This window comes from Puma concolor, chromosome B1 (genome assembly GCF_028749965.1).
Source record: "Puma concolor isolate L17-30 chromosome B1, mPumCon1.1.hap2, whole genome shotgun sequence".
Classification (NCBI taxonomy): domain Eukaryota; kingdom Metazoa; phylum Chordata; class Mammalia; order Carnivora; family Felidae; genus Puma; species Puma concolor.
Window position 1 is genome coordinate 185415964 of NC_141670.1, and position 72089 is coordinate 185488052.

At 39.5% G+C, this 72089-nt stretch overlaps 1 long non-coding RNA gene across 1 annotated transcript; it reads right to left on the bottom strand.

Moving 5' to 3' along the window:
- Window positions 1-13781: 13781 nt before the first annotated feature.
- On the bottom strand, window positions 13782-24450 carry LOC147582062 (uncharacterized). Its single transcript, XR_015249836.1, has 2 exons — window positions 24322-24450; window positions 13782-13921 (listed from the first exon to the last, which is right to left on the bottom strand). It is a non-coding gene; the product is annotated as an uncharacterized LOC147582062 (long non-coding RNA).
- Window positions 24451-72089: the final 47639 nt, after the last annotated feature.

The following is a 72089-nucleotide window of genomic DNA, read 5'->3' on the forward strand; positions in this document are numbered from 1 at the left end:
ATTCAGAAGGATGATATAATTAAATCGACATTTTCAAAAGATTATTCTCTGTGCATCAATTTTTCATATGCAAAAGGGCTAACGTGGTCCCTTGTAGCTTTCAAATTCTGTGAGACACAAATTACAAGTCTTGGCAGATTTGTTCAGCAATCCGTATATTGGAGTAATTGTCATTCCGAAAGACCATTGGCTTGGGTAACAAAATCCATTATTGGAGAATGCCTATGGTGAACTGATTCTGGAAAGAGACATGAGCTCATCTCCCACTTCCCTTGGGCAAGACAGTGATGGCAGGAGAGTGGATCTGTCCAAAAGTAATTCTGTACATTGTCTCCCACCCTATTCTCATTCCTGTTTGGGCCTTGCATGCAGGGTGTATATTTCTGTTTTCATTAAAAAACAAGAGGCTATGGTCCTGAGTCCTTCATACCAGGGAGATTATAAATGAAGATCATAATGATAATACGAATAATATTTGAGTGCAATGTGCCAGGCACTTTGTTAATTATTTTTTGATAGAGTTCTCATTGGAGCTCATCAACCACTATAGGCGTTGTGTACTGTCATTATTCTTCCCATTTTAAAGATAGGGAACTCATACATAGAAAGTTACTTCTGTTGCCCCAGTTCATTCCTTGTGAGGTTCTAGCAAAATCCGCATCCCAGCATTCTCTAGCCCTTTGGAACTTTATGCTCTAAGGCATCCAATAACAATAGATGGGGTTCCTCACATGCACACTCTTGTACCATTTAAGTTATGTTTTGTGGAGTGAAGCAGAGAGGAGTGCAAAGGTGTCTCTGAAAACATGGGGTCCATCAGGCCTCACCTATATGTACAGAAGCCACTGCCTTTATCCTCGTGATCCCTGTTCCCAGCTCTGCAGCTCATTGTTTATCAGGAAAAAAGGCGCATTTAGGGATCTGACTAGTATTTACATTCCCAGTAATAAGCTGGTTTACAAACAATGAAGAACAAGCCCTCCTTACCATAAAATTCAGAATTTTATCCACCCGAATCATTTTCTTTTATCTGGAGGGAACTTCTCCTTGGTTTTCCAGATGCTGAAGCGATTTGTATCGGCTCAGGTTTTCCTGCGGGTGACAGGGTAGCATCCTGGCAGAGAAATGGTGAGGAGAAAAAGAAATGCTCATTAAGAGGAAATTCTGTTACATGTGTCACACGCATGCTTTCACATCCACACTGAGAAATTTTAAAGTCTGAACAAGGATACTTTGCCTGCTTTATCTCTGCTTTTCCTCATCCATCCCTGCCTCTCTGAAAATACAAGGCAGTGAGAAAGTAGGGACTTCACATGTGCTCTGCAGCGTGAATTAACGCACTGTCGCTTATGGGTAAAAAAATACAATTTTGATAGGGAAAGAGGAAACGGAGACTTGGTAGAAAATTAGGGCTGTAAGAATCTTAGAGCAATGAAATTCTTCGCTTGCGGGATCACAGTTGTCCCATCTCTGACCCTTTCTTCATTCACAAATTAGGAAAAATAATAGTACTGTCTCCCAGGTAGTTTTAAGGACCATATGAATACTAGATAGAAAACAGTGAACATAGTTCTGGCAACTATAATTATATAATTTTGTATTTTATATATAATATTTCAAAACATTTAACACAGTTCTATATTCTATAATACAAGATATAAAATTACAAAATGTTTACAAAATTACAATCACAAAAATAGCTGTCTAAATTAGGTATAGAAATGGTACTCTAGGGACGCCTGAGTGGCTCAGTCGGTTAAGCTCCGACTTCGGCTCAGGTCATGATCTCGCCGTTCGTGAGTTCGAGCCCCGCGTCGGGCTCTATGCTAACAGCTCAGAGCCTGGAGTGAGCTTCAGATTCTGTGTCGCCTTCTCTCTCTGACCCTCCCCCACTTGTGCTCTGTCTCTATCAAAAATAAGTAAATGTAAAGAAAGTTTTTTTAATAAAAAAAGAAATGGTACTCTGTAAGATTTCTTTAAAATTGGAAAATAATTAATGATTATAATAATGCCTTTCACTCACTTCTTTTTTACCCCATTAAAACCCTCACACTTTAAGCCATGATTTAATTAGGATTATGGTAAATATTAAATAACATGCACAGTGACAAAACAATATATTTTATGTAGTAAGTGCTTCATAAAAATGAACTATCGGTGCACCTGGGTGGCTCAGTTGGTAAAGCGCCCAATTCTTGATTTCAGCTCAGGTCATGCTCTTACAGCTTGTGACATTGAGCCCCGTTCTGGGCCCCGTGCTGAGCACGGAGCCTGCTTAAGATTCTCTCTTTCTTGGGGCCTCTGGGTGCCTCGGTCGGTTAAGCGTCCGACTTTGGCTCAGATCATAATCTCACGGTTCGTGAGTTCAAGCCCCGCATCGGGCACTGGGCTAACAGCTCAGAGCCTGGAACCTGCTTCAGATTCTGTGTCTCCCACTCTCTCTGCTCCTCCCCTGCTCACGCTCTCTCTCAAAAGTAAAATAAATTAAAAAAAAAAATTCTCTCTTTCTCCCCAGCTCTGCCTCTCCCCCATCCTCACACACAGGGTCTGTCTCTCTCTCTCTCTCTCTCTCTCTCTCTCTCAAAAAAAAAAAAAAAGAGCTATTGAAAGACAGTATAGAGCTAAGTGACGCTGTCTAGAGTCACAGTAATGGAGTTTGAATACTGGTTCCATCACTAACTAGATGGGTGACTTCTGTTCCTCTATGTAACTAATTATATAATCATATTTAGAATAGCATATTGCAATTACTAAATAAAGAGAAAGACAGTCGCCTTGTAAATTATCAAAACCAGGTTTAAATCCAAGCCTTCCAATCCAGGGTCTGATGCTTTCTGAGACTACAAATAAAAAAAATCTCACTTCGTCATTTTTCCTTTTTTTTCCAACCCTCTATAAAAACACAGAGGAGGGACATAGTCAGCTGAGTGTCCAGCTCTTGGTTTCAGCTCTGGTCATGATCTTGAGGTTTGCGGGTTTGAGCTCCACATTGGGCTCCGTGCTGACCATGCAGAGATTACTTGGGATTCCCACTCTCTCTCCCTCTCTTTCTGCCCCTCCCCTGCTCATGCACTCTCTATCTCAAAGTAAATAAACTTAAAAAAACAAACAAAAAACAGAGAAGCATCCTGCCTTTGATGAAATAGCAGGGAATCAAAACCACAGACATGTGTAAAAGGGTAAATCCAAGGCATCACTCCCCAACACCTGAATCTCTCCTCATTGCTCACTGGTGGCTGTTTACCCACACACACATTCTTCCCGAACTCTCTGCCCCACACAGAGACTGGGAAACAATGCCACTTTGCTTGGAAGAAGGGTGCTCATAGCCCTTCACTGCATTTCTAATGTGCTACATAACATTCCCGAAGGATCAAGTCAAACCTATTTACTTCTATTTGTTTAAACCCACCTAGCTCAATTGTCGACTTTGAGCCTTTATTCAGAAAAAATAAATGATAAACCAAAATTCTCACAGACAAAACTCTTTGGAGTTCAAGTGCTGGGAAATATAACACGGTTGGTCTTTTCATTTTCGGTTCCTCTGGCAACAAATGCACCACAAGAGTTCTCCAAATTCCTCAGTCCTGCCGCTCTGAGAGTTTGACTGGCCATTTTGAAGATCTTGAGATAACAAAGGATTCTAGGTTTATATGTTTCAGTTAAGGAAATTTTCAGGAATAATATCGCCGAGCATTTATACCTGGAGGTGCTTTTTGTCCCTTCATTGAAGCATTTAAGCAGATGCCAGGCTACTTCCTAAGAATGCAGGAAGTCTGGTGGGCGCCATTGCTTTTCCTGCTGAGAATCCCTCCCCGTGTCTTCCGTAAGGTGCTTTTCCCACACACCCAGCAGGCTTCCAATGGAAGCATTCATGTTCTTACTCGACTCTGGATCTCTGGATGAAGATTATGGGTCTATGAAGAGGCAAATAAGTCAAAAGGGACCACCAGAGACTTTTCCTGATACTTTTCAAACTAAAGGAGAGAACGCAAAGGTGTAGACTTGAAGATTCGGGGCTGTCAAGCCGGAATCCTTATGTTCCTATCAATTCCTTCACTTCAAGTTAAAGTCATCAGACGGGGTGCCTGGGTGGCTCAGTCCTTTGTCTCCAACTCTTGATTTCGGCTCAGGTCATGATCTCACAGTTCATAGGATCAAGTCCCTCATCAGGCTCCAGGCTGACAGCATGGAACCTACTTGAGATTCTCTCTCTCCCTCTCTCTCTCTGCCTCTCCCTTGCTTGCTCAAATGCTCATGGACTCTCTCTATAAGTGAATGAATGAATGAATGAATGAATGAATAAATAAATAAACAAACTTAAAAACAAGTAAAGAAAGAAAGTAACCAGAACGATGGAACACAGAGAATTTTTAGGGCAGTGAAAATACTCTGTATGCTACTATATCGACGAATATGCATATCATTACACATTTGTCCAAACCCATGCAATGACAGCACCAGGAGTGAAGCATAATGTAGGTTATGAGTTTTGAGTGATTACGATGTGTCCTCATAGGTTCACCAATTGTATTGAACGTAGCACTGTGGTGGGGTTTGCGGATGATGGGAAAGGCTGTGCATGTGTCGGGGCCTGGGCCATATGGTAAATCTCTGTACCTTCCCTTCACTTTTGCTGCTTACCTAAAATTGCTCTTAAAACACAAAGTCTTCATGTTTTAAAAAAATGTAAAAAATTGCATGGCATTAATATCTACAAACAAATCCCAGTCAGTACAAGTACTAGGATCACTCTCGTACTACCCAACCCCTTATCGCTCATGAACCTGTAGGGAACAGATCTGAGTGATGAAGAAGGAAGGTCCCTGATCCTTCAAGACTATGTCTAGTTACCCATGAACTAGACACGTCTGTTCTCCCAAGAGAGTCTCCTTTTTTTGCCCCCCTCCCCCCCCACCAAAAGTAAATGATTAGATCATGACCTTCGAGTAATAGCAAATGGGACACCATGGAGTTCTATTCTCTAATGACTCTGGGTCTACCTCAGACTAACCATGCATGTTGCCCTTTGGTGTGGCTTTTGCTATTTAACATTGCCCTGCTGTGACTCCGAGTGAAGAGGGAAATAGCCAGTTTGGGACGTGTAAATCCCTGTGACAGAAAAAGGAAATTCAGTCCTTGCTTTCCAGGGAGAACCTGATAAGATTATGAGAAGATAAATGTTAATACATGGTAGAAAGACACCACCCCCTCAGGATAAAATCCGAAGTCACTGTTTTTCTCTTTACTTAGAAAACTTAATAGATGTCTTCATCTTGAATTCATTCTCAACCTCTGGGTTTTACATGCCCTTTTAGATGGCATTAGCCTTTCATTTCATTTTTTTTTTCCCTTCCTGAAGAATACAACAAAGATTATTTAAAACAGGGAAACTGGGTTTATTGATCCTGAAGTGGTACTTTATTGAATTGTCCTTAAGTCTATCTATCTATCTATCTCTCTAGCATCTAACACCTATCTATCAAGTAGGCTTCATTGCTCCCCAGATTAAAGGGTGGGTATGGATTAAGTTAGAAACCAACCAGTGAGTATAGAACTAGAGAAACCTAGGAAACTTCATGGACTTCCTTGTGGGGAGATATTTTAGTATAGGTATAGCATAAACTTGTAAGTATCTGTATAAGCTGGAAAGGAGGGACATAAAATGCATTAGTTGAGAATAGATTTACCTAACTTGTTGAAATTTTTCTCAGAATTGTAAGTCTGTTCGTGTTTATGTGTAAACAATCATTGGCTAAAAGATAAAATTATCAGGGTGCCTGGGTGGCTCAGTTGGTTAAGCATCCAATTCTTGATTTTGGCTCAGGTCATGCTTTCACAGTTAATGAATTCAAGCCCCACATCAAGTCCCCCTCCCTGACAGCAGGGAGCCTCTTGGGATTCTCTCTCTCCCTCTCTCTCTCTGTCCCTCCCCCACCACACTCTCTCTCTCTCAAAAATAAATGAACACTGAAGGAATAAATAAAATATAAAATAAAAGGTCATGACAATCTAGCCCTTGCTTATGTCTCGTGCCACTTTCTTATCATATTGTCTACTTGTAGCAATGGTGCCCTTTTGAGTTCATGAGTTATTGTTCCAATAAATTGGGGTCTTTCCACATGTTCTGCTCTGTGCCAGGAACCCTCCTGCCTTCTGTTCCCTTAGCTCTATCCTACTCAAACTTCAGGCTTATTCTTTGTACCGTTGCTTGCAGAATGCCTTCCATGATATCTCACAGATGGGGCTGGGTGCTTCTCCTAAGTGCTCTTGTGATTGTGATATTGTGTATGTGCTTGCTAATATAGTACCTTATTTAGTGCCTTCTAATGACCTGTTTCCCCTATTCGTTTATCAACTCTCTGAGAAGGAAGCCTATGTCTTGTTCAACTTTACATTCCCATAGGAGAACAAAGAGTCATAGAGTAGGTGCTCAAGAGAGATTTATGGAATGAACTCTGGTGTATTATAATTAAAACATTAGAAAATGAAAGAATTTCCCATTTTATTTATTATTTAGGACCAAGTCTGCAACAAGTGTAAGTGACTAGAAGAGGTTTAGTCTTAAAAGATTGAATCTGAGTGGAAAAGAGAATTTTAAAATATGATTTCTTGTCACCGTGATGGATATATTTGTAATATGACATTAAATTCAAAGTTTCTACTGAGAGGCTAAAATACAGCAGATAGCAGATATCTCTGAGTGTAAGACAGATTTTTCCTCCCAGAGAAATCTTTGAAGTCACTACTTGAGAACTAGCTGCAGGTCTCTTGGATCTGTCCTCTCAGATTGAGCATATTAAAAAGGCACAAAAGGAAAATGTGAGAAGGGTTCCTTAGCAGAGAACCAATGGAGTACTTAGTTTCATGCTGAGAACTGCTCTCTCTCTCTTATTCTCTCTCTCTCTCTCTCTCCGTCTCTCTCTCTCTCACACACACACGCACACATGCACATATGCACACACACACACACACACACACACACACACACCAGCACCTGAGGGAGCACTGGTGGGGGAGACTCAACCTTCTTCCTCTCAGGCTTAAAACTGAAGGCCTTCAATGGGCTCTCTCATAAAATTTAATATTTTTTACCAAGCTTAGAAAGCGGACATGTGTCTGATCCACTTGTGTGAAATTCAGAAGGCAAAGAAGATGATCTGGCAGCTGATTAGTGAGGGAGAAGTGACTCAGAAGGGTAGTCCTGCACCCCCCTCAGTTTTCAAGATAGAAGACATGTGAGCATTCCCCATGGACCCGATGTGGGTCATGCAAGAGAAAGAGAGCCAGTCAGGGTCCAGGCTCATTGTCTTATCTTCAAGAGGACTGCTCGGAGGGCAAGACAACTCCGATAGGGAGGGGTCTGTGTGGAGTGGACTTCAAAAGGCAGTCAGCCTCTAGAGGAAAACATATTGTCCACATCCAAAGGTCCAGGAGGGAAACCACTAAACAATTAAGGAAAGCACCCCCAGAGAGTCACTGCCCAATATCTGACAGGCCCAAAATACACAAAGCCATTTCAACAGATTGCCATATCAGCAAAAACACCTGGACACCGTTATTCTCCTTTCCCCCAAACTCCAACCTCCATGTCAGGGTGAAGTAAGAGAGACAGGAAAAATAAATAAATAAAAAGCCACCCAGATTCCCTTATGCAAAGACAGGCGCCCTGCATGTGCTTCAAAACCCAATGTGAACATGGTTTATGGAACAAGACAAAGGCAACAGCTTTCCAGAAAAGTATGAGGAAGAGATTTATAGAGGAAATATAACCCACAGAAACAAAACAAATTTAAAAAAATATATTTTTTAACCCTTATTCTTTGGTTTAGCTGTTTTTGCTCGAGTTATGCCCTAAGGACAATAAAGCAGTCTTTAATCCTAACTTTAGTTTGTAGACATATCTCCGGACATAGAGGCAGAACACCAAGCTCCACTGCATCTCTGCAGGAATAATCACTGATGAAATGGTGTGAGCACCATATGGCAATGCTAGATTATCCCTCGTCCCAAAGGGAGTTAAAAAAATTTAAATGCTACTCAGCAGCAACACAATCAAGTATTCAAATTAAATCATTTTCATTCAATTCACTGAGAAAAAATGCAATTTTACCCAATTAATAAAAGGGAAAGAAAATAACGACACAAAAAGACTTCTTAGGACAACTGACTCCAGAGAGAAGACAAATATGGGAGTCAAGTTGATGGACAGGAAAGAGTAGCTCCCATGGGAACAAAGGGATAGAAATTGGTGAGAGAAGGGTGGGGGTAGACACAGATGGGGTTCATTGGACTTTGGGCTATCACGTCATAGGTGCCATAGCTACAAAGGAACTAACCACTTTATTTTACAGGTAAGGAAGAGAAATTAATTTCCAGGTAAGGGCACATAATGTGTGTCAAAACTGAGACTCACGCCTAGGTTTTTTGACTGTAAATATCAAGGTCATTCCTCTTCGTTTCTCTGCTCCTGCCTTCCAACACAAGCACTAGTGTGATATTCTTAGAGGACATCGGCAATGTTCTTAGAGAAGAACATTAAAAATAAACCATAGGGGAAGAATCCTAAAGGACATAGGAGTAGAAAGATCAATACTCATGAATAAATAGGAACAAAAATGTTTCCACTGCGAAAGATTTAGTGTCTGCAGGCCATAAATTTCAGGGGTCTGAGAATAAGGAAAGAAGCAATAGAAGATGGAACCAATAGAATAATGGAAATAACCATCCCTTAATACATGGTTCAAGAAGTCTTCATTAAGGCATGAGGGGTTGGAGGTTGAGGAAAAGCCTATTAAAAGCTTTGAGCTACTGGGGTGCCTGGGTGGCTCAGTCAGTTAAGCGTCTGACTTCAGCTCAGGTCATGATCTCACCATTTGTGAGTTCAAGCCCCGCATCAGGCTCTGTGCTGACAGCTCAGAGGCTGGAGCCCTCTTCGGCCTCTGTGTCTCCTCTCTCTGTCCCTTCCCTGCTCATACTCTGCATGCGTCTCTCTCTCTCTTAAAAATAAACATTAAAAAAATTTTTGGAAAAGAAAAAAAAGTTTTGAGCTACTTTGAAAGAGGGAAAATTCTAAATATAAGGAATTACTATAAATTTTCCTTTTTCTGGAGAATCTAGGACCTGTGATTTATTGTGTGAATAATAAATCATAAGAATGAAAAAGACATTGCCACTTTTCCTGCCTCATGAGGTGTTTACCATAGGGAGAAAGACATAGGAACCCTTTCTGACTCACTTTGTATGGCCGTCCCTTCCTATTCATTTTGCTGCAAGAGACCATTAAGCCCAGCTGTGCACAGCACTGCTAATGGAAATAGATGGTGAGCGATTTGATGGATATGACAACAGGGTGAGACTTCACACCCCAGATTTTATGCTGACGAGTTAGCAAGAAAAGGATCTCTTGACTCAGCGCGGAGGACTTCAAGAGGCACCTCTTGCCTTCGCTTCGTCCCTTAGAGATTAACGGGCAATGGGGTCAGGAATTCTCTCTGACAAAGGGTTAGCACTCATCGACTGGCTGAAGAGAGTCCAAGAGCCTCTCCATATACCACCTTTACAAGAAACACAATCTCAGTGTTCTCACTAACTATGTTAGGTTAATCCTACTGGAACATGAGAAGGAAAATAAATTGCAACTGGCTGAAGAACGCAAGTGAAATGGCTTGCTTCTTGCTTAATTTCTCAAACCTCTGCCCTCTGCTTCATAGAGTAAGAGTTCAAACCACTGAGAAACACTATGAGTCACCTATGGACTTACAGCCTGATTTGGATCCTGTAAGCACTTTTCAGGGAGAAAATGGCACCCTCCGACTTGAAGACCTTGCAATAGAATCAATTAAAATATTCCACCGAAGTGTATGACATGGGGTGAGTCACCAGGGTAAATGTCTCAGTCCAAAGTTTAAAGCAGGTCAGACAAGAGGGGACAGTCATGCTTGTCATGGTCGTGTTTCCGTGTAAGCATGTGTGGGAAAAGAAACACAAATGCATGGTACATTTAAGTAGTCAAGAATCACCACTAAATAAGCGCCTTCCATGTGGCTCATACAGTCTGGATGTCAAATCAGAAGCATGAGCGACAGGTCTCCAACTCTTGAGATGCAGTCGGGACCCAATCTCTGCTTATCCCCAGTGAATGCCAGAAACTCATAATGTAGACAATAATTACAAACTAATCTGGTTTGACACAGAGGTAAAATATGTTTGCCCTGACGCTCTTTTTCATCATGTTTGCATATGATATACAATGACATTGAACTATCTTTCAGATCAAAATTGACATGAAATAATTTAAGGCAATGCACGGTAACAATATGAGCACTGGACAGAGAGACCAGTGGTTTAAGTCCTCTATTTCTGCCTATAGAGCCTTGGACAAAAGGGCTCTCTTTCTTCATCTATAAAAATCAATAATATGCTGATGCTTGCTTTATCTACTTCACAGTATTTTTTAGGAATATCCTGGAAGCAAAAGGCCAGTTAAATTGCATGGGAGGCCAGGGGTCTGGATATGGTACCCTAGCAGTGACAGGACATATGGTAATAGGGTCTGGCTTAGGGCTGGAAAAATGTGAAAAGAAAAGGACCTTAGGTCGAGTGATTTTTTTTTTTTAATTTTTTTTTCAACGTTTTTATTTATTTTTTTTGGGACAGAGAGAGACAGAGCATGAACGGGCGAGGGGCAGAGAGAGAGGGAGACACAGAATCGGAAACAGGCTCCAGGCTCCGAGCCATCAGCCCAGAGCCTGACGCGGGGCTCGAACTCACCGACCGCGAGATCGTGACCTGGCTGAAGCCGGACGCTTAACCGACTGCGCCACCCAGGCGCCCCGAGTGATTTTTTTTAATGCTTTGTTTTTAATTATGAAATAATTAAACACATAGAAAAATATGAAAAAGAATATAACCAAAATCTGTGTATCTACCAACAAAAGAAATTTAAATATCAAAACTGTGTCACATTTGTTCAAGGATTCTTATGGAAAGAAGAGAAGGAAGGAAGGAAGGAAGATGGAAGGAAGGAAGGAAGGACAAAAGGAAGGAAGGAAGGAAAGAAGGTAGGAAGGAAGATGGAATAAAGGAAGGATGAAAGGAAGGAAAGAAAGAAAAATAAAAGAATAGGAAACTTTCCACGTACAAAAAAAATGTATCATTTTTCCTCTTCAGATGTCACCACTGTCCCCTCTTTGAATGTATTATTTCTCTGTATTTTTATAACTATATTCATGGATAAGACTAGCTTCTTGCCTTATAAATCGTATCATTCTCTACCTATCCTTTGGTGACTTCTTTTTTTTTTACACAATATTATGTTTTCCTATTTTTTTCCATGCATGTAAATATTTGAATTATTTTTTTAAGTTTATTTTTATTTATTTTGAGGGGGGTTAGAGAGAGAGGGAGAGAGAATCCCAAGTAGGCTCTGCACTGTCAGCAGAGAGCTCGACTCTGGGCTTGATGTCCCACACCAGAAGATCATGACCCGAGCCAAAATCAAGAGTCGGAGACTTAACCGACTGAGCCACCCAAGCACCCCCTGAATTATTTTTAAATGTATTTTTAAATGTCCTCTTTTGTGTGAGTATAGTAGTCCCCTTCTGTGGGACAGTTACATTGTTTCCACATTGTCATTATTAAGACTGCCATAGTATGCATCCTTCTACATGGAATTTATGAAAAGATAAGCCATTCTCTAGGGTAGAACCTCATGTACTCGTTCTGGCTAAAAAGACCATGCCTTTATTATTGTACCAGCCAGCACCCACCAACAATATTGTTTTCTCCCCACATCTTTGCAATCACTTGGCTTTATCGGGTGTACTAAAGTTTGTAAATCTGTGAATAGTATCTTGTTGCTATTTTAATTTTATTTCTTTATTTTTTAAACTTTATATACTTAATTATTTTGAGAGAGACAGAGACAGTGTGAGTGGGGTAGGGGCAGGGAGAGAGAGAAACTCCCCAAGCAGGCTCCATGATGCCAGCTCAGAGCCCGAGGCACGACTCAAACTCAAGAAATCCCCAGATCATGACCTGAGCCGAAACCAAAAGTTGGATGCTTAACCGATTGAGCCACCCAGGTCCCCTGCTATTTTAACTTTAATTCCCCTTATTGTTGATATGACCAAGCATTTCTTTAATCTAATTATTGAGACTTCCAGTACCTTCTCTGAGAATTTCATGTTTATATTGTCTGTCCTTTTGTGAATTAAGCTATTTTTGTTATTTTTATGAGTTATTTATATATTTTAGATATGAATCTTTTGGTGGATTTTCAGTTTCTATTTTTTTTAATTGATTACTAATTTTATTATATAGGAGTGAGAGAAGATATTTGATCAATCAACTCTGGTTCTCAATTTTTTTTGGTAGTTCTGTTTCGTGCTCTCTTACATAGACAATTTTTACAATGGTCTTGAAAGGATTGTATGCTCACGAACATTGAGTGCAATATTCTATGCATGTTTGTTAGAGCAGGCTTGTTCTGTGTTACTTAAATCATCTATGGTCTGCGTAATTTGACTGCTCAATTTTTTTGGAGAGAAGTGTGTTAAAATTTTAAAAACCATGCTTGTTGATTAGTCAATTTCTCATTGAAATTCTGTCAGTTTTTGCTTGACATGTTTTGAAGCTATATTGTGAGATCTCTACTGAAAAAAATTGGGTTATTTCTAAATACTTACTATTACCAATCATGCCACACTGAACAGTCATACACCTAAATTCTCAGACGTACATGTATGTATATCCATAGGGTTAAATCCTAGAAGGAACCAGATCAAAGCATATGTGTGCATTTTTAATAATCAGAGAGACTTTACCAAGTGATCCTTCCTACAGTTTAAACTGAAGAAACCGATTGGAAAAAAAGTGCCTCATTAGAGCTGCATAAATTTTGAGTTAATAATGACTACCATTGGAGAATAAGGACCTTAGTCAAACTTGGAGAAATCTTTAGAAAGTTTTACCTTCCACTTTTTCAACTCCAGCTCTCTTCTCTGCATCTTGATAAGGTGGCTGCCTTTGCTACAGAATCTTAAAATAAATCCATTTCCATTTTCAGAAAACTTTGATTTTGTTCTAATACCTATATATATTTTTTTTTCACCTGTTTCTTTGGCATTCGCGGGTGTCACTGTTATATACTTGGATGAAAAGACTGAACAGTCACATCTGCTATCTTGCGAATCAGAGTATACTTCTCGAAATGAGAGCATTAGAGATAAGCTGCCCCTGCTTTGCCAGCCACTATGAAAAACACATAACAAAAAAGGAGCCCAGAGTCTTTGAAGAATATTCTTGATAAATTTTGCAAGTTCCAATTTTCATCTTCTTGAAAAATGTTACGATGTTCCCTCTGAATCACCGATAAAGTTGTTACCAGTAAAATTAAGCAGACATTTTGTCTACTTGTTAAAGCTAAAATGCAGGCATCCAAACTGTGCACAATGGCTATGTCTTTCTTCAGAAGACACACAGCTGATTTTTTTTTCCTTAAAAACAGGATGCAAAAGCGTAGGGAAAGTATCACTGGTTTATTAGTAGATGATACTCACTTTCAGGGAAAATTATTTCTTCCGGGGGAGGCTTCCATGGGTTGAGGAAGAGGCAGGAAGTCAGACTGAGATCATCGGAATCCCGACTTAAGACTTAAAACATGTGTGCTCTTAAATAATCAATTTCTCTCTGCTTTGGTTTCATTACGTACAAAATGGGGATAATCAGTTTACCTCAATGGCCAGTGTGTGGTATAAAGTACCTTACACAGTACCTGGTTCATATCAAGACCAGAGAATTTTATTCGGTTGCTGTCAGTCATGGAAAATCAGCATCAATAGTGGTGGTCGTATAGCAATTGTCGTGTGACCCCATCTCATTGGCCAGTTTGATAGACAAAGATGGAATTACTAGTCCCCTGTAACAGAAGAAGTGAAATGACGTTAAGTCATAGGCCTAAAACCGCAACTCTATTATTTGATAGGTAGACCAGGAAGCTCTAAGCCAGGTGTGCTTGTTGGTACCTAAGACAGAAATAGTTAAACCAGACCAAGTTCACTCAACTAGATGACTTATTTTAATGAACTCAGGCTTACTGGTGGAGGTTCTAATGGCAAGAGAAATGTGAAATTTTTATGATTTCTGATGACACAGTAAAATACACACACACACACACACAATCTTGGACACATCCTTTAACCACGCTGAGCCTCACATTTCACACTTGGAAAATGAAGGTAATACCTTTACAAAAACCCCACACTCTGCCTGGGTGGCTCAGTCCAATTGAGCATCCAACTCTTGATTTTGGCTCAGATCATGAACCCAAGGTCATGGGATCCAGCCCCACATTGGGTTCTTTCAGACTGTACATGAAGTCTGCTTGGGATTCTCTCTCTCTCTCTCTCTCTCTCTCTCTCTCTCCCTCTCTCTCTCTCTCTCTCTCTCTCAAAACACACACACACACACACACACACACACACACACACACACACACATTCATTGTGAAGGTCTATGTAAGCACCTAGTCTTTGTAAACTCTACATAAGGACCTAAAACAGGGCAGGCATCGTTTTAACGAGAACAGTGACAGAAACGGTTAACACAATCACAGTTGCTAGTGATAGTAACCAGAAGTACAGCCACACAAGCAGGAAGCTAGAGGGGCTGGGAGTAAAGGGGCAGCCAATTTCACAACAGCGGTAAACATGGAGCCACCCCCCAGAGTCGTCACTGGCTGCCATCTCTGAAATACCACGTGAACTTTTCTGCGCTTTCAAATTCTTTTCTTCAAGCCCTGCTCCACCCTGTCTATTCCTTGAAGCCTCTTGGATGAATGACGGCTTTTTTTAACCCCACTAATTTTTTCTCACAGATAATACCATCTTGTTTCCCACTCTCTATCTGGTGTCAGTTAAGCAGAGTGAAGGAAAGTGGAACAGAGTAAAGGAAAGAGGCACAGGTCCTTGCTTCTCTCCTGGACTTTACAGTCCGTTCCTCTCAAAAGCATGTGCTTTCCTGTACTCTGCTCTGAGTCACTATTTCCTGCTCACCCTTTAAAAATCATCTTAGGAACCAACTCCACAAACTTGTCTTGATGCCTTGCTCCTCTTCTGCTCCAAGTTAGGTGCTTTGATGGTCAGTTTCATGCGTCAATTTGGCTTGGCTACAGTCCTCAGTTATTTGATCAAACACTCTTCTAAAGTGTCGCCATGAAGGTATTTTGTAGATGTGATTAAAGTCATAATCAATTGACCTTAAGTAAGAAAGATATTCTAGATAATCTGGGTAGGCCTGGTTCAACTAATTAAAAGGCCTTAGCAGCCCAGACCTGGGACTTCTCTGTGAAAGACATTAGGCATTAGTACTCTCAAATTATAATTCTTCCTAGTGTAATTACTTTTTGGATGCCTAATAGGTAAACTCTCTTTGATAGGAGAACACCTGCCACATAGTAAACCCTCAGTATGGGTTTGCCTAATTAAATTAAATGTCTGATGGGGCGCCTGGGTGGCTCAGTCGGTTGAACCTCCGACTTCGGCTTTCATGGTCTCACGGTTCGTGAGTTCAAGCCCCGCATCGGTCTCTGGGCTGACAGCTCGGAGCCTGGAGCCCGCTTCGGATTCTGTGTCTCCCTCTGTCTGCCCCTCCGCTGCTTGCACTCTGTCTCTCGCATTGTCTCAAAAATAAATAAACATTTAAAAAAAGAAAAAAAAAGAAAAATTACTTACTTACTTAATTAATTAATTAAATGTCTGATGACAACCCGATTTTTGGAGTCCTCACATGACAGAAGGAGGAGGGGAATGCTCTGGGGTCTCTTATATGAAGACACTAATCCCATTCATGAGATGTCTGCCCTCACGACCTAATCACCTCCCAAAGGCCCAACTTCCTAATAATATCATCAAACTGGGGGTTAGGATTTCAACGTATGGACTTGGGGGGATGTAAGCACTTAGTCCTTGGCGCTCACCTCTCTTTCTGCAAAAAGGTAATGATTATAGTGCCTACCACATGGAGTTGTTTTGAGTGATAGAGAAGTGCATAAAAATCCCTTAGCATACTGTCGCATATTAAGAACTTAATAGATATTTGCTAGTCTTGTTCTTGCTACTTGAAATTTAGAATAACTCTTTGTAGACTTTTCTTGGGACATATCCAATTAAATATCCAAAAACAATTAGTCTTCATAACTCTGCCTCACTCCTGGGGCTGGAATGCCTCTGGGAGTAGCAAGCGAGTTTGGCCATGGTGCCTGCTGACGTAAAGCTCTGAGACGGGCAGCTGATAACTAACAAGGTGTAGAGTTCTCTTCTAGAACTTTCTCACATATAGATGCATCTGGAACTCGATGAAATCTCAAGTCAGTATCTTTGACTTTTCATAAAAATACCAAATTCATACAAGATTATGCAATGCCTTGCTCGCTCAACTCTTCTCTGAAAAAGCCAGAAAGGAAAGGCACTGCTACCAAGGGTACCCACATCTGTGTGGCCCTATCCCATATTAATATAACATATGTATACCTTGATCCTCATAGCAATCTTATAAAGCATGTAGAGCATTTGCAGTCTCCCTTGGACAGTTCACGAAACAAATTATTTGCGTATCGATCTATCAACTGCGTAAAGGAATTAAGAATCCATGCAGCCTGGATAAAACATTGGGGACACTTCCTACTTACAGATTTTGTTTACTAGTGTCTCTGCCCTGCGAACCCAGATCTTATGTACTCGAAATTATTATTGGGCTTCAAAAATATAGGGACAAAATATTTCCCTTTTTTTTTTTGCAAGTTCCAACCCCAACATTATGAGTTGTACCTTGTTGAGCAATCCACTTTACATTTTCTGAGCCTCAATTTTTTTGACCATAAGGTTAGGGATAGTAATACCTCCTTAGAAGATTGTGACAATTGCTAGTAACAACACAGAAAGTGGTTCATAGAACCCTTCCATGAAATGTCAGCGACATCCTTTACTTTCAAGAGGCCATTGTATGATATAAGGACAACAGGCTGGACAAAATGCTTGTTTCCCCAACCAGATTCAATAGGGATATATAGGTGTACCAAGCAAAATAGCCAAACGGTAAAGGGAGAAAGATTGTGGGCCATCTTCTATATTCCTCAGTGACCAGCATGGTCACTGGGTCATTTTTACTTTACCAACTTTCATCTGTGATTAAGGAAAGCAAAATGTACTTCTGTTTGACTTTCATCAAAATATCAGTACCTACTCATATGGTCTGTATTCTGCTGAACACAGGGTTGTCCTTCAGGAATATCATTAAGAAGAGAGTTATAAAATAGTAAAAATCATCAAATTTACAAATTTCACTTATTTCCTCTATCTCCTTTTTTTTTCAATATATGAAGTTTATTGTCAAATTGGTTTCCATACAACATCCAGTGCTCATCCCAAAAGGTGCCCTCCTCAATACCCATCACCCACCCTCCATCAACCCTCAGTTTGTTCTCAGTTTTTCTATCTCCTAAATTACAATCCTTTTTCTCAAAGGATGGATGCCCTGATATATTATTCATAAAAACAGATAAAACATACTTAACCCTTCTCTGCTTAACGATATGACCAACACTGCCACTTGCCGAATTTACTTCTCTGCCTTATACCCAACCCCAAATCTGAGTTCTAAATAACTTAATAAAAATGATTTAAAACGTAAGTTAATGCTATTTATTTCCCAGAACCAACAGCATACTTTATGTCTCTCAGCTGGTGTAACATATCAAAAATTCTGATAAAATTCTTAGGATCCTAAAACATCTTTAGGAGATAGAATATTGAGCACTTTTATTAGTCATTATGTCTCAGGCACTTTGGTTTTGTCTCATTTTGGAAAGAACAGAGCACTCATAGAAGGACTCCCAGGCAGAGGCTGTTACTTCTCTCAGCTGCAAAAAGAGAAGTTACCACCCTGACATTAAAGCTACCAACTCTGTTTACTTCTGTGATTGCAGGAAGCTCAGACACTCACTCCTTCTGTTTCTTATCTTCACCCTTACCCCAGTCTCCACACTTGACCATGTGTTCCACTAATAGACCTGATCTCCCCCACCTCCCATACCCTTCCACTGTCCCCTCGGATAGCTACCAACCGTCGTTTAAAAAACTGAAATTAAAAACCTCAATCTTAACTTCTTTGAAGTTTCTATTAACTTTCTTTATTTTTTCTTTTTTCTTTTTTTACTGGACTGAATGTGGGCCATCCCATGAAGATATCGCTTGCCTTGAGACCTTCTCAAGTGGAGAATGATTTTTCTCACCCCCCAAATACCTCAAAGTCATTTCCCATTTCATTCCAAGCCATTTATCATCTTTTTCCCATAAAAAAATCTTAGCTCTTAGATTTTCAGGTTGTAACAATCACTGTCCTTCCTTTAAAAAAAATGTTTGGGGTGCCTGGGTGGCTCAGTCGGTTAAGCGTCCGACTTCGGCTCAGGTCATGATCTCACAGTTCATGGGTTCGAGCCCCGCATCAGGCTCTGTGCTGACAGCTCGGAGCCTAGAGCCTGGAGCCTGTTTCAGATTCTGTGTCTCCCTCTCTCTCTGACCCTCCCCCGTTCATCTCTGTCTCTCTGTCTCAAAAGTAAATAAACGTTAAAAAAAAATGTCATTTCCTTACCTCCTGACATTCCTCTCATTACTTTTAAGATGTTAAGATGCTCATCATCTCTGTCTCCACCCCTTATCTCATCACTTCCCTGAAGACACTTGAGATACTCTTGGATCATCCATTCCTGACTCTGATCGCTTTTTTTCTTCATTTTCGCATTTGCAGTTATCTTTGCCTCCATCCCAATTCAGCCTTCAGTTACCATCACCGATGTCATCCTCAGTATTCATGCCTTTATAAATTGCAGCTTACTGATTCAAGAAACTCCACTCAAAAACGTCATCTTTTCCTCTACTGCCCAATCATTAATTCGAATGTTATTAAGGTAAAATTTTATACATCACAGTATGTAGATCTTAAATATTGAGCTCATGTAAGTTAGGAAAATGAATATCCTTTTTTTTTCCCACTTGGCCATCATTTTTTCTGGGTTTCAAGTAATTGTAATTTAATTTAATGTCTGGTTGTATTTCTCCTCCGTGAAAGTCTTATATTACATTCCTGATACTTCATTGTTTTGTTTTTCATATATGGGTCTTTAATCTCCTTGGCCCTGAGTTTTATGTGTGGGATGTGCAGATACCCAATTTTCGCAGCATAATTTTTTATGGTGCTATAATTATCTTTTTATGGGGGTAAAATACATATAACATAAAATTTACCATTTTAATCATTCTGCAGGGTTTGGTTCAGTGGCATTAAGTGCATCTACATTGTTGTGCAACCGTCACCACTGTCCATCTCCAGAACTTCTACATCTTCCCAAACTGAAAAAGTACCCAGTGGACCCTAACTTCCCATATTTTCCTCCCACCGGCCCTTGGCAATCACCATTCTGCTTCCTGTCCATATGGATGTGATTCCTCTAAGTATTCCATTGGAGCAGAACCATATAATGCTTGTCCTTTTGTGTCTGGCTTCTTTCGCTTAGCCTTCACACTGTAGAATGTATCAAAATTTTCTTCCTCATTAAGGCTGAATAACACGCCGTTGTATTTTTATACTACAGGGTTTTTGTTTGTTTGTTTGTTTGTTTTATCCATTCTTCTGCCACTGGGCATTTGGGTTGTTTCTACCTTTTGGTCACTGGGAACAATGCTACTAGGAACCTTGGCGTTCAAATATCCATCACCTTTTATTACGTGTTAATATACATGCATGGGTGTGATTCTAGATGTTATAATTATATTGCATTGACCTATCAATCCCTTGACTAATATCATATGTTTTAAAAAATCTTGCAAAAATAAGTCTTCGTATTTAGTGGAGAAAGTTCTTTCACCTTCTTGTTCTTCTGGAACAATGGTCCAAAAAATTAGCCTTTCTCGTTTTCATATAAATTTTACTATCATCTCATAAGGTCCTTCCCCCAAAAATATTGACGACACTGATTTGGTGGGATTACATTATACCTATCAGTTAATCTGAGTAGAATTTAGTTAAGTGATTGAGTCTTCAAATGCATGAATGTGGTGTGTTACTTATTTAGTGATTCTATAGATCTTTTTTTTTTTAATTTTTTTTTCAACATTTATTTATTTTTTGGGACAGAGAGAGACAGAGCATGAATGGGGGAGGGGCAGAGAGAGAGGGAGACAGAATCGGAAACAGGATCCAGGCTCTGAGCCATCAGCCCAGAGCCCGACACGTGGCTCGAACTCACGGACCGCGAGATCGTGACCTGGCTGAAGTCGGACGCTTAACCGACTGTGCCACCCAGGTGCCCCATATAGATCTTTAATAAAGTTTTGTTATGTTCTCTGTAGAGGTTTTGCATATTATTGGACTTATTCCTAGATACAAACTATTTTTGTTGCAACTGTTAAGAAAATGGTTTTCACTTTTATGTCTACCTAACATTTTGCTGTTGTATTGAAATTCAATACATTGTTGTACCTATTGCAAAAATTGCAAAAAAATGCACCTAAATGATTTTGTACCTGTGGCTACTGCTAAGCTCTATGAGAAGTTATTGATTCTTTTGTATTTTCTATATTAACAATATGTAACCTGAAAATAATGAGAAATTTGTTTCTCCATTTTTTTATTATTTTACTTTCTATTTGTTTTCCTCCCTCGCTCTAATGGCCAGGATCTCTAGGTCAATGTTAAATATTTATCCTCAAAGGGAAAATTTCACAACATTAGCATTATTTATTATGTATGTTTCAGGTTTTTTGAATACATCCTTCCTCAGTTTAAACAATTTCCTTTCTTTAGTTGTCTAAAATTTTTAAACATAAATAAATGTTTAATTTTACCAAATATATTTACTTATTGATTGAATAAGATTTTTGTCCTTTCACCTAATTGCTTTCTAATAATTGCTTTTGTAATGTTAAATTAAACTTATCTTTCTGCAACAAATCCGTTTTCATCATGATACATTAATCTTTTATACATATGAGATTATATATATATAATAATATATACAGAGAAAAGAGATATATAAGAGAAAACTAATATATATTACTTATATATCTATTACTTTTCTCTGTATATATTATGATATATACAACCACACAGTCTCTTTTTAAATTAATTAATTTATTTATTTTGAGAGAGAGAGAGAGCGAGAGAGAGAGAGAATCCCAAGCAGGCTCCACACTGCCAGCACATAGCTCTGACACGGGGCTCAAGCTCATGAATTGTGAAATCATGGCCTGAGCTGAAACCAAGAGTCAGACGCTTAACCAGCTGAGCCACCTAGGCACCCCGTTAACCACACAGCCTTAATGATCCCATCAACTGTGTCTACAAACACTAATGTAGGATTCACAGTAGAAGAGAAAGTTGAGAACTATGGGGATGCCACATATATCACCCTAAATAAGAATACAGTACTTTGCTGTATGAGAATAGGGCTTTATATGATCTCTGGAATAAAAAGCATCTTTGGAATCTGTTATCTGCACACCTATTTCTTTAAGTGCTGCTTCTACTCATTCATGTAGAATATGGAGTCTGACTCATCCCTAAATTCTATAATCTTAGCTTTGAACTTCACCACTCGCCCTTTATAGACTGGCCATACCCATAGACTTTGGTAAAAGTTCCTTATTATTGGAATTTTTTGATGTTTGGTCCTTCGTATTTGGTCATTTTTAATTCTCATAATATTATCATATTTGATGTATTTCTACAAATTACTCCATACTGGAATACAATGTAGTCGAGGATGGGAAATATTCTTCTGCACTATGCCATCAACAAATATTTACTGGATTCCCAGAGGGGCTGGGAACCATAGTCAAAATGAAATACTATAAGATATCCTTCATGTGTTTCTCCAGTTAGAAGGAAAAAGTTACATTCTCACATGTACACCTTGACACAAGAAAACAAGAATCCAGTGAATGGAACAGATGAGTGTTTCTAAACATGACTAGTCATCAAAATCATTGGGGTAGTCTCTATTTCAAACGTCTGGGTCCAGCCCCCAAAGACTGTGATCAGTAGGATTGTACGAAGCATAGGATTGTATGTATGATTTTAAAATAATTTTTGAATACATCGGCTACACATCCAACATGAAATTTAAAAACCACAAAAGAATAATAAAATGAAAGGTTTTCTCATATCCTGTTCCTTTGCTTGTCTTCTCAGAAGCAACCACTCATAAAAATGTCTCAGTCCTTCTGGACTCTCTGTCTCTGTCTATGTCTCTGTCTCTCTCTCTCTTTTACAAAAGCAAGCATTACATACACATTGTTCTATATTTTGCTTTTTCACTTAATAGAACTTGAGATCGCTTTATATCCTCAGGAAAAAAATCATCTAGACAAAGTATGTCAATATTGAGACCATTCCTTTTATATCCAAGTAATTGAGAAACAAATTGCCATGCTAGAATGATTCCCTTTAAAAAAAAAAACTAGAAATATCAAAGTATGTCAGTTTTTAAATTTTGACTGCAAACTACTTGTATACTTCAGGAATTTTCAGCAACAGCAAAATGCTATTGCCAATACAGCTGTGACCATTCAGTCTTGGGTACGAGGTTGGATATGAAAACGACAGATAGCGCGGAGACCTTCCCACTGAACGTGAAGTTATTCACTACCTGTTTATTTTTTAGAATTCCCATAAGGACCCTTTTATTAGTTATAACACAATTGTTTGCAGCCAAAGCAGAAAGGATACAAAACTACATTTACATCAAGAGAAGAAAACCTGGACTATTTGAAAAAGAACATAAAATGAATCAAAGCAATATTTAACCTGAAAAGAAAAACTTGGAAGATCATGCACTCTTCTACATTGAAGACAGTGGTCAATGAAAACTGAATTTCATTCCTTTCTGGTTGGCACAATCTAGTTGTCTTAGTCTTTTAAGTTTTGAAATTAAATTCCATTTCATCTGAGAGGCAAATAATGGTGTTATTGTTATTACCTCCAACTTTAGACCCAATTTTTACGGTAAAATGAAGAATTAGGAATCATATCAAGGGAACTGGCAGGAACTCCAGCTTGATTTATATGAACTTACCTTCAGCATCCCAACTGACAGGGAAGATGGAGGAAATGTAATGCTTTTAACAAGAAAGACATGTGTATGGCATGCAGAATACTTCTTTTTTCTGCCAGAGTTTTAATTTTCTTTTCTATAAATTTGGAATGTTGGACTAGATCAGAAAACCTTGGCTCATGCCCCAAATCCAGCTTGCCACCTGCATTTGTATACTTGTGTATAAAGTTTTATTGGACCACAGCCACATCCATTTGTTAACATATTGGTTATGGCTGCTTTTGTTCCATTTGTTAACATATTGTTTATGGCTGCTTTTGTTCTACAACGTCAAAGTTGAATAGTTGTCATGAGACTATATGGCTGCAAAGCTAAGAATATTTGCAGAAGTAGGGGTGCCTGGGTAATTCAGTCAGTTGAGCATCTGACTTCAGCCCAGGTCATGATCTCATGGTTCGTGAGTTCAAGTCCCGAGTTGGGCTTTGCGCTGACTTTGCAGAGCCTGCTTTGGATGATATCTCTCCCTCACTCTGTGCCCCTCCCTGGCTCACACACAAGTTCTCTCTCTCTCTCAAAAATAAACAAACATTTTTAAAAAAATTATATAAAGGAGAGAATATTTGCATAAGTTTACAAATCCTTGAACTTGATAATAATGACTAATAAAACTTCACATTGGTGGAGAACCTCCTCTATGCTAAAAACTTCATATGCTTTACTTCACTTACATTTGTAAAAATGTTTAAGATGGATGCCGAACTTTGAGTAGTCCCTAAACTCACTTGGGGGAACTGATCTCAACTCAGGTTCAACAACTTTAAAGTCCTCATTCTTAAACAATAAACACCCATCTAGTTCTCAAGACCAGATATATTTGCGGAATGTGTATAGCCTATGACAAGATATGAAGGACGTGAGAGGTGAAATGTAGATTTATCAAATAGGCTATTTGAGGACAGGCATGATATCTTCCTTTTTGTTTCCCTAGTAACTGTCGCAGAACTGTTATATAGTTAGCACATACTAAAAATTGTATGAATGCATCAACTCTGCAGGCTTGAGGGAAATTAATATTGTATAAGATGGGGAGAGGCAACATAAAACCATGATAGAAGTCAGATACATTGTGGAATATTCCTGTAAAGGACATAAGAAAAGTAACATGTTCTATTTCAAGCAGGAAAGATCAAAGTTGAAACTAGCCATAATACCTTTGAGTGAGGGAGCAGATCAGAGTGGAATGAAACTTGGACCCAGCTGAAGAAGATGTCTTCCAAAGTACAGCTTGAAATTCCAGTTTCTTCCCCAAGGCATGGAATACTTATTGTCATCAATCTAGAAAGAGCTGTCAATACAAGTTGTAACTCTTTCTGCACACTTTCTTCTGTGAGCAGACTTCCTAGACGAGGGGTTCACTGTCTAGCTGGAAAATATCATGATTATTCCTTTGGTCACACCTCATTCAAAACACATCATTCAAAACATTCACTTGAATAATTCCTAACTTCCTGTAGTGAGTCTCTAACCAGCCCAGCCCAAGAAAAGTTAGGTCCTAGCCAGCAATATAAGTGATGTCACCTAAGTGTCAACACAAAGCGAGCAAACATTTTAAAATTTCTAAAAGAGAGAGAGAAATAAAGAGAAAGAAAAAAGGAAAGATAGAGGGAGAGTTTTATTTAAGTGGGGACAGCTCCCCAAATACAATCTTCACAAAGAGTGCTCCAGAGAAGGAATGCTTAATACAGGATTATGCATGTTTTTTTGTTACATCAGGCATTCGAAATCATCTGGCCAAGGACATTTCATACAATTACAAACTTTATCTGCTGCTTTTAGCATCTGTAAGGTTGCAGGCTTCAGAACATTCTCTTTATTTGAAATGTTTCCTTTAGGTTATTTGCTAACAAGGCAGATGTATAGTGGGTGCTCGGTGAAGAAATAGAGCCCATGCTTTGAAGTTTGGTGAAGTCATTCTGATCTTGATAAGAGTATAGCTTCCCTGGGAGCCCAGGAGAAGAGCCCACAGACATTAAAAGTTGAAAATTTCCTTTACTGCAAGTATCATGTATTAGGGTGGGAAATCGCCAAGACAACCCAGAGAATCTAGGGATGGCCAAGATTGGCCCAGTATTTCCTTTCATGCATCCTCCAGGTTTACCCACCCATCACCTTTAAATGTTTTAAACCTTCATGAATGGAAGGCGTCTGTCCCTATCTGCAACAGTCACCCTTCAGTGACTCGAAAACTGTTTACCCTTTATTCCTGACACACAACTCAGCTCGATTCTTTTATACCGAGGGACATATGTTATGAACACGTTGTGATGGAAGGTAGAGACCACTTATTCTGTTCTGTCCAATCTCCAGAATTTTCTCTTATGTCTAGTAGTTAACACAGGAATGAAGGCCAATGGTCACTGAACTGCTATGAATGCTGGAAGGAGGAACGACTATTGAGGGCCCGGTCAGCCCATGATGACATCTTAGGATCATAAAGCCTATTGTTTTAAAGGCAGGATGGGCCATGCTTATCAACTATTATACATGTGGAGTGAGGATAGAGCCAGAGCAAATAAACAGCAAGCAAACAAACAAAAAAAACAGAGCCATGTAAATGATTGACCTAAGAAGCCAGAATACAAGTGACAATGACTCCCCACAGGGTCATACATTGAAATGGTGGAGGGGCACCGGGGTAGCTCAGTCAGTTAAGCGGTCAGATCTTGATTTGGGCTTAGGTCATGATCTCACAGTCGTGAGATCCAGTCCTGAGTAGGGCTCTGTGCTGGGTGTAGAACCTGCTTGAGATCCTCTATCTCCCTCTCTCTGCTCCTCCCCAATCACTCACTCCCTTGTTCTCTGAAAAAGAAAAGCTAAAAATAAAAAATAAATGGGGATACGGAAGGCTTTCATTCCTAATATCCTGAGACAATGGAGGTCCTGGATTTCATAAAATAAAGCACAGTTACAATATATACACTTGGATTAAAACCACATCTCATAATGGAAGAAGTTCTAGATTAGTTTTAAATCTTCACATATACCTGAAACATCTTCAAAATGGATTTCCTTTCTGGTCGTTCCCTCTTAAAACCATATACCATCCCAATATTTTCAGGCTCCTTAAAACAAAATGGCATTGTTCGTCCCCTACACTCAATTTTGGGAGCTGAGACCACCTTCATCCACACAGCTTTAACTGTTGGGATGGAGATCTGAAGCCACTTGTGTCAACATGGCATTCCTCTTTGTTCCAGGAGATTCCTGGCCAGGAAGATAAGACTGTAAACCAATAAATAACGTTACCATTGGTGCCAGGACTTTTCTAAAAGCCAAAACATTTGAATGAATAGTTTGCTCATCTGAACAAGCAGCCCTGCTGTGGGAACAATGGGTTGCTCGTTTAGCCAAACAGCTCACTTATCAAACATCTGTTTATTTATCAAAACTCCCTGCAAGATGCTTGCTTCGCTGTGCCCACCAAAGCGAACATACTATATCAAGAACTTGACCCAATCCCAGTAAGATATGTGCGTTGAAAGACCTGCCTTGAAGTGCTCCTACCAAACTCCTACCAAAGTCTATGCCTGGCCTCTTCCCGAGACGCTACCAAGACTACCGAAGTCATGCTCTATCTCACAGTAGGTTTAATTGGCTTAGCTTTGTTTGAAGAACAAGGTTTGCCAGTGGTCTTTTGCGGAATTGATAGTCAATCTGCATCTATATCCAACTGTCAGCTGCAGTGTCTCCTGATCTTTAAATGGATAAACCCCAGTAATCATGGAAAGAATACAGAAGGACACATGCCTGGAGAAATATGTATGGGAAACTTACAGAACCCTCAATCGTTTTAAGATAGCTCGTCAAAAACAAATAAGACCACAATTTTATCTACGGTCCAAAGGGAGTTTGTTGATATATGTATTTACTATGATAATACTACATATACTAATAGTATGTGTAATAATACTATATATACTAACATAATCATTAATCATGAATCATTAAATACCTTTAAAAGACTATTGTGAGATTTTCTGATTCACATTCCAGATTCTTCAATAAGAAGTAATAACATCTGAAGAGATAGAAAAAAAGAGAAAGAGATATCCCAAGCACAACTTTGTAATGTACATTATGTTATTTCAAATGAGTTCCTCAACCCTTACTCCCACCCTCTCAAGCCTCTTCCTTCTTCTCTTGGTAAATGATTTAATTGACATTCTAGTATCCAGCAATGCTGCCCATGTTATTTCAGGACTTTGAATCCCTTATGTTGGCTCCGTTGTGTCAGCAAGAAAATTTCCTTCCTTCCTCTGTTCTTTCCTTTTCTGCCTTGCCTTGCCTTTCTCTTCCTTCCTCCCTTCATCTTCCTTCCTTCCTTCATCTTTCTTTCTTTCTTTCTTTCTTTCTTTCTTTCTTTCTTTCTCTCTCTCTCTTTCCTTCTTTCTTTCTTTCTTTCTTTCTTTCTCTCTTTCTACTTGAATTGCCTCTTCCGTTGGTTGCAGTATATAAATAGTTCTAATGATGCTGTGTGATTCTATATCTATGATTACCTGGAGATGTTGTGTCAAATATACAGCATTATAAATGATACACTGAGAGGCACCCAGGGGGCTCAGTTGGTCAAGCATCCAGCTCTTGATCTCAGCTCAGTTATTGATCTCAGGGTTGTGAGTTCAAGCCCCATGTTGGGCTCCACACCCAATATGGAGCCTACTTAAAATATAAATAAGGAGGGGAACCTGGGTGTCTCAGTAGGTTAAGCCTCTGACTGTTGATTGCTACTCACATCATGATCTCATGGTTCATGGGTTCTAGCCCCACATCAGACTCTGCGCTGACAGCACAGAGCCTGTTTAAGATTCTGTCTCCCTCTCTCTGACCCTGCCCCCCCGCCTCAAAATAAATAAAAATTGTAAAATAACTAAATAATACATTTACAGATGCATTTTAAATTTTTTTCTGCTCATTTTTGTGTCATTTGATCTCACCATCCACTATTACTCTCCTGGTAGTCGCGTGTTCTGAGTCTAAGAGTTCTTATTCACGACTAACGAATTGATCGATTATTCATTCAAGTCTTCCTACCCGATCCAAACTATGGAATTAACTGTGTCTTACTTGCAGCTGTTCAAAAGACTGGTCCATAAAAGCATCTCGGCGTTAAAAGTCTACTTGCTTTGTCGCGTTTTAACATGTGGGTTTTATTATTTTCAGGCACGGTGAGGCCAACATATCAAGAGAAGCTTACCATTGAAAACACAGTTTGTTAGTCACAGTGCCCCAGAGAAGGGAGCAGGCCATGCCACACAGGGCCACATGAAGAAGCACAGGAGACAGAAGGAATGATGGGAAAGTATCTGTGGAAGCCCTTATTGCGGTCCCATGGGAAAGTTTTCGCACAGCAGGGAAGCAGGCGTGGGATCAGTTCGTTTGAATCATTTCTGGGTATAGCTCTTCTGGTGCACAGCAGCTATCTCTAGTTGTCTGCTGCCTGGCCTTGGGATAATGAGGGCAGAGAAATATTGCCTCCTGAAGCGCAAAAGCCATCTGGAAGAGGTCGTTCAGAATATAGACTCTGGGTTGGTCTGTTTATGAAAGTAATGCTGGGGCATTCATTTGCCATCCCCAAGAATTGAGGCAGCCTCTCCAAGTCAGTGAGGGCTCAGATGCCAGATCATCAAGAATATAGATAATAAAAACGTATAGTTAACACATTGTATTGAATTATAATTTACATATGGTAAAATTCACTAAGCTTAAGCATACAGCATAATACATTGTTTATATTTGGATACACTCATGTAATCACCCCCCAGATCAATGTTAAAACATTGCCATTGCTCCAAAAGATTCTGTTGAGTCTCCTTCAGCTTAATACCTGCCTCTCCCAGCAAGGAAGGTGATATTGTGACTTCGATTAGAATTCCCTGATCTTGAACCCCATAGAAACAGAATTGTACATTATGAACCTTTTTATGTCTGTTTTCTTTCATTCAAATTCTCTTTCTGGGGTTTATCCATACGGTTGCACTTACCAAGTTTGTTACTTTTTAGTATTGTGGAGTCTTCTTAATATGAATATAATGAAATGTGTCTATTTACTCTGTAATAATTGAGTTGCCATGAATATTCCTGTACATGTCTTTCACGGACACGTGTACTCATTATGCTTGTGCATACCTAGGAATAGAAGTGATGAATCATGGGACTGGTATTGTCTCTAGTTTTAGTGGATACCACCAAAACGTTTTCCAAAAGTTAAAATAATTAACCATCCAATCAACATTATATGGGAATTTCCATTTCTCTGCATTCTTGACAACATTTGTAATTGACAGTCTTTTTTTTTTCATTTTTTTAACGTTTATTTATTTTTGAGACAGAGAGAGACAGAGCGTGAACAGGGGAGGGGCAGAGAGAGAGGGAGACACAGAATCTGAAGCAGGCTCCAGGCTCTGAGCCATCAGCCCAGAGCCTGACGCGGGGCTCGAACTCACGGACCGCGAGATCGTGACCTGAGTTGAAGTCGGACGCTTAACCGACTGAGCCACCCAGGCGCCCCTGTAATTGACAGTCTTCTTAATTTTACCATCCTGTTGGTTGTGCAGTGGTTCCCAGTCATGGTTTTCACTTCCATTTCCCTGATGGGCAATAATATTGAACACTTTTACATATGATTATAGGTACCTCTTCAAGATCTTTGCCAGCTTTCATGTTGAATTCTCTGTATTTTTCTTATTTAATTAGTAGGATATCTTTATGTATTCCAGATATCAGTCCTTTGTCAGATAAATATTTTTAAAATATTTCCTCCCAATCTGAAACTTGTCTTTTACCTTCCTTAATGATATATTTTGATAAACAGAAGACCACTTTATCATCTTTAAACTTTCATTATTAATGCTCTTTTGTTTTTAGTAATTTTCACTAATCCCAGGATTAGGAAGATGTGTATTCTTCCAATAGCATTATTATTTTACTTTTCAGTGATTGGTCTGTGAGTCACATTAAATTGATATTTGCGAATGATGTGGAATAGACTCCTCAGTATCACCAAAACTTTCTTGCTTATGTTTGCAATGCAAATGGACAATTTCTTCCTGAATTAATTGTGAATTCGACTGTAAACCTCTTTGTGTTACCATAATCAATAGTTTCTATGATTAGTGGAAGCCAAGTTTTAGAATTTTGTAATCACAATTTATGCATGCAATTCAGAACAAACCCAACAAATAAATTCATGAAAATGAAGCCAATAACCTAAATTTATGATTCAAATAAGCTGAGACATCTAATTTACCAAGCTTAAACCCTGCTCCTTCTTAAAAGTTCCTTTTGGAGTTCTTTAATGCAGTTGTCTACATTAGCTCAAAGTTTTGTTTTGTTTTGTTTTACAACATTTGTTTTTAGAAAAAGTACTGTGTAAGCCCCAAATCCATATACTCTCTTCAACATAGTCAAGAAATATGCATCTCATTTACTTTATGCTTTATTTATAATCAAACAGCCCCCTAAAGGTTCCCCCTTAACTGTAATAAGACAAACCTTAGAAAATCTACCTAAATTAACTTGCTAGTGTCTAAGAAAACTACAAAAGTAAAATCATGTTAACAGAAGAGAAGGCAAAGTTGTTTTTGATTAGAGAACTTGAGATTTATCTAGTAAGGTCCCCCTGACATCGAGAGGTGAATCTGATGACTTCTGCATTCCAAGAATCTTTGGTAAGGACTAAATGTGGTTCATGAGAATAATACAACCACAAAAGAAACCTACATGGCAACAGTTTTCTCATAATCCTTCATTCTTCAGCACATATCTATTGAACATTTAATATTTCTCTGGGACTATAAATCTCAACAAAAAAGCCATGGTCCTAAACATTCATGGAGCTTCTAGTGCAGTTGGATAAATAGGTAAAATCACAGACTGGGGGGGGGGGGGGAAAAGTAACTGCATATTATAATAAGGCGAGGGGAGAGAAAATGCTTACACAGAGAAGAAGGGGCCAGATGAACTTTCAGGTTAACGGTAGATGAGCAGAAAATGTCTCTTCAAGGAAGTATAGAGCATCTAGAGAAAAACTAAGCCAGCTTTACAAACCATGCAGGCCACCTCGTGTCCAAAGTGCTCACAGAGACAGGTGAGAGAGCAAACTGACATGAGTTAGGTCTATTACTTTGCTTATGTTTCTGCCTTTGGAAGTAGAGGAAAGAAGACTAGAACCTACAAGCAGATTCCGAAACTACTGCAAGTGAAACCCCAAGATAACCTGCCCGTGGTTCTCGACAAGAGAACCAGGTATGCCAATGTCGCCAAGAACCCTCTAAGCTTGCTTGTCCCTCAATATTAACAGATAAAATAGAATTCATTTCCAGCGGGCCGTGGAGACCCAGCCCATAGCCTGAGAGAAAATGTCCAGAGATCCAGAGAGAATGTTTGCCCTTGTGGGCTTGGATTTGCCCTTGGACTTGGACATGGATTTGATTATTTTAACCTTTGCCACTGATGTGGTTCATTGTCCTTAATGTGTTCCATGCAAGAGTATGACATATTCTTCAGATTGACAAAATCTTGGTTTGCTCCACAAGATAATTCTACTTCTTCAAGAGATTCTGCAACATGCTCAGCTAATATAAAAAGAGCTTTGATAGCTGGCACACTGCATTATCATCTAAACAGTTCATATTTACAGCGTATAGACATTTTCCTCCTGTAGAGAAAACACCAAATTTCCCTTTCTCTTTGGTTAGGCATAAAGTAGAAAAATAAGCACTTCTAAGGAATATTTTTTAATCTTTTTCAGGTTTTTTCTGTGAATTTTCTCTGCTTCTTCTCTCAGAATTAAATAGAAAACAACACAAATATTTTCCATGAAGACTCTGGATTCTTTTCGCCAAAGATACCCTGAACTTAATGCATTTCAGGATGTTGAGATATATAAACTAGGATCTCTGTTGACTAGATCTCATGCCCCTGGGATCAAAACGCAGCAGAACTTTTACAAAACCTGCTTGGGAAGATGGCATCTTGGTGTCCAATATCCAGCTATGACAGATAGAAAGAATGCTACATTTCCCTTCCACTCCCCATTTCTTTCTTCAAGGGTAGAACTTTGAAGAAGTATCATTAAATAGATACTGTTCTTTTAGGAATGATACTCTCAGCAAAGTCTTCAAATCACTCTTTCAGAATAAAAACCAAGTGTCTCAGAGAATGCAAGAAGAGATTTTGGAAAACATGTCTATGGAGCTCATGTCAGCCTGTTAAATTGCTTAGTCCTCTCCCGGTTGGAGATTATATAATATTATATACAATCATATTATATATATGAATATATAATCATTATTATATATATGAATATACATTTTATATGATTATTGTGTTATAGGATTATATATATGATATACATATAGATTATATATGATTATATATATATATATATAAGATTATATATAGAATATAAAATATATGGAGAGGGAGAAAGAGAGAGAGAGACACTCAGTTATGTGCTCAATTGTTTCCCCTCAAAATTCATACATTGGAGTCCTAATCCCAAGTACTCAGAATGTAACTGTTTTTGGACATAAGATTTTTAAAGAGGTAATTAAGGTTAAATAAGGTCCCTAGGGTACACCCTAACCCAATATGACTAGTATTCTTGTAAGAAGAAGAGCAGATTAGGACACACACACAGAGGAAAGACCAGGCACCATATGAAGACACAGCAAGGAAAGAGCTATCTGCAAGCCTAGGAGAGAAAAAGAGAAGAAACCAGCTTAGCTGACCCTTTGATCTTGAACTTCTAGCTTCCAGAATTGCAAAAAAAAATGAATTCCTATTGTTTAAGCCACCAGTCTGTGATAGCTTTTATGGTGATCCTAGTAGACTTTTTTTTTTAGATGTATATACACTGTGGAGGTATACATATCTCTCTCCAATACAAATACAACTTACACAATATCTACACACACTGTTTTCTAAAGGTGGTGGTGTTTGTGCAAAACTTATGGGAGATATCAATTACGTCTACAGCAGCCCCTATTTCTTACAGCATATCTGGTAGATACTCTGGAATTTTTAGATCTTTGGTAGTTTTTCTAGATACTGTTTGAAAATTGAATAATTCATCATTATTATTATTTTTTTTCTTTTTTAGCTCATTTCTGTATATCCTATCTTATAACACTCAGATAAAGGAAACCAGCTAAGCCATTTGGCATTCTTCTGGGACTATACTTAGCAAATCCAGCAGTTCAATAACAATATTATCTACTTTTTACATTCCTATAGGTGACAATATTTGAGGTTTTTAAGTTGCTATGTAACAAGGGTCTCCTTGCCCCCAGATTCCAATAACATTTTGCTCAGTCTTCATTAAGCCCTCACCAATGGCCTTTTTGAGGCCTGTCAGTCATCCACTACCAAACTCAAGACCTTCCAGGTTCCGCTACCATGAATCTCAAAGCCACGTGTCTTTGGTTTTTCTTACGGCAGCATGATGTTTCTGATATCAAATCGTGTCTCCTTTGCTACTTCTGCATTCAAAACCCTCTCCAACTGTAATGGAAGAAAATAACAATTTCATTATGCTCACCGATTCTGTGGGTGGGTCATTCAAACAGCACAGTGGGGATGAGTTATATTCCAAGGGATCTGGGGTCTCCATTGGGAAGACTTGAATGGGGACAGAAGACTCAAAAAGCTGAGAGTTCTAATAACTGTGACTAAAGGATCCAACTCCATGGTGCCTTAATTGTTGATATCTGGTCCCGGAACTGGGATTATTAGAAGGCTTAGCTGAGCTCAGACTGTCTTGTCACCTAGAGTGCTTGCATGAAAACCATCTCCCTATGGCTTGGGCTTCCCATGGCGTGGTGACCAGGATCCAAAAGGGAGCACCCAAGAGGCACCTTCCAGAGAGGGAATGTTCTAGAAGAACCAGATGGAAGTTCATGGTCTTTTATGATCCCACCTCATCAGTCACATAGCATTATTCTTACCCAACTTTGGCTCAGGTCATGATCTCGTGGTTTGTGAGTTCGAGCCCCATGTCGGGCTCTGTGCTGACAGCTCATAAAGATACTGTGCTGACAGTATCATAAAGATGCCAATTCTCCAAAAATTGATCTATAAGATCAATAAGATTTCAAACAACTTCCTCAAAATGGTTTTTATGGATTCTGTGTCTCCCTCTCTCTCTCTGCCCCTCCCCTGCTCATACTCTGTCTCTCTCTCTCTCTCAAAAATGAATAAGCTTAAAAAAAATTAAAAAAAGGTTAGAGTGGGAGAGAGAGCCAAAGCATAAGAGACTCTTAACAACTGAGAACAAACTGAGGGTTGATGGGGGGTGGGAGGGAGGGGAGGGTAGGTGATGGGCATTGAAGAGGGCATCTTTTGGGATGAGCACTGGGTGTTGTACGGAAACTAATTTGACAATAAATTTCATATAATAAAAAATACAAAATAAATAAATAAGTAAATAAATAAATAAATAAATAAACACTAAAAAAAAAAAAACTAAAAAAATTAAAAAAGAATTCCTGTTCTTCTCCTCCTCCAAAACATCCAGCACTATGGTAAATACGTTGACTGATCATACAACTAACTTCTAGTTTAATGGCATTGTTTTTAAAAATTCTGTAACTATTTTTTTCTTTTCATAATAAATTTAGTCATATGAAAAAACATAAACATGTGGGCTTTCAGAGCAAAGAGACGTCATTTGAACAACTTACAAGTTACCCTTTTGCATGTTATGCCATATTTCCCATCCTTAGTGCTTATTCCAGCTATAAAATGTGAATCATAATAATAATAATACATCTTCTATAGTAGTGGTGTGGAAATTAGAAATAATATATGTAACATATTAAGCAATAAGTAAGTGCTTAGGAAATAATTAGTTCTATTCTTAAAAAAAAATGCTTTGAGGTCAAATTATTTTATTTTCCCCTGTGGAGTGCATGCAAATACCGTAATTACTGAGTTCATTCAGCTTATTTTATTCCTTTGTTATCATGTAATACAGCGACTAAAGCACGATTTTGAAATCAAACTGCCTAGGAATTGGTTTTGAAATCAAACTCGTGGCTCTAATGGAGACTGTGTGACAAGTTACTTAATACCATTGAGTTAGAGTCTTCATAAAAATGTTATTATCTAAGAGTTAAATAAAACATCTCTCTAAACAAGACATTACAATTTTCAATAGTTTAAAGCATTTATTGGCAAATGATAAAGATATAGCGGTGCTCTTGCTGAAGATAAATAGATATATTTGTCCACCAAAAGGCCCCTATCCTCGAAGAACACAATTCCTGGGCATGTCTAAAGCAAATTAGATACTTTGATTAAGATTAAAATTCCTGGGGCGCCTGGGTGGCACAGTCGGTTAAGCGTCCGACTTCAGCCAGGTCACGATCTCGCGGTCCGTGAGTTCGAGCCCCGCATCGGGCTCTGGGCTGATGGCTCAGAGCCTGGAGCCTGTTTCCGATTCTGTGTCTCCCTCTCTCTCTGCCCCTCGCCCGTTCATGCTCTGTCTCTCTCTGTCCCAAAAATAAATAAACGTTGAAAAAAAAAAATTAAAAAAAAAAAATTAAAATTCCTTTGGCGAAGGAGTGGACAGTTCATTTGGGAATGGGAATGGGAAAAAGGACACCGAGTAGGAGACCAGGAAATCTGGGCTTTTGACGTAGTTCTGCCGCTTATAGACTCCCCAGTCCTGAGTAACTTGCTGCTCTGGGCCTCAGTTTCTTCATCTGTAAAATGGGTATGATAGTATCGCCAGATTTATCTCACCAAAAGTTGTGAGGCCCAGATGAGATTGTCGAGAGAAATATGCCTTGAAAATCCTAAGTCGCCACAAAAATATAACTTACATTTTTTAAAAGTTATCGTTTGTGCCCAAATAGAGAAAACAAAGCTCATTAAAGCAAGTGCATTGTTTTTGTGCAAAGGTATTTACACTTGGTTCACAATATGATCTTGTTTATACCAAGAGCATTTTCAGACTGGAGGGAGGATACTAATTAACTATCTGCAAAAATGAAAGGGCAGCCTTTCCATTTTATTATAGAAGCTCTGCAATTTAAACCTCCACAAGTACATTTATGTCAAATTCCTACCAGCATTATGTTCTCTGATTTTCTGCTCACTGATTGTGGATGGTAGCTACACAATTAAGATAAATGTGTAAATGTGTACTGTTCAGAAATAGTTTATTTCTCATTTAAGGCATGGTGTAGTGTGACTTTCATTTTCTTTTGGATATAGCTATTAAATTTGGATTACCCCTTGTGTTACTGAGAGGAAAAGATTTTTTTTTTAAATATACGAGATGCGTATTAAGCTACAGAAAAACATAATAGCGCCTCCATGTAAGAGAATTTTCCAAGTTCTTATTTTCCATTAACTAACTAAATAAACAAATAACGATACTTCCTCATACAGAATTAAATAAATAAATAAATAAATAACGATAAATTACGTTAAATAAATTAAATAAATAAATAAATAAATAAATAAATAACAATACTTCCTCCTATAGAATTCACCCAGCACGTGATCATGAAACATGCTGCAAGTGTCTCCACAAAGCCCTAAATTCTCCAATTTTGGACAAAAATGGTGATTCACAAATACATGGTGAAACGATCATCCTAATTAATATGTTGGATAGATGATTATGTGCCAGGCACTGTTTCATTTCCATGCCTTCACACAGTGAATCCCCAAAACAAACCTACAAGGTGTGCAATATTAAGATCCGACTTCTACTGATCAAGAAATGGAGTTTAGAGCGTGTCTCTGCAAGGTTCATCACAGAAAACAAACAGAAGCACTCCTGGTGTTTCCAGCAGAAACTTAAAAGAACATCCTGCTAAACAATTCATAGGTTAAAAAAAAAAAAAGAAATACTAATGGACATTTTAAATACTAATGGTCCATTTAAATAAAACGGACATGTTTAACAGCAAACATATTAAAATATGTGGGATGTTGGGGCGCCTGGGTGGCTCAGTCGGTTAAGCGTCTGACTTCGCTCAGGTCATGATCTCACCGGTCTGTGGGTTCGAGCCCAGCGTCAGGCTCTGTGCTGACAGCTCAGAGCCTGGAGCCTGCTTCAGATGTGTCTCCTCCTCTCTCTGACCCTCCCGGTTCATGCTCTGTCTCTCTCTGTCTCAAAAATAAATAAACATTAAAAACAATTTTTTTAATAAAATATGTGGGATGCAACTATATAGTTGTTTGAAGCAATCTAGAGCCTTAAATACTTGCATGAGAAATTTCAAAAGCCTCAAAATTAACGAACTAAGCATTCACACTGAGAAGTTACGTGGACTACCCTAAACCACAGAATATAAGGAAAGAGATAATGAATATGAAAAACAGAAATTTATATTTTGAGAGGCGCCTGGGGGGCTCAGTCGGTTAAGCATCTAACTCTTGACTACAGTTCGTGAGATCCAGCCCCAAACTGGGCTCCGCACTAATAACATGGAGCTCCTTGGGATTCTTTCTCTCCCTCTCTCTCTCTGCTCCTCACCTGCCCACACGCTAGTGTTTTCTTTCTTTCTCTCTCTCTCAAAATAAATAAATAAATAAACATTACAAAAAAGAAATTTATATTTTTTAAAAAGTTGGTTCTTTTCACAATTATAGAAAAGAAATTAACCCCTATCAATTGCTTGAAAGAAGTAGAAGCAATGTAACGAATGAGAAGGGGTTGTAATCACATATAATGCAAAGAATAAAAAAATGAAAGAATAGTGTTGTCAACTCGGCTATTCCGGCAGGGAAGGGGACGTTATTCATCAAGAAGAAATTAAAATCTTAACTAGCTGTATAATAATGAAACCAAAACAGTGGTCAAAAAGCTTTCTTGGAGCGCCTGGGTGGCTCAGTCGGTGAAGAGGCCAACTTTGGCTCAGGTCATGATCTTGTGGTCCATGAGTTCGAGCCCCTCATCGGGTTCTGTGCTGACAGCTTTGAGCCTGGAGCCTGCTTCAGATGCTATGTTTCCATCTTTCTGCCACTTCCCCACTCATCCTCTGTCTCTTTCTCTCTCAAACATAGAAATAACTATTGAAAAAACGTTAAAAAAAATCTTTCTTTAAACTTAAAGCCAACCCCATTGGTTTTAAAGGACAAGTTTTACCAAACCTTCAATAAATTTCTGGACCTATGTTCCTAGACTAATTTCTGTACCTATATTCCTAGGCAGAATTGGATTTGAATTGACAAGTAATCCCTCAATTCAAACTATAAGCCCAACATAATGCAGATACATAAACAGCAAATCATTATGGGCCTATTTCACTCATAAATACAGAACCAGAATTTCTGAAACACAAAACAAAACAAAAAGAAAAGAAAAAGAAATCCAATCGGGCATTGAGAAGCAATACACTATTACCAAACTGGTTTTATTACAGGTGGACAGAAATAATTTACATTATAAAATCCATTAGTGTAATTTTCCATGGTAACAGATTAAAAGAGAATATTATGTAATCATCTCAATAGATAAAAAAACTTGATACAATGCAAAACCCGTTCATGGCAACAAGCTCTTAGTAAATTAGGAATAGAAAGGAACACCTGACCTGATAAAAAGTGTTTATAAAAAAACATACGTTATTCTAAAGCATCTGCTTTAAAATCAAGAACAAGGCAAGGAGGCACATTTACCACAACTTCTGATCAACAATAAGTTGACTGTTCTAGCTACTACAATTAAGCAAGAAAAAAAAAATTGTCCCAAGAATTAGACAGGGTAACATAAAACTGTCAGTAGTTGTAGATATTGACATTTATCTATGAATCCCAGAAAAATACACAGAAAAAAAATGTTGAAATAATAGCAGCATTTAGCAAAGTAGATGGATATAAGCTTAATACAAAAGTCAAATACATTTCTATTCTCCAGCACCACCAATCTAGAAAACATATTTAAAGACAGGACTCCACTTACATCAAATAAATATCAAGTACATAAAAATAAATCCAAAAAATAATGCCCCGGAAAAACTATAAATTTTATGACAAGGTATTAAAAATTACCCAAATGAAAAGAGATATAAGCCACGTTTACGGATAGGAAGACAGTATCATCAAAATGCCAATTTTCCAAAAATTGACCTATAAGATCAATAAAATTTCAAACAACTTCCTCAAAATGATTTTTATGGGACTTTAGCAAGAACTTTATAAAAGCATATGGAGGGGCGCCTGGGTGGCGCAGTCGGTTAAGCGTCCGACTTCAGCCAGGTCACGATCTCGCGGTCCGTGAGTTCGAGCCCCGCGTCAGGCTCTGGGCTGATGGCTCGGAGACTGGACCCTGTTTCCGATTCTGTGTCTCCCCCTCTTTCTGCCCCTCCCCCGTTCATGCTCTGTCTCTCTCTGTCCCAAAAATAAATAAACGTTAAAAAAAAAAAAAAATTAAAAAAAAAAAAAAGCATATGGAAAATAAAGGGTCAAGCCTAGCCAGGACACCTCTGAAGGAGTGCAAGGAGCAAATCTTACCATATATCAAGACTGATTATGAAACCATGGTATCATGGATACATAAAACAACCATGATCTTTGGTATGACAGATGTATTATGTAAGATCAGTGAGGAAAGCAGAAATTGGTCAATAAGTAAAGCAGGAAAAGAAATGATTTGTTCATTTGGGAAAAGAATGAAATTGGATCCCTCCCTACAATACACAAAAACCCATTCCGTTAGAAGTAGAACTTAAATATCAAAAATAAAATAAAAAATATAAGTTACAACTGTTTAGTCTTTGAGATATGGAAAAACTCCTCACCATGTTTACTGCAAACCTTTTAATGGATAAATCATGTTACATTAAAATTAATAATTTTTGTTTGAAAAAGAAAATGAGTTTTTGTTTAAGAAATTGAAAATACAGTTCACAAACATACACAGTGATTTACATTGTACAAAATGGACCAAAGTCAATGTCAAGAAAGTATGCTACAATATAAATTAATACTAATAACAAAATTATAGAAAAATGGGAAAATAAATGTTAAATATCTCACAGAATAGGAAATGTGCGACCAATATACACTTGAAGATCTGTTCATTATATCGGAACTATGAAAATTAAGACCATAATGAGACGGCTTTACATTGTTACAATTCACAAAAATTAAAATGTCTGAACACTACAAGGGTTAGAGTGGATCCTCGGCATCTCTAATATTGCAATGGTAGGAGCAGAAGTAAGCACAACCACTTTAGAAGAGGTTAGACTTCGTAGTCTGATATTGAATACCCATAAGCCCGCGGTTCGGCGATTAAACTCCTATTGTATACACAAGAGCATCTGTTACACAGCTACAATAGAAGATGCATTCCAGAATATCCATAGCAGTACTGCCCATGATACCAAAAACCTAGAAGTATCCCAGTTGTCCATTGGAGACTGTATAAGCAAAATGGGCTATAATCAAATGATAGAATCTTATATTGCAGCGGAAACGTATTAACTACAGTGGCATGCAGAAAATTAAATGAACCTCAGTCATATATTAAGTGAAATTCTAAGTCTCAAGTGACTACATGAAGCATTGTATACCTTATCTTAAAAGCTAAAAAGAATGAAAACAGACATACAGTTTTAGGAATGACTATAAGGGCAATAAAACTGAAAGCAAGGCATGAATGCAAGAGTCAGAACAAGGGGTTGACAAGAGGATAAAAGGAAAGAAGTAGACCATGCACTTGGATATAGATCATTCTCAAGGTCTTAGCTTCTGTTTTGCATGGCAGGTGCGCAGATACTTATTACATCATTAAAAATAAGGAACTAAATACAGTAAAACCTTGGATTGCAAGTAACTGGTTCTGTGAGTGTTCCACAAGATGAGCAAACGTTTCTAATAAATTGTAACTTGATAAACGAGCGACGTCCTGCAGTACGAGTAGTCCGTGATTCCCAAATGTCACATGATCCTAATCATAAGAGCCAACGGTTCTGGAAATGGTTCTTGAAATATACGAGTGCTTTGGACTACAAGCATGTTTCCAGAATAAATTTTGCTCGCAAACCAAGGTTTTACTGCATATAAATAAATGTGGGGCATACTGACTAAAGAGTGTATCAGAGAATCAAGAAAGAAAAAAATAAGAAAATTGTGCTCGGTCCCAAATACTCAGCAGAAACTCTCCTTTATGAGACCACATGAACAGCCAGAATTAGAACAGCATAGCAAATAACAATCACAAAACATTAATCGTGATCTAGATCTGTTCAAAAGCTATTTCAATTTCTAAGGAATTTTGCCAGAAAAGTTTTTCTCCCTGGGCGCAGCAGCCCCCTCAGCTGCCACACGCACTTCAAAGGATCCCAGCTTATGACAATTTAAATAATATATACACAAAAAGTAAAGCAAAGCATGAAAATTTTAAGGCATCTTAAATCATTTTTCAGGTTGCAAAGCATAATAAAATAATCTAAGAAATGATTACATGACACCATGGGGGTAAATGAAGCCTAGCTAATGAATTCTGATGTCTCTATCCTTTCTTAGCTCTCTATCAGAAAGTCTGCATTTTCAAAAGTTAAATAAAGGAGAATTTAAGCTAAGACCTCGGTAAAATTCTCTTCTTGGGTAAACGGGTTGGCTCCTGAATAGATAGATACCTGACATGAAACAAAAAAGTCAAGTCGCATTTTTCAAGACGTATTCCCTTTTTCTTTTAGATAAAGGAAACATCGCTGTTTATTTCATCAAGTTCATCAGCATCTGAGAATGTGTTACCGAGTGACAAGAAAGCTGTCACTGGGAAAATAATCCTACTCCTTTACTTCACATGATGTAACCTACCGTGTTATCTTCTCCAAGGGAGTGAAATGGTAACGCCATGGGAACCTAAGCAGCATTTATATATGGAAACAGGGCGACTATTTCAGGAGTGAAGTAAACCTGCTTGGAAGGGTCAGCAAGCAATTTAAAGCCTCTCTTTATCACGGTATACTGATAAAAGGTTAAGTTTAAAACCGCCTTTCAGATTAGCAAATAGCACATAACATGTAAGCATGTACAGGTGGGGAACGCTCAGAGGTTCATCCTGGGCGTAAGACACAAATTAATGTCTCTCATCTACACACTCTATATGGATAGGAAAAGTACCTTTCAAGTTTCTGTGAGGAAAAGGAGAAGAATTGCAGTCTGATATGGAAGCGTGATGTCTATGGCTATAAATTCATGTCATCAACAATGAAGACTCAGAAGAATAAATAGTATGATTTAAGACCATCCATCCACATATACCCCCAAAGTGATTGTATCCGTTTCCTACTGCTGCCATAACAAATTGCCACAAACTTAGTGGCTTAAAACAACAGAAAGTTATTGCCTCACAGTCCTGGAATCTCTAAGTATGAAATCAACATGTCAGCAGGATTGATTCCTACTAGAGACCCTAAGGACCTGTTCCATGCTTCTCTCCCAACTTCTGATCATTGCTGGCAATCCTTGACACAACCATTATTCCAGTCCCTGCCTCCACTGGCACATGGAGATCTCTCCTGGGTTTCGTCACATAGCATCTTCCTTATCAATCTGTCTCTGTGTCCCTCCTCTTCTTATGAGACACCAATTATATTGGATTAGCATATTGGACTATAGTACACCCTAATTGAGTAGAACCTCGTCTTTTTTTTTCCTTAATGGTTTTATTTATTTTTGAGACAGAGAAAGACAGAGCATGAGCAGGGGAGGGGCAGAGAGAGAGGGAGACACAGAATCCGAAGCAGGTTCCAGGCTCTGAGCTGTCAGCACAGAGCCCGAGGCGGGGCTCGAACTCATGGAGGGTGAGATCACGACTTGAGCTGAAGTCTGACGTTTAACCAACTGAGCCACCCAGGCGCCCGGAGTATGACCTCATCTTAACTTGATTAGTTCAACTTATATTTTCAAATAAGGTCATATTCACAGGTACCACTTTAACATATCCTTTGGGGAGGGGACAAAATTCAACCCACAAATTGATCAGTGGGTAAGTTTGAGGAAAAAAGTAAGGTCCCTTCTCTGCCTTTTTACTCTGGGAACAAACCATCTGGTTAAACATTCTAGGAATTAATAAGTTTCCAACTTCAAAGACCAGTAACAAATCCATGTGCCCACAGGGGCTAAAAAGGTCACACTGGTGAGTGAAATGGACTGGTTAATTTACTTATTTCATTCACTTTAAAAAGTGATTTTACTGAAATTTTAGCCCTCACCTCCTTTTATAAATCATTAAACATTTTATCATGCATCATTTCCATATGCATTTGCCATGTAATTTTCATAATTCTCATTAGGGTTTGTTTTACATAGGCATCTTGCATTGATTTTTTTTTTTGCATGAGACACGGTTTATTTATTGAAAGTGTAGAAACACACACTTAACTTCGTAAAGAAATATGTTTTCTTCCGTTTTTATTGAAACTCTCAGTGTAGCACACATTTTCCAACTATTGACAGAGACATAGGTAGAAAACTATGTTTCTGCAAAAAGGCAAATGACAGTGAAAGCATAATGATACTCAGTGGCTGGCCAATGACTTCAGTTATGGGCAGAGTAGGTATAGTGTGGACTGTGGACTGTGGCCCCTGTCCAAATGGGGATGAAGCCAAGCAGCTCCAACCAATTAGTGCCAGACAAGCACTCAAGGGAAGTCCTGAATGCAGACAATCCAGGTAAGTTTTTTCAAGAGAAGCTAGAAATCCAGTTCTGATTTTCCCTGAGAAACCAGAAGTCCAGATTTTTATGAGAAATCTCCATTTTTTTTTTAAGGAGGTTGATTTATAAAAGCCAAACAAAACAAATCTGTGAATTCAAATTCAATTCAGTTCTCAGCCATTATCGATTATGACCTTTGAATCCACAGGACAACCATTTGAATGAATGGTTTTCCCTTTAGAAAGATGGACTTCCCCACCTCCTCTCCCATCTCACTGTTACCTCCCCTTGTTCCCCCATGTTCTTTCCTTCTGCCCTCTCCCACACACACACACCAATGACTAAGTTCAAATAGAATTTGAAGAGCTGAGCCCAGGTGATCAGCTCATGAAATGAAATCTTAATTACCACTGCCTAACTCATAGAAGAAAATAAGTCTGTGGATAGGAGAATCTAAATCTGAAGATTTTCTTCCACAAACTAGTCAATGCCTTTTACCACTGACAAAATACCTGATCGTGTATAGTTTGACAGCTGTAGGTATCTGCACCCATGCTTATGGAAGGTTGTAATTTTCCATTGCATATATAAAATGTAGGCATTTTTTTAAAGCTAATACACAGGTTTTAATGGCTATTCATCACTTTTTAACTCTCCCCTTTTGTCTTCCGAAACCCTACTTTCACAAGACAAAGACAAATAAAAGGGATCTCTCACTAAGAAGATATAAGAATGACTAATGTGCACCAGTAGAAGCTGAAAATGCCAAATTCTCACTTTCCCAGTCTCTTTGGAACCTAGCGTTTAGCATATTGCCTACACTTCACCCATCACATGCACCTGCCCTGACTTTGAAATTCAAGTTAGGGTCACAACTTAGCAAGGTCTGTGCAAAATACTTTTTGGTGAGAGTGCCCAAAGAGAGACCATCTTGCACAGATCCATCTTGCAGAGGAAGCAGGGGTAATAATGGTTCTCGTTGTAATGATTAATGTTCAGCATGAGAACTCATGATGTTAGCTTGGATACCTACACTTAGGAGTAGTGTTCAGTGACAAAGCCCAGCCAGTCCTCTTGTTCCATGCCATACTTCACGGAGGAACCTCACTGTGGAAGCTCCCTGCTCGATTCTCCACCTGTCCCAAAGATTTAGGAAGATATTTTGTATCTTATAAGTTCCCTTTCTGTTTCAAAGAACCAGACTTGGTTTCTGTTGCTTGTGACTAAGTTGCTTAATTTATATAAAAAATTAAATATGTCCATAGTTATAGTATTTTTGTCATGATGCTTAAGAGTTTTACCTCATGAACAACTATCCGAACCACTGTTCTAAGAGATGGCAGTACAACATAGTGGTTACTATGAAGGACAGCAATTCAAATCCCATCTCTGCTATTTCCAAATGTGTCATAGACTCTAAGTCTAAAGTTCTCTCGTCTAGCAAAAGAACAGGACACACGATGAAAAGCTGAAGATGGCTCATGTCCGGGAAAAGTCAAGGGCCCCGAGGAAGGGTCCTCGCCCCGTTTTTATTAGGATCAGAAGGCTTACGAACACGGTGATGGACGTGCACAAAGAGAAAATGAATCTGTGAACATTCACTTGCGGACATGAGGGAAAGGGGGTCTTGAAGATATTTGGGGTTGGGGGTTTGGGTTAATACAAAGCAAAATCCTGATGCCGGGCAATGGGGCGGAAGGTTATATACAGCAGATAAGAGGCACCACCTCTGTTTATCTTAGCTAGCCTGGGGGATGAGACAGGTAGGACATGTGACCTCAGGGTTAACAAGGCACCTTTTGTCCTATTAATCATCTCACCTCTGGGCTGCTTCACCTGTAGTGCAGGTGTCTATAGCCCAGTTTACCTGTTTACCTAACTTGGTCCTTCCTTCCTGTGAAAGCAGCTTTCTGCTACGGTACTAAATTGGGGGGTGTTTCCACCCTGAATATCTAATCTTGGTTATTTCATAGACCTATGTATTGGGTGCCTTTGCACCCCCCCCCATTCTTGGTTGTCTTGTCTTGTTTACCCAAACTCGGGTGTAAGCATCCTGTGGCTTTGTACTTCTTTATGCTTTGTTAACCCACTGGTGTTAGCCCGGGGGATTTCTAAGCTTATTCCCCACACAAGTGCCTTAGTCTCTGTGCCTCAGTCTCCCCATATATAAAGGGAAAAATAATAATTAACACTTATCTCATGGGATTGTTGTGAGGATCAATTGTTCGAGACATAACGATCATTCAATAAATATTGCTTGTAGACACGATTTCCCCCTCCGGTCTACATCACACGGTTAGATGGGAATCACTCTTGGTATAGCCACGCTGTTTGGATGAGTGGGAAAGAAATGGATAAAGCCAGAGGGGAAATCCAAGACCCTGGAGCTAGAGCACTTGGGGTTCCAATTGCTTATGAAAGCAACCAGCTGACACTGCAGTCAGATTTCCCAAAAGTCGGAAGTCCTAAGAGAGAAATTACAAACAATAGCTGTCTCTTTAATGCTTCTCTTTGAATTCTTAAAAAAAAAAAAAAAAATTTAGGAGTCTCACCATTTCCATTTCTACAGTTTTGTTTTTTGTTTTTTGTTTTCAAGTCAGCCATCCTCACAAAGGCTCTAACGGTATGTATCAGTGAATAAAACTGGAAACGATCCCTGTCCATGGAGCTCATATTACAGAATGAAATATAGAAATACATGGATAACAAAATAATAAGTCAGTAAATATTATGGTATATTTGGAGTGGTGTTAGGGGGAAATAATAGAGCAAGGTAAGGGGGGGATCTAGAGTGCTCAGGGTAGGAAGTCGCAGCAAATCTCAATTTTAAAAGAGGGATCAGGGTAGGGTATAACCTTTTAGAAAGGTGATACCTGAGTCAAGTTAAAGGAGATCAGGGAAGGGGCACCTGGATATCTCAGTCAGTTAAGTGACAGACTCTTGGTTTCAGCTCAGGTTATGATCTCATGTTTTGCAGATTTGAGCCAGGAGTCAGGCTCTGCCCTGACAGCACAGATCCTTCTTGGGATAGTCTCCCTCCCTCTCTGTCTCTACCCTTCCCCCACTTGCTCTCTCTCTCAAAATAAGTAAATAAATACTTTAAAAGAGAGAGAGAGATCAGTGAATTAGCTGTGTGTGGACATCTACGGGAAGCGCATTCCAGGTAGAGGAAACAGCTATTGCGAAGGTCCTAAGGAAGGCACATGCCTAGCGTCTTGAAAGAACAGCGGGAGTTTAGTGCAGACCTCACCGGAGGGGGTCACTGTGATCACTCGGCATTATTTGGGGGTAGGGCCTTGCAGTTGCTACAATGACCAACGTTCACTCTGAGTACGATGAGAATCCCTTGGACAATTTTGGGGAATGGAGCAACGTGATATAATTTATGTTCTAAAAGTATCATTCGGGCTACTCTGTTGGCAATAAACTATGGAAGGAGCAAAGGCACGTACATAAGCAAGGACACCTCTTAGAAGCCTATCCTAGTAACCCAAGAGGGCGATGACAATGTCTTATCATAAGATGATAACAGTACATGGTAAGAATCGGTCACATTCTGTTTATAAGTTGAAGGTAGAGTCCGTAAGATTGCCTGGTACTAAATCTTCCCTATGTCTTGTCAATCTACCTTTTCCATTTTGTCATGCCTCACACCTCACCCACTGTCCCTCCCACTACGCTGATGCCAGGAAGGGCTTTCCATACTCAGATGCTATCATCATACTTCTTTGAATTACCTCCCATGGCTCTCCATAAATATCATAAAAGAAACTCCTTGAGGTAGCTCATAAGACCTTTCCTGACCTGGCACCTGTCCATATCCCCAATCTCCCTTCCCTCGGTTCCTCCAGTAGTGTCCTCTTTGCTCACTCAGAGGATGCCACATGGCTTGCACTGCCCTGAATTTGTCTTACTGTTTCACACATGTTTCACACATGCCCTCACACCTACTATTCCTCTTCCCATATGCCTTTCCCCTGCACTCAGCCTGACTGGCTTTTACCATTGATCACTTAATCCACTGTTTAATGAAGAAAGGAGACTTTATAAAAGCAAAAAAAGAAAAGTCAGTATAAATAATTGATTGAGAAAGTTTTCCTAACAACAAACTGCAGAACACCCACTGCATTTATGAAAAGCTGTGAGCATAATTAGATTCCTGAGTTCGCTTGATATGATTAAGAAAGATGAAGATTTCTTACATGCAGAGGTTTCAGTTAATTATGAGTCAGCAAAGACAATACAGCAGAAGGGAATTCAGAAAACCTTTATTTTTATAAATTAAGGGATATGGGGCGCCGGGGTGGCTCAGTCAGTTGAACGTTCGACTTCGGCTCAGGTCGTGATCTCATGGTTCGTGACTTTGATCCCCCTCACCTGAATCACTGCTGTCGGCATGAAGCATGCTTCAGATCCTCTGTGTCTTCTCTCTCCACCCCTTCCCCACCCATTCTCTCTCTTTCTCTCTCTCTCAGAAATAAATTAAAAAAAAATTAAAACCCAGAAAATAAAATAAGAGCTATTCCTTGGTTTCATTTAGTCACTGAGCGACCTTTGATGCTCCCCTAAAGCTTTCTCAAATAGTTTATCCACTGAGAATATAGACCCTCCACCTATAACCTGAATTGAAGAGGAATTTAGAAAAATATCTGATCACAGTTTAAATAGGGAAGTGATATAACCTAATTTGTTTTTTTTTAAAGATTATACTGCTCCCTTTGTATCACGTGGCAAAAAAAAGCAAGGAGTTGAAGATTTGAAAAAGCAAGATTTGAAACAAGGAGTCCAGTTAGAAAGCTACCACAGAAGTTCACATAAGAAACGTGGGGCCTTAAATTGGGATCACAGTTCTAAAGAGGGTGAGAAGCAGTCGAGTTCAGGTTCTATGTCGGAAGTAGGGTAGATACGTCCCACTTGTGAAGGATTGGTCATGCTTAGATGCAAAAGTATAAGAGGAATCAAGAGTAGCTCCTGGCTTTTGTTTGAAGCAATAATGTAGGGACAGCGACTGGTGTCGTATGAGGCATTGGGAAATCTCTGTGAAATCAAATATCTGCTGATACACCAGCGTTTCCCTCTCTGCCTAATTCTTTGGATTCCTCCATTACCTCACTAGAATCAGTGTCTGCTACCTTCCACTGTAACAGCTAGTATAATGTCCCATCTGCCAGATTAGACTTTTCCCCAACCTCTGAAATTGCCCTGTTAGTGCCCAGTGTAATCAGTAGCTAGACATAATTTCAGAGTATGATCTCCCCAATATGTCCAGTCATTAACTAGACAAGTCCAGTCCATAATCTAACGCATAAAGACTATTAAAAAAAAAAAAAAAAAGAAGAATTCAAACCATCTACAAGGGTTTTCCAAATTTACATAATTATCAAAATAACTTGTTAAAATTCAGATTCCAGGACTTATCCCTGATCTACTGAATCAGAATTTCCCAGAGAGGAACCTATATAGCTATTCCTTGTCTTTTTTTCTGAAAAACAAATTCCCCAAGCTATACCAACAGTGAACTAAGGTTGGGAAACCCAGATCCAGACTCAAACCCTCATTACAAAAGAGGGAACAAAAAGCTCAAAGGAGTTAAGTAATTTCCCAAAGAAGCCATTCGCTTCCCACAAGTAAAAAAGAAATTTGCTTTTTGCTCTTTTTTTCACTTTCCTCATTTCCCTTCCAATATATAAAGTTATATGTTTTTGATCAATCTCTGAGACGTCTGCTAATGCTTCCTAATCATGTCTCTGAGGAAAAGCGACCTTGGAAGCCTAAAACAGTCTCAGAAACTGTTCTATCCCTTCCTCATGAAAAACTCACCTTGAAACAGTGGCAGCCACACCTCTCTAGGAAAATTATTTCTTCTTAATTGGGACCATCTAGAGCGGCTTGGAACCATAGATACTCTCTTTGCCAAGTTAAAAAAAAAAAAAGGCATCCCTTTGTCCTTATTATTTTCAAGATGATACATGGGATCTAACAGCTTTTGCACACCATGAGGCTCTCATTGACATCAATAGGCATTATGCATGTAAAAGGGCACCAGAAGCGGCTCATTATCTCCAACCCAAGCAGAGAAAAATGCAATAATCATCGTTCTCTGCCTTTCTGGAAGCTTTTAACTGGTGTTGGAAACATCAGTAACCTTAGTACTTTGGGTTAGGGAGAGTAATACCTTTATCAGGTGGCAGATGGGGCCCAATGCCTGCTTACAGAGCACAAAGTATGGGGGTAAAGAAGCCATTGAATGGGAGAAACTATTCTTATCTCTAAAACTGGATGATTGCTTTGGCTTTGTGAAGAACAGGGACTCCCCATTAATACTTCCCAATACGCCCAAACTGTTAGATAGGGAGGACGTTATGAGGACTTTATGTGTCTGCAGGGGCGAGAAGTACCTGTATCAAAAAGAAAGGATGACCAGAGAAAATGGTGGCACCCACTCCAAAAGCATAATTGTGTCACTATGTTTATGAAGAATCTTTTACTCTTTTCCCAGTCGAAGACACTGCTGTAGAATTGATGAAGTTTCCCATCAGAGAGCTCACAAATCCAGTTGAGGTCTCAATTATCTGCTCCAATAAGAGAACCCTGGCACCGATCATTTAAAACAGAAAAGGCACATACTCGGATCAAAGCCTTGGTTTGCCTTCCCTCTGAGAGGCAGTATCATCATCACGTTGAGTCCTTCTCTTTTCCTGTTCCAATTCTGACACCACCAAGAGAAGAGAGTCATCGATAAAGCTTCCTTTGCCGAATTAAAAATTATAAGAAAAATTGCAATTTTTTCCTCCTCTCCACTTGGATGGTCTCTTGAGCTGCCTACTAATGGTCTTTTTTTATTTTCCTTTGCTCTATCTCACTCTTTTTCCTTAAGATCCTTTTTAGATCACCTGGGTATCATCCGCTCAAAAAAGTGCTCTTTTAATTGAGAACTTGATTTCAGGGGGAAGACGTATAATGGATACCTGTCAGTGTCAGCCACCCAACCATTTATGTCAGCATACTCCTTCCAAGCTAGACTGAATCAGACCAGTCACTCCATCAAGCACGATAAACAACAAAATCGATATTAAGAAAACGGAGCTGAAAAAGATCTCGATTTGTCTTAGCAATTCAATGAGAACAGAGCTTCAGGTTTTGCCTTTGCATTCTAAACCACAGTGAATATTCTGGTGTGTGTGTGTGTGTGTGTGTGTGTGTGTGCGCGCGCGCGCGCGCGTGTGTGTGTGTGTGTGTGTGTGTGTGTTTGGGGGGTGGGTTTCCTTGCTGTTGGTAAGAAAGCTTTTCTTTGGTTTCATTTTGTTTTGTTTTTTAGCTTCTGAAACACACTTTGGCCAAAGCTCTTTCAAATGTAGTGAAAGGCAAGAGGAGGCTTGACTCATTCTTGTTCTCCAGGGTGATCTCCAGAGCTCTGATTCACCACTGATTCACTACCATCCCAGCTAGTGTCTCCGTTGGAAGCCCAGGCCACTCAGCTGCACACTCATTCCATGTACTCACAGCTGACATCTCTCACCCCCTGCTGCAAATTTGCATTTCCACCCTCCTAATTCAAGATTGAACAATTGTGTACAAAGCAATTGTACACCTGTGTACGAAGAGAGAACTAGAAGCCAAGTAGCTTGCCTTCTCAGGTAGGTGGAGAGTAGGAGAATAAAAGCCACGAATGAATGTAAGTATTCTTTTTATGCTTTAAGCTATGCATCAAACTTATTTACCAAACTACCTCTCTTTCTAACAAACCGTTCTAACCCCTGAGCTACATTATTCCTTGAGGTCAAGGACCATGACTGATACTCGTTCGAATGACTCTCAGACCCTAGCCCAATGCCAGTCACACAGTAATGGTCAAGAAAGTCTTATTAGCGGGCAGAAAATGTGACAGGGTTTAAAAATCAGATATTTGTTTTACAAACAGTAAAATAGTTTCAGAACAATGACATGTAATCTCTAAAGGTATCTGCATAACCAACTGGTGCCTGAGGCAGAACTGAAATACAGGAATTAAATCCATGAAAATCCATGGTTTTCATGTTCCAAGAATCTGACCTTATAAACCCAGGCAACTAGATTCTCAGGATGATGAGGATACAGGAGCTGCAGTGTTCCACAACTTCAGCCACACCAACCAATGTTTCCTGTAAGAGAAGCAGGGCAAAAATTCAATTGAACAACCATTTATTGAGCTCCTTGCATCCAAAATGGACAGGAAAAAAACACTGAGTATAAAACTCAGTGTTAGGCATTTGAAATAAAATACAGCTAAATATGTTGACTCACCAATAGTTCACAAAAATGATAACCCATTTGCCATACGTAAACCACTTCCTTAATAAATAGATATAAGTGCTTAATAAATGTTAAACTATAAGCAAGTAACTCTTTAATTGATTTTTATGAAAAATAGGTAGTTCCTCAAGGGACAAATTATTTTTATTCATCCACTGATTTATTCATTTATTCCAGAAATATATATTGGGCATCACATATTTCCCAGGCACTCTTCCAGACAATTATAATACAAAACTGAATAATTCCAGGTCCTTCTGCTCGGTGACGTTACAGATAAACAGCAAGAGACATATACATACACACAAAGTTAGGACAATAGAATGGAAAAGATGTTATGGCAGAAGTCTCTGTTCAATGGGGGGGGGGGGGCATTAGCATGAAGCTTGTAGTCAAAGACAAGAGAGAAGTCGGTTCCAAGAGCATTTTAAGCTGGAAGACAGTCACTGAACAGCTGAAGGTGAGATATGTTCCAGATGGAAAGGAAAAGTGTAAATCAGGGTACTAAAATTTGGCATAACATAGATGAAAATGTGGGAAAAGAAAGAGGTGGAGTGGGGGAGAGTCACAGGAACAGGAAGAGGTGGAGTGGGGGAGAGTCACAGGAATGGACAGGAAAAAAACAGATCAGAATCTTTAGGCAAACAATAAAGATTTTGAACTTCATCCTGTGGATAGTGGAAACCATTGAAAGTTATCTAGCAGAGAAAAGACTTGGTCAAATTTTAGGGAGATGTGACAAAGCAAAGACATCTAGATGATGCCTGAAGTTGTCGATTAGTAACAGACTTTGATATATGCAGTACAGGTTTGATATGGAAGCAAGAAGAAAGTATAGTGTACAGAATCTGATAACAAATCTGATTTTGGACTTTGTGGTAAACAAAATAATGGCTCTGCAAAGATGTCTATGCCTTTATCTCTATAATTTATGAATACATCACCTTACGTGCCAAGAGGGACTTTGCAGACGTTAATAAGGTCATGGAACTTAAAATGGGGAGAGTATTCTGGATAATCTAGGTGGGCCCAATCTAATTGCACGAGTCCTTAAAAAACATAGAAACTTTCCAAGCTTCCTTCCTAAGGTCAGAGAGAGATGAAATGAAAGGAGAGGTATTCAAAGTGTGAGAGGATTTCAACCTTCCATTTCTGGCTTTGAAGATAGAGAAAGGGAGCTATGAGCCATGGAATATGAGCAGCTTCTAAAAGCTGGGAATGTGCCCCAGCTGATAGCCAGCAACTAAGCAGGATTTCAATCACATAACCACAAGAAATTAAGTTCTTGTCAAAAAAATGAATGAGTAAGGAAACAGAACCTTTTCTAGAGCCTTCAGAAAGAAACAGTCCTGCTGGCACCTTGATTTTCACCTGGGGAGGTCAATGTCAAACTTCTAACCTAAAGAACTACAAAATAATACATGTATGTCGTTGAAGGAACACAACACCATACTCAAAACTCAGTTTGTGGTAACTTGTTATGGCAACAATAGAAAACAAATACAGATTTGAAGACAAAAAGAAGAATGCCTATGTGGGAAGAGGGAGGCAAAAGAAAAGGATCTTCCAGAGAGATTGAAAACAGAGAAGTAAAGAGGAGTCAGGAGAAGTCATAGAACCAAGGAAGAAAAGAACTCCAAGAAGGGGTGATCCAAATTGATGACGGCAAGAGGTCAAATAATAGTAGCCTGGAAGCTTTTGCAAAAACCAATCTTCAAATCTGTGAGCAGAATCTTTAAAGGATTAAATCAGAAGGTGAAAACAATGCTGTCCTTCAACCCACCCCCCGATCCCCGCCCCCACCCCCAGAGCCTGTGCCCAGTAGGCTGACATCCTATAAATAAGTCAGTCATTTGCAAGACAGGGTTTGACCCTAATTTAAATCAAGAAAGGAAATGCCCAGGGGCCCCTGGTTGGCTCAGTCGGTGAAGCAACCGACTTCAGCTCAGGTCATGATCTTGTGGTTGGTGAGTTCAAGCTGAATCCCATGTCAGGCTCTGTGCTGAGGATTCAGAGCCTGCTTCAGATTCAGTGTCTCCATCTCTCTCTTGCCTCTCCCCGCTTGCACTCTATCTCTCTCTGTCACTCAAAAATGAATAAAAACATTAAAAAATTTTGATAAAATAAAGGAAATGTCCATAGAACAAGTAAAGGCATGAAATATGGTTTCTGTCTTCCTTCTGACATCATGTTTCATGAACATGTGCCCTATTAAGTTAAGCTTGTTATTTTAAAAGCACTTAAAATACTATTTGCAAGGATAAAAAGGGTAGTGATTTTCTTTATTCCATGGGATTGTCATGACAGTAAGTGTGGCTACCAAAAAGTTCAAAAACTCTAGTTATCATTCCACTTCTCCTGAATGTATACAAACTGTTGAATTACCAGTTACTTTTTTCATTAAATGCAGTTTCTTTCAACCTACATTCTTCACAAATATACTTGTGGGAACCTGTATTACTCATCTTTGTAGTCCTGGAACCCAATAGCAACATAGTAGGTCAGGAAGATTTCTTTCCTGACTGCACTGGCGAATACATGAAGCTTGTAATCAACTGGTGAGGTCATCATATCCAAAACACAATTTATCACAAGACTTTCAAAGACTCCCATTACCATGTATAATATTCACAGTATCTGAACTTAATTCTGTTAAAACTCCTACAAAAAAAAAACCCTTAAATTAGAGCAGAGATAATATTCAAAGTACTACATGCTCCCATATACTTCACAGAGCTTTGTTCCAGAAAAGAACGGTTCTCAGAAGGTACCTTATCCTGACAAGACTGGTTTATGATGTATGTCCTTGACTGTATTCAAATTCACAGAACAGAGTATATATTTTCTTTTCTGAAATAGCAGAGCATTGTCTTGCCCTAAGCCTCCCTGGGAATACTTTGGTGTTATTTGAAAATCATTTTGAGATTCTCTGGGCAGCTTTTTGCAATATTTCCCCAAGTAGGTCAATTTTCTCCTTTGTCCACATCATCCTTAGCTGGCTTCTTTCTTTATAGTGTGTCCCAGCTATAGTCTCCAGGGCTCTCCCACAGCCCATTGCAACAAAAGCCTACTCTCATCAGTTGAGTTTCTTGGAGTTTCCAGACTGCTGGGGGATTTAGGGACATTTAATCTCACCAAGAGAATGAGAAAACCGAGTCTAAGGAAGTGAGGTGAGTTGTTCAGGGATAAGGCTGATTAGTGGCAGAGCCAGACTCCAATCCTTATCTTCTGACTTGGTGGTAAGTGCTCTTTCCACAACATAGAAAGATGTCTACATTTCTTACAGCATCCAGCCACTAGGCACCTGGCACCTTTGGGGACTGGTTCTTTAGGCTCTTTGTCAGAGTATTAGGCTGAGATGTGCAGATTATTATTCAATCATATTACCCCTCAGAAATCAATCCATGATTTCTCCAATTGTGGAGTTGTGTCATTTTTTTTAATTTATAATGTAATTATTTCCCTACCCAACTCTTTTCTTTCACCAATACTAAAACCATAGTCTCAAACTTTGTCTATCCATTCATTTGTTATTTATTATATTTATATATTAATTATTATATTTATTTGTTATTCAGTTATTTATATAGCATTTATATATATATATGTAGGCATACATATATATACACATATATATAATTTAATTTTTAGCAATTTATTCCTAATAACTAAAAGTAAGGATGAAAACAGAGACGCTTGTTTGTTTGTTTCTTTGCTTAGAGTAGCAGAATCATGTCACCAAGAAGATTTGGTTCCATTCTCTTTATGTGCTGTTTTTTAGGAGTGCTGGGGACAAGCTTAGAGGCCCATATAAATAAAGGGGATACTTTCAAATACAAAAGTTCGACCAGGAATTTTACCCTTCTCAAAAAAGAATTCTTTTATTTCCTCAATGCAAGTGATATACAAATAGTTTAAGTTGATAGTTGTCAGATGAATCCCATTACTTCTTTGTAGTGATAAGAGTTTCCCTGGAGACTGGCAAAATTCAGGCTGGGAAACAGATTTTTTGACTGACATAAAGCCACTTCCTACTCTTTCAAACGTAGCATTCAGTCCCCTCCTTGCCATAGAGAAGAGAGAACTACTTACAAATAAGAAAGCTTAGATAGATAGATGATAGATAGATAGATAGATAGATAGATAGATAGATAGATAGATTGACAGACGTAGATATAATTGTTTCAGGGATTTCTGGCCAAAGATCCAGGTATATGTCTTTCTCTTTCCCATGTTCCAAGTAATCGATCAGTTGGTTCTTTTTAGAACGTAGATCATGAAAGAAGCCCGTGAAGGTGAGCTTCTCAGATTTCCTTTCAGGTACACCTGCTACGAGAAGCATGAGGAGCTGACAGCCTCCAGTTACGACAGCTGCAGACATGCCACAGAATTTTATACCTAGACCATGTTCTTCTCCCAGGGGCTTGCTTCTCTCTATTACTGAGAGTACCACTGTGGGGACTAGCGCGGGACAATTTGCACCCAATGCAGCTTCCCTGATGGGCAGTCTGCCAAGAGATTCTCAGCAGCCTGGCCAAAACTCGCAGAATGGCACGGCGATCTGAGACTCCTTCCTAACCATCCCTCCTTCCCTCTTTCCTTTTACAAGAGTCACGCCTGGCTGTGGTTGAGCGTCTCCTGCTCGCCTGCCTCACATTTTCAGAACCCTCGAAGATAAGTGTCAAAGGAGCTTTTACACAGAAGTAAAATTAATGATGATCAATATCATCCTCACTGGTTTCTAGGAACTCTCTTGGTAAATTATGTTTTTTAATTTCATAAGCCTGAGCAGCAACGAACACCATCCCTACCCTGCCCATCTTAGGAAAGAAGAGGACGGAGAAAATCGTCTATAGCCAAGCCTGGTGGATGTGATATGAGTACTGCTTCCTGAGATGGAGGTATCTGGATGATGGACATTGATTACATTCAGTTATGGCTTTTTTATTTTAATTTGGGGGATCTTGAAGGCAAGACTTTTCTGTTGCGTTTCTGTTGTACGCATACTGCAAAGGAGAGAGGGTGACTAATTCCTTTAAACAAAGAACAAGATACAAGTTTTTTTAAAAATCCGTGCTTCTGCTTCTTCCCTTTGTAAATAATGAAATGGCCAAAGTCTTGCAGGACTCAAGAAACACCCGTGATGCTCAGGAGGCAGACGATGCACTGAATTGTGCCCTCCAAAAATTCATTTGTTTAAGGACTAGCCCTCCACGTGACTATATTGGAAACAGGGCCTTTAACGAAGTGATTGAGGAAGTGACGTAAGGAAGTCAATAAGGTCATAAGAGCAGGGCCCTCATCCTATAGTCCTAGTACCCTTGCAAGGAGAGGCAAAGTCACCAGGGCTCTGGCTGTGCCTCCACAATATGAGCACACAGCAGGAAGGTAGCCATCTACAAGCCAAGAAATTCATTTCTCATAATTCTTTTGGGAACTCTGATTTTGAACTTTTCTGCCTCTAGAATTATGAGAAATGAATTTCTATCATTTGAGCCACCCAGTCTGTGGTATTTTGTTACGACAGCCCAAGCTGACTAATACAACCATTGAGAACAATTACTAAATCTATCTCTTCCCAAGTATTATTATGGGGCAGGTGACCTAGGGCGTCCTGATACAGTGACGTACAAAGATCCCTTTTAAGAAAGAAGAAATGAATTCTCCACCTTTGGTTAATTTCCCATTAGATAACTTTTTACTGCTATCATATATTAGGTAAAATATATAACCCAGGGCCACTTTTTTCTTAAATTAATTCAGAAACACCTACAAAGTTCTGTCAAAGCCCAAATAGTATCTCAAAGGAAAATTAATGCCAAAAGAATGAAACGTTCACAAAGAATGCCAAGGTTAGTCCAAGGACCAATGTGTATGCTGGGTAAGGGGAGAGGCACGTAACAAGAGACAGAGCTGTATAGATCCACAGAAGAGAAAGATACCTTAAAAAATTCCACTAATTACCTGCTTGTTTTCTTTTTAATAGAATAATTTTGGAAAATACTGAGGCATTTGAAGTCAATTGGAAGCCCCCTACCCTTTCTGGCAAACATCTTCTCTTAAAATCAATTAAAGCAGGGATTTTATCACTAATAAAGCAAGGACATGTTTTATTTCTTTTCTGCAGGAAGTGTGAATGGGGTTGTTAGAAACTTGAGAATGGGAAGGCCATGTAATTATTGCAAATTAACTCTTGGAAAGACGATATATATATATAAAGAAGATATATTAAATGAAGTAGGTTTCTCCATGTAGAGGCCTTACTAAACATATATATTAGGATTGCTTTTCTTTTAAAAAAAATTTTTTTACATTTATTTATTTTTGAGAGATAGAGACAGAGCATGAACAGGGGAGGCGCAGAGAGAGAAGGAGACACAGAATCCGAAGCAGGCCCCAGGCTCTAAGCCTGACACGGGGCTTGAACTCACAAACTGTGAGATCATGACCTGAGCCGAAGTCGGACGCTCAACCAACTGTACCACCCAGGTGCCCCAGGATTGCTTTTCTTAAGCTATGCCCTTCAGAGTCCTAGAGACGTCTCAGGGAACCCCCGGAGAGGGAAGGAGACCCTACTGATGCCTAATGTTCCCCTCTCAGCCCCTTTCTGGTTCTCTGAAATATTTTAACACCAATCGTGATAGGCAACTTAATGCCTCCCCAAAGATGTCCACCTCTTAATCCCCAGATCCTATGAATATGTTACCTTGCATGACAAAAGGGACTTTTCTGATGTGATTCGTTTAAGGATTTTGAGACAGGAGTTCCTCTTGGATAATGAAATTACCAAGGTCCTCATAGGGGCAAGGAGAAAGGAGGAATGTCAGAGACAGAGAAGGAGATGTGATGGCAAGAAGCAGAGAACCAAGCAATGGAAGGAGGTGTGAGCCAAGGAATGTGGATGCCTCTAGAAGCTGGAAAACCAGGAAACAGATCTCTCCTAGAGCCTCCCGAAGAAATGGAGCCCCGCTGACACGTTCATTGTAGTCCAACAAAATCCATTTTGTTTGTTTTGTTTTGTTTTGTTTTTGTTTTCTTGTTTAATTTTTTTATTATTTAAATCCAAGTTAATTAACAGATAGTGTAATAATGGTTTCAGGAGTAGAATTCAGTGACTGCTCACTTACATGTAACACCCAGTGCTCATCCCAAAAAAGTGCCCTCTTTAGTGCCCATCATCCCATTTAGCCCATCCCCCCACCCATCTGCCCTCCAGCAACCCTCAGTTCATCAACAAAACCCATTCGGGATTTTTGACCTCCACCTTGGACTTCTGACCCTCACAGCTGTAAGACAATAAATATGTGTTGTTTTAAGTCACTAAGTTTGTGACCATTTATTATGGCAGCCACAGGAAATTAGTACACTGTTGGACTAACACAAGAATTTCTTCAATTTTAGTATGCACAGTCTTTATCAGAGATGTTTGTTAAATATTAATTTCTAAATACCACTCCCCCAATATTCTGATGTGGTCTGCTGGTAAGCCTAAGAACCTGCATTTTTAATGCATACATCTCCCACTCCTATGATTCAGATTTCAAGGTGACAACACTAAGTGAAACCAGATTCCCATAAACGGTGTCATAAGATATAGAAAACCATGACACTAGCAAGAATAATGTTGCCACAAATCCCTCCCTGAGAGTTTCATTAATCATCCCCAAGGAAGATGTACCCAACACTGAACTCTACATGGGGTTACGCAGCAAGCTTCTATGTAAACTTCTATCTTCCAACTGTTCATTGTTGTCAGTGCCTTTCAATACAATTTATTTGCTTCACTAAAGAAATACTAAGTATAAGGAAGTATGGTAAAAAGAGTCCAGGTCTTGTGATCAGTAGACCCAGCTCAAACATTCTTCTCAGTCCTGGACTGAATGTAAAGCACCAGGCAAAGCTGAACCTCAGTTTCTCCTTATATAAAATGAGAGTTTTTGACAAAATCATCTCTTTAGTATGTTTAGCAATAATATCTTCTCTTAGAGTCCGTTAAGAAACAATTAAAAGATAGTAGGACTTTCTTTTTTTGCTGTTTTTGTTTTCTTTCATCTTAAATGCATTTTGTTTGCTAAGGACATTTGCTAATGTGTATGAATTTCTTTTCTACTTTCAGGGCCCTATTTTCTTAGGAAAGCAGAAAAAGTCTAATTTCAATGATTATTTCTTTACAGCCACACTCTCCCTCCAAAGTCAATTTAAATAAAGCCTGATGGCTCCCCAGGAGCCCAACCTACTGACAGGCAGGCAAGACATTGAGTGCTGGTGTTTGCCCCCACAGGCTTCAATGTCCTCACCCCAAAGACAATGAGCAGTTCACCAAGCACGACAGCTCAGTCCCTAAAAATGCTTCCAGAGAACGTGGTTTTTTAGAACTGGATTTCTCATTGGAGCCTACACTGGGGATTTGTACAACAGCATCTATGTTTCTTCAGGCTTTTTGCCTGCCAACTTTGTGCTTCAGCCGTTGTATGTATAGGACTTGCCTCCCTACCTGCTAAGCTCACCATTTTGAATTTTTCCAAAGCTCGTAAGCCATCCTATTAATCACCTAGCTTCTTCTTTCTCTGGCATTCTCATTCTAGTTCCTTCTTTCTCTGGCTGGCCTCATTCTTATTAGTCCTCTGGTTTGACATCGCTTCTAGAGTAAAGTAAGTGACAAGCTTTCTCCATTCTGAATTGTTCAAACCAGACCTGGAACATTTAGCTTACGTCGCGGGGTAAGCAAGGAGGTGATCGTCACATCTCATAGAGGGGATTATGATGTACGATCAAGAACACGCACTCTGGGATCAGTAAAGACATTAGTTCAAATTCTGGCTCTGACAACTACTAGCTACACAGCCTTGGGAAAAATGTTCAACTTCTATGTACCATTGGTTTCTCTCTCTATAGAGGGAGGATGACGATACAGAACTTGGATCACTGTGGCTATTAAAGGTTATATTTGTAAGATAACTGGCACCTATTAAAAGTTCAAAATGGTTACTTTTATTTTCGTTCTTCTTCTTATCAGTGAACTATGGCATGGGTAGAGCTGAGCGATCCAGAACATCTAGACTCAAAATCACATCCTATAAGGACTTATATTATCAGAAATATTTGGCACACACATGGCCTCAAATATACGGGGGAAAAAAAAGGATTGCATGTATTTTTTCTATCCACTAAGAACAGAGCAAAAGTCAATGGAGGAATTTCTCCTCAGCATAATAAATAATTTTCTGGCCACCAGTGCTGTGTAGAAATGGAGTGGATTCCCTTGAGAGGTAGTGAGTGTCCCATGGCCAAAGGAATCTGAGAGGATCCTGGTTAGCCCTTTGTTAGGAATATAATATAAAAGATTCAAACATGGGATGAACTATTGGATTTTTATGACATTTAAAACACCTTCTAAGATTGAAATTCTATGGTTCTGTGATCATTACCCACCCCAAAAGAGGAGACAGAAGGAAAATTTTAAAAGGTGAAAGAAAAGCCAATCAATTTGGCAATCTTCAAGCAATTCTTGAGAGATAGATGGGCTGAAAGTGTTGACAGCATTAGTAAAACTAAGCATTGGGGACTGAAGATTCTTCATCTTCCCATTTACTGTGGCTCTGAAATGTGCTTTTCTCAGCTACCGTCCTATAGGGCCAAATTCATTATGTAAAACCTAAGTGAGTGGATACATTGGGAGAGACGCTTCCAAACGTAAACTCAATGGCAAAGCCCATCATATGAAATTATCTTTACTTAATTAGCTAAAAGCTTAAAGATAGTTAAAACAGGTAAACCATCTTCTCTCCAGCTGAGAGATCATAAAAATGGATATGAAGAATGTTAACAAGCATCCAAGGATCTGTAAAATGTCAGGACTAGTGAGCTACTGAGTTTTAAGGAAGTACACATACAAATGTTGTGAAGTCTTCATAAAGGTTAGTTGATTGCTCTCTCACTAGTTTGCTCTTTTTCTCTCCCTCCTTCCAAATGATTCAAGAACATCTCATAGAAACAAGAAATAAGCAGTCTTCTAATTGAAAAGAAATTATCATAGGAACTTGAGAAAACACTTATGAGGACAATTCAACAGAAGCATTTAAAACAAACCTGATAATACATGCATGTACATGTACCTGCGCATAGTGCATGCATGTGTGCACTTACACACACACACACACGCACACGCACACGCACACGCACACACAAAACACACTAACATCCTGCTGTAAAACTAGCAAAGTTAGGTGTTGGGCTTCTTCCCAGAGGTTAATGCTAGGATAAACTTTCACTGCGTAATTCAAATAACTTTTCAAGAAATAGCAGTCCACAGTTTGCAAAAGGCTCTCATGACTATACTAATAATCCTCACTCCAGCCCCTTTGCACCAAGCACGGCCAAATTTGAGGACTGACTATATTCTTCATATCACCCCACAGCATCTGTGACCAACACACATATAAAAGCCAACATGCACCACTGAGAAAACAAAGTCTAATTATCTAAAGACGCTGTTGATTTTTTGTTTGTTTGTTTCAGACAATGAATATATCTAAGTGCTATCCACACTTAGAATATTCATTAAAAGACATGAGATAGGTCACGAATCCAAAGCATTTAGCAATACACATTCAAGGGCTTTTCTGTCAAAGATGTGTATATACTTTTGAAGGCAGAATTTGATTCTTTACCGGTTCCAGTTAAACAAATGACAATGGCTCCAGTGTGCAGCTTCGGTGATAAGTTGTCCATTTCGTTTCCAAAGGACTTTAAAAAGACTGTGTATGTAATCAACATGAAATAAAATCTAGCCATTATCCCCCCCCCCCCCCCAGTTCTATCAGCCAACGGTACTATAAATAGCACCTAAGAAAAGGACCGGAGCAAAGCCTTCTGACCAGGGAAGAGTTGAGCAGGGCCCCCAGTCATCTGAATTCTATTTAGGAGATTAGATTGAAACCAATTTAATCCTTAAACAGAGGAACTAACATCAGACCTTAACAGAGATAACAAGATATGGTGATAAATAGCGTCAGAGGTGACCACTAAGCCTAAGAGGACTGGAAAAGGCTCAGAGTCATTCAATTTGCCGCTTTCCAAGTAAATCACTAACGGCCACACGCTGGCTCTCTCGGAGCCGTGTTTGGCTTGACTCATAACTCAACCTGTGGAGCCGAACAGCATAATTAATGGCACCTTGGAAGGACCTAGAGCCGCCCACACCTGCAGACCAATCACCCACTGCTCGCTCATGGAACATGGAACGAGCCGCCAGCTTAATGTTTTCCTCCAACGTGCTTTCCCTTTCAAACCAGAATTTTGTGTGGCATCGCACTAAACCTTTATTACTACTACGCGTACTAACATCCAAGACTTACTGAGCACATCTCAAGGGTAGGAATCAAAGCTCAGCGTGGCGTGGAAAGGAGAGACTTTAAGATTTACCCAGGCGTCTAGGGTTATCAAAAAGCAAGATGGCAGGGCAGGAACAACCGAGACAGGCGTGGTATCCGTTTTTTGTTTGTTTTTTTTTTTTTTCTTTTTTTTGAGGATGAAAGAAAACCCAGTAGGAAAAGCCGCCCTGAGTCTGGGCGAGCTATGAGCAGCAGCTGTTTGTCAACGGCAGCTGAATGTATGGAAGAGCTGGGGACACGCAGGAAAGCAGGCCGCCTGCTAACAGTCCTAATGCTCCAGAATGCGTTTTGTTTGTGTGAAGGAATTTACAACCCAGTGATTCAACAACACGGCAAAGCTTATACTTATCTCTTTGCAACTCATGCCAGCTCCTGGCGTTTTCCCATTCCCTAACTCAGACGTCAAGAGAAAAGGGGAAGAAAGGTCCAATAATAAGAGCTTGAAGACAAACCACTATATTTAGATATAGATATAACCCTCTATATAAGTAGTGTCCGTGAGGCACAAAGCTGCTTAATCTTTCTCTCTTTGTGCGTTTCCAAATCCCATCTCGTTTTGCATCCGCTGTGCTTTGCACCAATGCCAGTCCCCTCCAATTCAGCCTTGATGTCAAGTGACAAAAAGAAATACTCCCACTTGAAGTCTTTCCCTTCCAGGCTTTTCGCTTCAAGTTCTCCTTCAAACAAAGACTTGGCCTCTAATACCCGGCTTGAGACCACTTGCTCACATGACATATAGCCTGGTAGTTTAAAAAAAAAAAAAAGGCAATGCCTCAGTTCCCCCATGATGTAAATGAGAGAGCTGCTGGCTCAATCGGGGTCCCCCAGTGAAGCCACCCACTGCGTGGGGAGCTACTGGATTTCCATCTGGGTGTCTCATGCCTTTGGTGGCCATTGTTTAAATAAACATTACCCTGTATTGCTTTTTTAAAAAAAAAATTCAATACATGTTGATGCCTGGTTAAAAGGAAAGCAAATTGCAGTATTAAAAGACTAGTATTTTCAGAGTCTTGTGATGTAAATTGCTAATTTAAAACCCAAAATATTGTTAAAGTGTCTTTATTTAATAGCAGGTGATTGCAAGCTGTAATTTGCAAGCTGTAGATGCAGATGGTAATGTTTTTCCTCCCTTTTCAGCAGCATAGTACAGTATTTACTGCAGATCTCTGCAGACATGGAACAGCCAACTGTGAAAAAAAAAAAAAAAACACTCTGTGAGAGGATAAAGCACAAAGTTCATAAGATGAAGAAGGCTGTTAAGATCTGCTCGTGTCTCAGCCACGGCAGAGTCCTCTCCCCCCGAGCCTGGAGGGGGCTTGTTCACTAAAAAAAGCTGTAGGTGCTGTGCACTGGTCTCTCAGGTTCCTGCTAAGGTTCATCTATGTGAGTGGGAAACTGATTTAATTTGGGCTTCATTTGTTTTTTCTTTGGCTAGACAGAACTCGCGGAAGAGAGGGGATATGGGGATAGGGTTGCCAGATAAAATGCGCGATTCCCAGTATATCCCAAAGTTCACGGGACAAAGTCACGCTACCAAATTATTTGCTGCGTATCTGAATTTCACCTTCAACTGGGAGTCCTGTACCTTTATTTGCTAAATCCTGCAAGCCTCTGTGGGGAGCAAGGGTGAATAAATAAAAACAATGTCCTGTTCAGGCAGAGGAGATGGGACTTGGCATTTACTGAGCACCGTGCTAACGACTTGCCTTCTGCTGTCCCATGCCATGGTGACAACAATTTTCCAGGTAGATGTTGTTGTTAGCCATATTTCCAAGAGCCATAATTGTGTCTCAGAGACCTTCGGCAACTTTCCTAAGGTCCTATAGTTCACAACAACCCTGGATTTGGTGACCAAGGTCTCTATGGCTTTAAAGCCTGAGTTCTTTCCATAAAACGATGCCAATGCCTCAGACTTGTTAACTCACCCCCCTGACGCTTAGGATACCTGCACAAACTCCGATGCCCTTCTCTTATTCTCCCAACCCCTGCACCCCTGCAAAAATCAAACCAACCGCAAACACATCTGTCCTCGCCAATTATCCACTTCCTCCTATTCTCAGCCCAGTGGCAGAGAAAAACACAGTTTGTTCTTATTTTATTTTGTTTCGAAGAGGAACAACAGCTCTTTCCCCATTCATGTTATCCCAGCAAACTCCTGTTAATTTGCATATTATTTTCTTTGAGTGTAGACTATTACCAGAAGATCGGGGGAGGCTGGCCTTCTTTGAGCCTTTGGCCCTCAGGCAATTCGGGTGGAATTTCCAAAGTGGTAAGGCAGGACCAGAGCAGGAACTGGGAAGAAGGGGTTGCTGATTGTACACTCAGTAGTTACACCTCCCTTCCTTCCTGTTGCCCAAGTCCTACTTGGCTCGGTGGTTCAGCCCCCTTCCCTGTGACTCACCAGCAAGTCCTGACTGGGCTCCAGTGATTCTCAACAGGGAAACTATTGTTAAGTGAGTACCGTGATTTTTCATTTTAAGGGACTGACCACAACATCGCATGTCTTGTGCCTGCACGCTGGGTCCTAAATACCTCACACGGGTGTGTCGTCGTTTAGTAATCCACCAACATCCTTGTACATTTCCCAATCCTTCCACTGGGGGAGGGGCACCTGGCCCAAATGAGAGCTGCCGGGCACGCTGGGTGACCCCTTAACCTTGGTAGTCATTGGTGTAGTGGACAGGGGCACCGGTCCCGGCCAATGACACGCGGGCAAAAGTTTGCTGGGGGGGGGGGGCTCCTGGGAAAGGTTTCTTCACATCGTACAAGAGACTCAAGGAGGCAATCGGTCCCCTTGAGCCACCAGCCGTAGTTGTGCCCGTATGTGATGTCCGCAGCTGCACGAGCAACTTTTCACCCGCGGAGGCAAACGCCGAGAATGAAAAGATGGCAGAGGACAAAGACGGAAAAGTCCTGGGCCCATGACGACGGCAAACCGTGGAGCCGCCCTCGCTCGGGTCTCCTTCAGGAAGAAACCGAGTTGCCTTGTGGTTTGCGTCACTCGAGCGGCGGGCACTCAGGCCACTTGCCTCGCGGCGTGCCCAAAATGTCACGTGATACGAGGTTGCTGGACTCGGGAAGGGAGGACGCGAGGTGCTGGAAACAGCCCCGGCACGTCTGGTGCAATTAAAAGGGGAAGGGAGTGGAATCCGAGACGTGGAATTTGGGGCCTCACTGTATCATTCAGTCATTCTGTGAGCTCAGATTTCTGTCCTAAAAACTATCAGGATTACATTTGCAAAAATGAGCTCACAGCCTTGTGGGTCACCCTGAACCTGCCTGCGGACATGATTTCTTCACCTGCGCACGTGCCTGGAAGTTTTAATTCTGCTACAAATGCCACCGCAAGCTGTTGCATTACATCCGGGCCTCTCGTGTCACCTGCCTATTTCCTGGGCCCTTTGAGTTCAGGACGCCCACTGAAACCCCTCCCTCCCCACCTTGCCGTGAGATGCCCATACTGTGTTATAAGACTCCGGTATGAATGTCATTCGGACCAATAATCAGCCCTAGGATCTCTGTTGTTTCTACCACTCTTTTTTGTCTGCACCGAATGAATTTTATTCTAACTAAAATACCAAAGATCAATTCTGAAACATCTACGGTGACAATGACCGATTTTCACTTGCAAGGAGCATGTAGTCTACCTTTTAACCACAGAATGCACAAACACTAACCTTGCACATTCCGTTCCATTCTGTTCAACTCCTTATTAACATTTATCTGCAGAAAAATAAAAATTACTTCCCCTCATCTGCTTAGAGGTATTATATAAACCACTTAAATGCGGTATTCTCTAGCGCCATCTAGGGGATTTCGGGCCAAGGGAAAAGAAATTGCTCTGCTGAAAGACAAAAACAAGCCCTGAGAAATCAGCTATGACTCGCCAAGTAATTTCTTTTACAGGTCCGATAGTGTTTAGGTAATCTTTTATTTTACAGTTTGGATAGCTGAGCAAGATCACACATGGTGCTGCATCTGGAGAAGGCGTAAATGAGGAAAATGTATGACACTGTGCCCGTGCTTTGCAGCCTAATATTTCACAAACATAACCTTGAGAGAGAAAAAATAAAAACTTTCCCCCATTTAAATCAATGTCTCTTTCCAAAACCAAATCAAGCAGGATTTGTTAATGTTTTCTAAATGTGCTTTCTGGGTACCCAGTGCCCATATATTCATCATGTGCACGTTGGGATGCCATCAAGTGCCCTTTAAGCTAAAGAGAAAACCCAAGAACGCGCGATACTTTTCTAGGACCTCGCCTCCACCCCCAGTCCTGAGGACAACACCCAGCAGAGAGAAGTCACTCCAAGGTATTTGGTGTATCAAACTGAGCTCAGTGGGCTCTCGATGCTGTTAACCGATGAAGTGTGGGCTCCACCTCTTCACGACCCGCATGTGACCTGACTGCAGTGGTTTCTGTGAACCCAGGTAGCACATTTCTGGCAAAGTTTACTTGTGTGATGATTCTGTACTAGGCTCTTTTCCCACAGGCTGATGCACCAGATCCTTCCCCCAAAGCCTCTGATCTCTATAAGTACTTAATTCCCATTTGATAGATATGAAAACTGATGGCGAAGGTAAGTAGAATGTCTTTTCCAAGGTAACACAATAGGAAATGCATAAACAGGGTTTCAAATCCTCACGACCCTCGACCCCGGAGTAAGCCTGCTTCCTCCCCTAAAGTGGAATTTCAAAGATAGCATTTAGCTAAGACTACTAAGTATCTTACAAACTATTTCAACCAAGGGGGAAATAAGCATTAGACTGAACCACACGAAACTCTTAATAGTCAACCACTTTTGACCCTACAGGAAGAGCACTTACGTGGGATTTATGATGGTATGTTCCCAAATTCAAAACCACTTTCGTTTAAAGCTAGGAGAAGAGTAGCTTTTGTTACCTACGATTTTGTGTACCTTGAGTTTTTAGGGGTCTCTTAACTACTGCAGACATCAATGAATTTAGCTGAATTACCTCCAACAATGCAACTTCCTCATGTACGCTTGTGTGCCTGTCAAGGCCAAGGTCCCTAAACATCACCACCGGGCTATATTGATCTTATGTATCCCACAGATATTTCGTGACAATACGCACTGGTAAGGCAGTTCCAATACCTTGTGTTCAGAACCACTTTGTTCCACGTCTGGCTTGAATAGACGTTTTTTCCCAGTTGGTTCATTTTGGGTAGACTAAGTCTCCATGCCTTAGTCAACAGAGGAGGTTGGAATAGATGATGGGTGGGTAGATATTTTAGAATGTTATCTAATAATGATTTATAGTACCGTATCATTTTACAAAAACAAAAAGCATTAGGTGTTTAACAGCTGCTCTCAAGCAACCCTCATGTAACTTTCAATGGCCCTTGCAAAGGCCACGTCTAACCTGAAAGTAAAGGTGATCAAGGCTTATTGGTTCCCAATCCAATACAGCTCATGAATTCTGCTGAAGATGCAGTGAAAGGCTAGTTGGTTTTAGACAAAGACTTTATAATTTACTTGTACTTTGTCCCAAAATATCTTCCATTTTTGCCTTTCTAATGTAACAGGGACAAACGTGATTAATGTATGAGTATATATAACCTATTTTTCTTTGCTCAAACCAGACCCCATCTACCCACTAAGAAATCATTTCTCAGAGTTGTCAAAGAAAAGGGGGACGGAGGCGGAAAAACAGGGCCCACAGAAATGGATGTGGCGAAGCATTTCTTGGAAAACTGAAAGACAGTAAAGAAAAGAAAAGTTGCTCATGAATAGATACTGTGGCAAGCGAGGAGGAGAGAAGTGAGGGAAAAGAATTTAAGAAATCCTGTCATGGAAGATGAAGGGCAGCCCCTTGACATTGCTCAAATAAAATCATAATTATTTTTGTTGCCTTTAGAATGCTGAGCTATATTCATTTAACTACGACCCTGCAGTAAGACTGGGATTCGTGGAACCCCAGGTTTTATTCAGATTATGCTAACATAGTGCACAATGGAAAATTAGTAATATAAATTGTGTGTGATTGGTCCACCCTATCTCCCATGGAGCCCTGGGACTAACTGCACAATTTGATCTCTGATTTTTCTTGCCAGCTCATCTACACAGAGTCCTGACAATCCAGGTCTCTACTGCCCTCAGTTTCTCCTCACTTCCAGTAGCTCCTCCTGTCAATTCTGAATTTCTCCAAAGAGGAAGAGGTTGTAGGCCCCACATGCACAAAGAGTCAAATGACAATTGGGATTAGACTTTCAGATTCTACCCAACAGAAGGCCCTTGGTCCCTCATTTAACAGTACTTGAACATGACTGCAAACATCCAAGATGCTCCCTAAATCCAAATTCCCAGAATCGTGTCTTCAATATGGCGATACCCAGACACTCAGCAGTGGAAGGCTCAGTGATTTTCTTGAGACCCTTATTTATTCCTGCCTTAAGGAAGTTCTTTGTGTGTGTGTGTGTGTTGTTGTTGTTTTTGTGGGTTTTTTTTTTGATGTATTTTTGTGTTTTCTGTTGACATAGCCTGAAAGAGAGGCACTGAGGATGATCTGAGGACGAATTTTAATTCTTCGCAACAGCTTATATTACTTTATTATCACAATTTTTATATCACTATTTTTGGAAATCAACTGACTTCACCAAGTCCCAATTTTGTAAAGTTTACAAACAAGGATATTGCAACATCCCTTCTTCCAGTATGGTTTTCTGTATCCTATCAGGTACTTTGAGAGGCACATTAACTACTTCTGACCATGAAAAAATTATGACACCTTATGCATTTAGGTATTCAATGTATAGTATTATGTTATATGTTTTTGATATAATGTGTTCAATCGTGACATCTGAGATGTTGAAAGTACACTGTATTGGAATTAAAATACCTAGGCTGGTTCAAATTCTAGTCTGCCTACCACTACTAGAATCTGACTCTGTGTGCTTAAGTAAGCAACTTAACTTTCTGGAGACTCATTACTTTATCAACAAATAAACATGACTGTTATATCAATAAATGTAGGATAGCGACTGAGACAAACACCTTAAAACTTCAGTGGCTTAAAACAATGCAAAATTATTTCAGGATGAGTATTTAGCCTGAAGCATTCCACACGGTGATTCATAGACCCAGGCTCCTTCTCTCTTATGGATCTGTCATACCGTTTATTATCTGTAAAAGGCCTGACAGCAAATATTTTAGGCTTTACCGGCCACATGTTACAACAACTTAACTCTGCCATTATAGCACAAAAAAAACAGCCACTGACAATATGTCAATAAATCAACATGGCTGAGTTCAATATAACTTTTTCTGTAAAAACAGGTGGCAGGCCAGATTGGACCCAATAGCCATGGTTTTATGACCCCTACCCTATGTTATTGAATATTTTTTCTGGATTCTTTGCAACCAACTGGTTAATGGGAGCAAGTCAAAGTATGAGTGAGGAATGGGTAAGAGTTTTTAATGGACCAAGTTTGACAATGGCATAAACCACTTCTGCTCATTCCATTGGCCAGAACATGGACATACCTAACTCCAAAGAAGTCTGGAAAATCTCTTGCATTTGCCCAGGAGGAAAAGAAAATAGGGTGTTATACACTCATAACATTCTTTGCCAAAAACACTTTTTTCAATGGTTGTAGAGAGACTCATATGAGATAATGAGTATGCAAAACTGCTTTGTAAATTATAATCTGCTATGCAAATGTAGAGTGCTATTTTTATTATAATTACTATATGTAATGTCTCTATGAATACCTTACCACCCGGGAGTGGTAGCCCCTCAGAAGGAAGAGAGTTTATGGATATAAAAGGCACTTACAATTTTTGGATCAAGCAGATTCTGCAAATTACATTTTATGAGCCAGGGCCATCAGGACCCTTTCCTCCAGCTTGGGTGCCTTGAAATGCCCTGAAATGTCTTCTTCCTCCGTGGTAGTGACAAGCTTTGTATGCATAGAGGCAATTATTAAAGCACTTTTCAGGTTATCTCAACAGTCAGATTATTTGCTGTAAAATTGAAGTTTATTTATGATACTGTTCAATGCCAGAAACAATGAGTTGGAAATATAAAAATGAAGCCATCCATAGTATTAACTAATTAACTAGAAATCCATGCTTAACATTCTCCAAGAGTAAAATGCTGTTCTGGAGAGATAGGACACATCAGAAAGTATATAAGCCAAGATAAAAACAATTCTCAATGTGATCCTTTCAACCTGATTTTGAAGGTCTCACTTCTAAACCATTTAATGTTTGAGATCGGGTCATGGTATTTTTTTCCACGGCCTTTTCACAGAGCAGCATGAGCAGCACAATTATTCCACTAATTTTGGAAGTTCTCTTCTGTTTGTGTCTTTTAAATGATGGGATTAAACATGGAGAAAATGAAAATGCAAAAGATTAGAATTAATTATATCAAATAGGGGATAAAGCAGGGATGGCTTATTTATTTATTTAATTTCTAGCAAAGTGACAAATCGAAGGGACTTCTATAAGGCAAGTAACCATCCAGCATTTGTTATTTCAAACAAAGCAAGTGAATTGGATGTTTAAAGGGGTTTATAAAGACCTCACCGTGTGTGGGAGGTGGAGCACAGGGGCACTTGCAGACTGTTTCGTTGGCTGAC